Source organism: Theropithecus gelada, chromosome 6 (assembly GCF_003255815.1).
Source record: "Theropithecus gelada isolate Dixy chromosome 6, Tgel_1.0, whole genome shotgun sequence".
NCBI classification, from domain to species: Eukaryota; Metazoa; Chordata; class Mammalia; order Primates; family Cercopithecidae; genus Theropithecus; species Theropithecus gelada.
The window spans coordinates 38,296,430-38,368,518 of record NC_037673.1 but is presented as its reverse complement, the minus strand read 5'-3'; the positions used below and the strand labels follow the sequence as shown (position 1 = coordinate 38,368,518).

General features: G+C 41.6%; 1 long non-coding RNA gene across 1 annotated transcript; it reads left to right on the top strand.

Moving 5' to 3' along the window:
• Positions 1 to 49,350: 49,350 nt before the first annotated feature.
• On the top strand, positions 49,351 to 58,062 carry LOC112626937. Its single transcript, XR_003119990.1, has 5 exons — positions 49,351 to 49,440; positions 53,072 to 53,137; positions 53,790 to 53,952; positions 57,009 to 57,079; positions 57,652 to 58,062. It is a non-coding gene; the product is annotated as an uncharacterized LOC112626937 (long non-coding RNA).
• The last annotated feature ends 14,027 nt before the right edge of the window (positions 58,063 to 72,089 follow it).

Genomic DNA, 72,089 nt, shown 5'->3' with positions numbered 1-72,089 from the left:
CCAGAAGAACTAGAAATATTTGGCAAACAGTAGAGTCACCTGTCAGCCAAAGAAGGCTGCCCTCAGGTGAGTTGAACAAAAGTTGCAGTGAGCCCTGGCATGTCTGAGGAAGACCTGGGCAGGTACTGGAACCTGGGGGAAGGGGAGTATAAGGCTCAAGATGGAAAATCAGGAGCCAGATACCACTTTCAAGGAAAATGTAACAATTTTAGGTATCATAACTAGAAAAATTAACCAGCTTCCAGAAGCAGAAAGGAAGCTACTCGAACATGGATCAATTTATGTAGAACTTAATGCTGTTCTCCCAGGCCTAATAGCGAACAGTCTTTTTCTATGCATCTTGAACATGACACAGGTTCATATAGCTGCCGACTTACCAGTGGCAGAGATCCCATTTCTGATAGTACATGTATTTTACAGAAGTTTTGTAAATTTATCTTTGAATTGAGGCGATTGGAATTTGAAACCTGTACCATAACGTGAGGTGAATTGGTTGGTCTTGTTTTTGGTGGTCTTTTCTTGACTATACCTATGAATGGTGACTTAGAAGCCAGATATGAATCAACTCTGTTATCAGAGAAAGGGAACATCTTTAGTTACTGGATGAGAATTTCTAAGCCTGACTTTAGAAAGATGTTGTATATTAGTCAGGGTTCTCTAAAGGGACACAACTAATAGGATAGATGTATATATGAAGGGGAGTTGATTAAGGAGTACTGACTAACACAGTACTCAGTCACAAGGTAAATCCCACAAGAGGCCGTCTGCAAGCTGAGGAGCAAGAAACCAGTCAGAATCCCAAAACCTCAAAAGTGGGGAAGCCGACAGTGCAGTCTTCAGTCTGTGGCCAAAAGTCCAAGACTCCCTGGCAAACCACTGGTGGAGTCCAAGAGTCCAAAAGCTGAAGAACTTGGAGTCTGATGTTTGAGGGCCGGAAGCATCCAGCACGGGAGAAAGATGGAGGCCGGAAGACTCAGCAGCTCAAGTCCCTCTACGCTCTTCTGCCTGCTTTACTATAGCCTCGCTGGCAGCTGATTAGATGGTGCCCACCCAGATTGAGGATGAGGGTGGGTCTGCCTCTCCCAGTCCACTGACCCACATGTGAATTCCTCTGGCAGCATCCTCCCAGACGCACCCAGGAACAAATACCTTGCATCCTTCCATCCAATCAAGTTGACGCCCAGTATTATCTCTTACATGTTGGTTCACATTTTGCTCCAGACTGCGTTTGCAGCATATGTTTGGTATAGACTATATATGGTACTTATAAAGGCCCTTCAGTTACCAGAACCTGGCCTAGAAAGTCGCCGATTTTAAGCAATATGTACACAAATAAAATGGTAGTGAGAAAGATTTGGTGAATAGTATTAATGGCTACCACAGAGTAGGGTGCAAAGTTAAAAAACTTCAGGGTTTTTTAAACTTCAAAGTTTAAACATAAAACTTCAAAGTTTCTTACACACATGTTGCCACTAAAATATTGAATAAATAAGGGAATCATAGAAAATGACATGTACTTGCCTGAAATGTTTTATCTTAAAATACATAAATTATTTTCATCCCCTTATCTTTTGATGTCTGTCTAAGGGGATTTCTATGTGAATGGGTTCATCGATTGTCATTTCCCATTGTCTTTCTTGCTCATAATAGTTCTAAGTGCATTGCCCATGTGAGAAATTCAAGCCACTAGAAAAACAAATGGTCTGAAAAGTCCCTCAAAATGTTCTACAATTCTTTAAAAGTCATCTCATCAACAAGTTACTGGAAGCAATTTTTAATGACTTGCATTAATCATAAATTTCCAAGCCATTTAATTTAGTGTTTCTACATTCACTATTCATTTTTAAATATTTTAACAGACAAGAATCTATCCTTGCATATCAACCACGTTGTTAGTTCAGCTTTCATAGAAATACCAGCTCTACTTCTTTTTGTACTCATATTCTGTACATTTAAATAATATTTAATTAAGTCATGTTATGTAAGTACAAAAGACACAAACAGTTTTGGGGATAATATAACTCAAGTAGCAGGAAGAGAAATGCAAGGGCATATCAGTGGCATATGGGCCACTAGCCTGAACCATGCTTGCACATCAGGAATTAGTAAGTAGGGAGCACTTGATGATAATCTGGTAAAGTGATTAAATTAAAAGAAATTGGACGAAACTTTGGTGGAAAAGTTTAGGAGCACTGATTCTAGTCCAACATTCTTATATTGCAATTAACGGTCCTAAAGCTTAGAGGCTGTAAATTATTTAAATTCATTTATTCACTCATCCATTTATTTAGTGGTACATTCATAGGCAGTAGAGTATAGTGGATAAGAATGTGGTTCTGACACCTGATTGCCTGGGTTTTGATCCCAGTTCTGCTTGTGACCTTCAGCAAGTTTCTTAATGTTTCTTTTTCTCGCTTTCCTCAACTATAAAATGGTGAGAATAGGACCTATCTCATAGGGTTATTGTGAGGATTAAGTAAGATAATGGATGAAAGTGTTATGTAAATATTAATTTATTATGATAAATTTATTCATCTGATGAATATTTGTTGAATAAATACCATGTGCCATGTATTGTCACTTCCCTCATGGAGTTCATAGTTGAATGTTCAGAGACAGAAAATTGGCAGTAAGCTTTGAAATAATTTGTTACAATTTAGTTACATTCTGTCGGGAATTACAGGGTGGCATGAAGGAGGCTTTCATCTCTGTATCCTCATTTTAGTACAGAGTATGGCATATACTAAGTGCTCATTAAAACATGTCTGGAATTAACAAATAAGCATATAACTTGCCCCGAAATAATACTTATTTAATAGATAAGATGAATGAAAAGTAAAGTTATCTAATCTAGTGTTTCCAGTTCACTAAAATGCCTTCTTTAAATAGCTTTTTTAAGGTTTGAACTTAGAGTAGTAGATCCAGAATTCTAACTTTTATATGATAAGTATTAGTACATTTATGTTTATAAACTTAGGAAAAATATCGATAGAATATTATTATACTTTCGAACCATGACTTTTATGTGCTTCAAAATGAGTTTCTTCATTTGTAGTGTTTTTTTTTTTTAATTATATGAATCTTTTGACTAGCAAGGGATGTTTCTGAAAGATAAGTAAACACTGAAAGGTGAAATGTTCTACTGCCCCCAGAACCTAACCAAACAGACCCACCATTTAGCAGATCTCTGGGGCCTTCTCTAACGCTGATGGCAAACACATGAAGGAAAGCCGGGGCTCTCTGGAGCTCCTGGAGGAAATGGGGGAGGGATGTGCAAGTCTAGGTAGCTCAGTTCAAAGTGAAAGTTTACCCCAATAAACAGTGAAAAAAGATGTAATGATGCCAATAAAGCTTTTTCAAGATGCACTATATGTTCTCCTGACTTCTTGAATAGAATGTTCTGAAAATTCAGTGTCCAGTTGTAGCACAGTCAATTATAGCTAAAAAATCCTCCCTAACTGGAGTTGTAAAGAAAAGAGTGGCCCCCGTCAATCTCTGTTTGTTCCTATTTCTCCCATGCATAATAATTTCCGAGATGTGTAAAATATGACACGACTGACAATGAGCAAACATATTTCTGGTTCCAGACATATAGTTACCCCAAATCAAGGCCAAATCAAGATCCATTATCTGCTAAGTATACATGCTTCTATGGACATTACAGGGCAGAATATTTAACATTTGAGATCTTTGGTGCTTAGTTTTTTTATAGGCACCCCTTGATGCAGATATTTGGCAGCACTTTGCTATTTGGTTATTATCAAGAATTAACATAGATGATTAAGCCTTCAAAAGTCCATTTTGCTTGTGTTGTAGACTCCTCTGTTGTCCTTCGAAAGTCTGACCTATTAATACATCTCCTCACTCTTTACCTATTCCATTTTCCTTCCTGTCTCCCTCTCTGCTCCCTTATCTTTTCTCTATCTGCCTCTCATACTCTTTTTCTCTCCTTCTCCTTCTCCTTCTCCTTCTTGTTCTTGTTCTTCTTCTTCCTTTACCCTCTCCCTATCTCCTTCCACTACTCATTCTCCTTTCCCCTTTTTTCCACCTTCCCTCCCTTTTACCCACACTCACTCCTCTTTTCCCATCAGCAGAAACCTACATAGTAGCTTTGGATCTTTGTCTACAGTTGTCCTGGCCTTTTTTGCTTGTATTTTATTTTATTTTTCCGTAAGTTATTGGGGTACAGGTGGTATTTGATTTCATAAGTAAGTTCTTTAGTGGTGACTTGTGAGATCCTGGTGCACCCATCACTCAAGCAGTATACACTGCACTATATTTGTTGTCTCTTAAATGTATGAGTATGAGAGGGAGATAGAGAAAAGATAAGGGAGCAGAGAGTGAGAGATATGTGCTATATATGATAGACATGTGATATATATGAAACTGTGATATAGATCACAGTTTCTTTATCACTCATTGATTGATGGGGATTTGGGTTGGTTCCACGATTTTGCAGTTGTGAATTGTACTGCTATACATGTAGGTGCAAGCTTTTTGTTTTTTTTAAATAATGGCTTCTTTTCCTCTGGGTAGATATCCAGTAGTGGGATTGCTGGATCAAATGGTAGTTTAAGTCACAGGATTTCCTTAAGGTGTGTCTCTTAAGCCTGCCAACCATTTAGGACTTCAGATCTGGAGATAGAATGGTACAGATTTAAAGAAGAACTGATAAAAATAATCAAATACAAACTGCCAGTCAAAACTTGACAGCTTGCAAAAACGCTCTCCTAAAGAAAACAGAATTAATGCAGTGCAGCAGCGTGAGGAGCTCTTAAAATTTCAAACTGACAGCCTCAGCTGCCAGGCAGGAGGAGAGACAATAGAAGCAGCTTGATTTAAACTTAGCAAAGTAAAAACACAACATTGGATCTGGGAAGAGTTGATGATAGCTAAACTAAAAATTAGAAAGTGGGTTCGAAACTTCCTGTGGGATCCCAGGCTTGGCCTGTCTTCCCACTCTGTGGACTCTGTGCCAGCAAACACATCTCCTTTTCATTTGTCAGCATTCTGTTTCTTGTTAGAGACCGGGATTCCCGGCAGTGGAAGAGACCAGCACTGCTTGATATGCAGGACCTGTGTTTCTGCATGGATCTCTGCATGCTTGGATCCTCATGCTGATGCTGCAGGAGATGCTGCGGGTTGTCCCAGCTACCTGGGTGGCATCTGAGAACAAGCCCTTGTCTCTTCCAAGAGGCAGTTGCCTCGTGGTGCCTCCCCTCCCTGCACATTCCCAATATTCTTTGCCTTGGACTGTTTTCTTTGATCCTGAATTTGCCTGAGCCACCTCTTCCCTTCACATGGCCAAAAAGTTAAGCATTAGGGCTCTGTTCCTTTTGTAGGAGAGGAGTGTTGGGGGACTGACTGGGAGGAGACAGGAGGGAGTCACCTGGGATGATGGAAATGTTCCATATCTTGACTGGAGTGGTGGTTTTGTGAGGGGGTATGTGTAGGTAAACATTCATCTGGCTATATATTTAAGATCATGCACTTCACAGCAGGTAAGTTACTTTTTTAAAAAAATAAGAGGGTCTGAAACCAGTAGATCTGGGTTTGAATCCACTTAGGGTTGTGTGACCTCTACAAACATGAATAAATATAGTACCTGCCACACAGGTGTTTGTGTAGATGAAAGGAAACAAAAAGCACTCCGCCACGTGTGACATGCTGGGTATAGGGTTTCTACTCAACAATAGATTGCAAGTATCATTATTATATTTTGAGAATAGTAATCTCTGAGCATGGTAGTGATTGCAGCTTCTTTGATTTAAAATCCCTCTTAGCATATTGGAGCATCTGGAGACCATGCTTCGAGGCCTTAGCTCAGAGGTATGACTAAGTGGGTGTCTTAGGCACCAGGACAGGTCAACAGGTGAAAATTATTGAGCCAGGGGCCTCTGGGTGCTCTTTAAATTATACCAGCCAGGCAGCCCCAGTTGCCCAGCCCTTCCACACACGCTGGCACCACCTGGATTTCACACTCATTACAGCCACGTTTCTGGAGTCGTGGAGGCACATTTTTGATGAATTCATTTTTGGCAAAAATAACTCCATTCACAGGCAAAATATAAACTCTTGATCTGTCCACTCTAACATCAGTGCTATGACTAATGGCATTATCTCAATTCAGCAGTGAAAAATTCAAGGTTTTCTGATTCTTTGTCGACCACCATTAACATCTGTTTTACTATGTTGTTTTGATCACTCTCCAGGAAACAAATGGGTCCCTGGTATTCATTGCTGACCTCTACTTTGTATGTAACTACCTAGAAACCCATAGAACCACAGAATTTTGGAGCTCTGTGAGGTCTTGAAAATTAACTAAGTGAAAACCTCTTGCTTTACAGATGAAGCAGGACAAGTAATTTCCCCAAAGTTCATTCATTTTCAGAAAGTATTCAGCAACTGTGTGCCAGGATTTGTGGTAGACCCTGGATTACATAACCTGGCATGAAGAATTTCTTCCAGTTCTCTTCCAGAGGTCCCCCAAACCAGACTACTCTTGAATCAGTACTGCCTGATATGCATAAATATCTGTAATAAGCAACTTGAATAGAACAATAGCCTAAACAGTGTAGGATGGCTGGAGTGCTGAGTTAAGTCATCAAGGGAGAAGCAGGGGCTCAGCCAGCTGGCACTGAAACCATGTGGGCCTCTTGCCCAGGTGAGAACCTAAGGCCCACACACTGAGCTGGGTGGAGGGAACACAGCCTTCACCACTGCCTTGCCTGTTTTCCGCTTATGATCTCCTCCGCTGCATACAACTCTTTGGGGCATCACCTTTGTTTCCTGATTTCCTGATTTCAAGGCTTCTCTAGACAGTCATTCTGTTCTTAATTCAAGTACTTAAGTGTGCAGGAAACGGAAATGAAATACACAAGTAGATTGGCCCCGGTCTCCAAAGCCCCAAATCGGAGACACTGAGTCCATTTGCTGCAGGGCATTAAAGCACACTTTATCACTCTACAGGCAAGAGACCTAAACAAGTGCAGTGGACCAGGAAAAAGCGTCAAAGGCAATTAGAGAGATCTACCCTCCATCAGGGGACAGTAAATATTCTACTCATTGGGTTTTCCCATGAGACACAGTGAACTCTGCATTGCCACATATTCAGATATTTCAGATAGGCCACAAATGTTGATTTTCTTAAGATGATGTTTCCCAGTTTTTAAAAATCACTCTGTGTGTCAAGTATAAAAACACCTGTGGGCTCCTGGGTTGCTTCCCCCCATCAACTGCTTCCCTAAGGGATGGCTCAGAGATGGTGTCTTCGACCATTCTGGCTGCCACCACCAAGTACCATAGACAGGATGGCTTGTAAAATAACAGAAATTTATTTCCATCCATTCTGGAGGCTGGAAGTCTGAGTTCAGGGAGCCAGCCAGGTGGGGTCTGGTGAGGGCCCTCTTCTGGGGTGCAGGCTGCTGACTTCTCGTATGCTCCCATGGCAAGCTCCCTTAGGACTCCTATAAAGACTCTGATCCAATTCATAAGGGCCCCATTCTCATGACCTCATCTAATTCAAATTATGTCCCATAGTCCCAACTTCCTTAATGCCATCACATTTGGGGGTAGAGTTTCCGCATGTGAATTTGGTGGGGATACAACATTCAGTCCATGACAGATACTATTTCAAGTTCAAAGTCAGCAGAGGGACAGAGAATGAGAATGGGCTGAGAGATGTTTGGATGCTAGAGTCTGTACCTTACCTCTTGGTTTAGGACAGACAATGCCGATATTGATATTGTGAGAGCTTTGATCACAAAGAAGCTGAATTCCAGCCACACAACTCACCTCTCCCTTTGGGAAAGTAATTTACGCAATCTGAACCTCTTCTTCTCTATTGGTGATATGGGCTCATGCCATCTTCTCAGAGATTTGTCATTGAATCAATTAACTCAGGGTTGTTGAGTTACTCCATTTGGTCACTTACTCATTCAAATCTTTACTAAGAATCTACCATGTTGCATGCTTGAAATCGGTAATGAGCAGAATAAACACAGCCCTAGGTCTCAAAGAGAACACCATGGAGAGGGGAAGACAATTTAGAAAGCAGTAAGCATGCAGGGTGAAAGAGTGGTGTTGGGGGTGGAGAGTACCACGGAAGCCACTTGCAATTGGACCTTGGACCGTTGCTGGCCTTGTCTTCTTCCCCTCTCCCATGGCTTATGCCACACTGGACTCCGAGCTACCTCCTGAGCACACCATCCTCTTCATGCCAATCTCTTTTTTGTCTTTGTTGTTTACTCTGCTGAAATAACCTTTCACCAGATATTTGCAGGGCTGCTCCTTTACGATGTCCTCCAACAGTCCTAATCTAAAATAGCAGCCCCAAGTCCTTTGCTAGTCTGCCCCGTGACTCTGCTTTATATTTTTATAGCACTCGCCACCACCTGACATTCTAGTGCATATTTGTTTTGTTGTTGTTATTGTTCATTGTCTAACTGCTCCACTGAACTGTAAGCCCCATGAGAGCCTGTACTTTTGTCTACTTTGTTCACTGCCCCAAATCCAGTGCCAGATCAGAGCCTAGATCCTGGTTTTATTCATCAAACATTTGCAGAATGAATGAAGGAAGGAAACACACAGGGGAACCTAATTTAGGTTCAGGGAAAGTTTCCTAGCAAAGGAGATGTTTAAGCCAATGAATTGGCCAGATAAAGAAGTTATTTAGGCAAAGAAGGGAATACAAAAGTATTTTGGGCAGAAAACACAGCATGTGGGGAGTCCTGGAGATGAGTAAGAGCTTCTTCACAGCAGCGAAAGAAGTTGAGTGTGGCCGGTGACAAAGCATGGAAAGGGTGGAGTAAGGGAGAGGGCTGTGAGTGGGGAGCCAGAGGGCTGGAGTAGAGAGCCCTGGAAGACCTGAGAAGGAGTTTGAACTTTATTCCACCAGCAGAGGGATGCAAAATGGTACAACTATGTTGGAAAACATTTCTGCATTTCCTTATCAAGTTAAATCTGCCTTTACCATACAACTAGAAATACCACTCCTAGGTATTAAGTGAAATGTTAACTTACATTCCACAAAACATTCTATGAGAATGTTTTAAAAAGCTCTATTCTTAATCACCAAAAGGAATAGTTCTATATTTTTAATGCTGTGATTACCTGACTGTGTGTTTGTCAAAATTTACACAATTATGCATTCAAAAGAGTTATTTTCACTGTATGGATATTACTCTTTAAAGAAAAAAACATGGGATATGGATACTACTCTTTAATTTTTGAGAAAAAAGCATGGGAAATTATTAGAAGGTTTTCCATGGAGAAGTAGCTCTGTCAGGTTTGTGTTTCCAAAAGATCACCTTGTCTGGAGGACAACAAGAATGGAAACAGAAAAACCAAAGAGATGTCTATAACAGTGGAGGAGGCAAGAGATAACAGTGGCTCCCACTATGCTGGTAAAAGTGGAGATGCAGGGAGCGTGCCCAAGATGGCCAAATAGGAACAGCTCCAGCCTCCAGCTCCCAGCGTGAGTGACACAGAAGACGGGTGATTTCTGCATTTTCAACAGAGGTACTGGGTGCATCTCACTGGGGTGTGTTGGACAGTTGGTGCTGGTCCACGGGTGCAGCCCGATCAGCAACAGCTGAAGCAGGGCGAGGCATCGCCTCACCTGGGAAGTGCAAAGGGGAAGGGAATTCCTTTTCCTAGCCAAAGGAAAGTGAGACCCACAACACCTGGAAAATCAGGTAACTCCCACCCTAATACTGCACTTTACCAAGGGTCTTAGCAAACGGCACACCAGGAGATTATATCCCACATGTGGCCCAGAGGGTCCCACGCCCATGGAGCCTCCCTCATTGCTTGCACAGCAGTCTGAGATCTAACTGCAAGGCGGCAGTGAGGTTAGGGCAGGGGCGTCCGCCATTGCCGAGGCTTAAGTAGGTAAACAAAGCCTCTGGGAAGCTCGAATTGGGTGGAGCCCACCACAGCTCAAGGAGGCCTGCCTGCCTCTGTAGACTCCACCTCTGGGGACAGGGCATAGCTAAACAAAAAGCAGCAGAAACCTCGGCAGAGGTAAATGTCCCTGTCTGACAGCTTTAAAGAGAGCAGTGGATCTCCCAGCACAGAGATTGAGATCTAAGAATGGACAGACTCTCTGCTCAAGTGGGTCCCTGACCCTGAGTAGCCTATCTGGGAGACTTCCCCCACTAGGTGCAGACCAACACCTCACACCTCACATGGCTGGGTACATCCCTGAGAGGAAGCTTCCAGAGCAAGAATCAGACAACAACACTCACTGTTCAGCAATATTCTATCTTCTGCAGCCTCTGCTGCTGATACCCAGGCAAACAGGGTCTGGAGTGGACCTCAAGCAAACTACAACAGACCTGCAGCTGAGGGTCCTGACTGTTAGAAGGAAAACTAACAAACAGAAAGGACACCCACACCAAAACCCCATCAGTACGTCACCATCACCAAAGACCAAAGGCAGATAAAACCACAAAGATGGGGAAAAAGCAGTGCAGAAAAGCTGGAAATTCAAAAATCAGAGCGCATCTCCCCCTCAAAGGAATGCAGCTCATCGCCAGCAATGGAACAAAGCTGGACAGAGAATGACTTTGACGAGTTGAGAGAAGAAGGCTTCAGTCGATCAAACTTCTCAGAACTAAAGGAGGAACTATGTAACTAGCTCAAAGAAACTAAAAACCTTGAAAAAAGATTTGATGAATGGCTAACTAGAATAACCAATGGAGAGAAGTCCTTAAAAGAACTGAAAGAGATGAAAACCATAACACGAGAACTACGTGACAAATGCACAAGCTTCAGCAACTGACTCAATCAACTGGAAGAAAGAGTATCAGAGATTGAAGATCAAATGAATGAAATGAAGTGAGAAGAGAAGTGTAGAGAAAAAAGAGTAAAAAGAAATGAACAAAGCCTCCAAGAAATATGGGATTATGTGTAACGACCAAATCTACATCTGATTGGTGTGCCTGAAAGTGACAGGGAAAATGGAACCAAGTTGGAAAACACTCTTCAGGATATCATCCAGGAGAACTTCCCCAACCCAGTAAGGCAGGCCAACATTCAAATTCAGGAAATACAGAGAACACCACAAAGATATTCCTTGAGAAGAGCAACTCCAAGACATGTAATTGTCAGATTCACCAAGGTTGAAATGAAGAAAAAAATGTTAAGGGCAGCCAGAGAAAAAGGTTGGGTTACCCACAAAGGGAAGTCCATCAGACTAACAGCAGATCTCTCGGCAGAAACTCTACAAGCCAGAAGAGAGTGGGGGCCAATATTCAACATTCTTAAAGAAAGGAATTTTCAACCCAGAATTTCATATCCAGCCAAACTAAGTTTCATAAGTGAAGGAGAAATAAAATCCTTTACAGACAAGTAAATGTGGAGAGATTTTGTCACCACCAGGCCTGCCCTACAAGAGATCCTGAAGGAAGCACTAAACATGGAAAGGAACAACAGGTACCAGCCATCACAAAAACATGCCAAAATGTAAAGTCCATCGATGCTAGAAAGAAACTGCATCAACTAACGAGCAAAATAACCAACTAATATCATAATGACAGGATCAAGTTCACACATAACAATATTAACCTTAAATGTAAATGGACTAAATGGTCCAAATAAAAGACACAGACTGGCAAATTGGATAAAGAGTTAAGACCCATCAGTTTGCTGTATTCAGGAGACCCATCTCACATGCAGAGACATACATAGGCTCAAAATAAAGGGATGGAGGAAGATCTACCAAGCAAATGGAAAACAAAAAAAATCAACAGTTGCAATCCTGGTCTCTGATAAAACAGACTTTAAGCTATCAAAGATCAAAAGAGACAAAGAAGGTCATTACATAATGGTAAAGGGATCAATTCATCAGGAAGAGCTAACTATCCTAAATATATATGCACCCAATACAGGAGCACCCAGATTCATAAAGCAAGTCCTTAGAGACTTACAAAGAGACTTAGACTCCCATACAATAATAATGGGAGATTTCAACACCCCACTGTCAATATTAGACAGATCAATGAGACAGAAAGTTAGCAAGGATATCCAGGATTTGAACTCAATTTTGCACCAAGCAGACCTAATAGACATCTACAGAACTCTCCACCACAAATCAACAGAATATACATTCTTCTCAGCACCACATCACACTTATTCCAAAATTGACTACATAGTTGGAAGTAAAACACTCCTCAGCAAATGTAAAAGAACAGAAATTATAACAAGCTGTCTCTCAGACCACAGTGCAATCAAACTAGAACTCAGGACTAAGAAACTCAATCAAAACCGCTCCACTACATGGAAACTGAACAACCTGCTCCTGAATGACTACTGGGTACATAACAAAATGAAGGCAGAAATAAAGATGTTCTTTGAAACCAATGAGAACAAAGATACAACATATCAGAATCTCTGGGACATATTTAAAGCAGTGTGTAGAGGGAAATTTATAGCACTAAATGCCCACAAGAGAAAGCAGGAAAGATCTAAAATTGACACCCTAACATCACAATTAAAAGAACTAGAGAAGCAAGAGCAAACACATTCAAAAGCTAGCAGAAGGCAAGAAATAATTAAGATCAGAGCAGAACTGAAGGAGATAGAGACACAAAAACCTCTCCAAAAAATCAATGAATCCAGGAGCTGGTTTTTTTAAAAGATCAACAAAATTGATAGACCACTAGCAAGACTAATAAAGAAGAAAAGAGAGAAGAATCAAATAGATGCAATAAAAAATGATAAAGGAGATATCACCACTGACCACACAGAAATACAAACTACCATTAGAGAATACTATAAACACCTCTATGCAAATAAACTAGAAAACCTAGGAGAAATGGACAATTTCCTGGACACTTACACTCTCCCAAGACTAAACCAGGAAGAAGTTGAATCCCTAAATAGACCAATAGCAGGCTCTGAAATTGAGGCAATAATTAATAGCCTACCAACCAAAAAAAGTCCAGGACCAGATGGATTCACAGCTGAATTCTACCAGAGGTACAAGGAGGAGTTGGTACCATTCCTTCTGAGACTATTCCAATCAATAGAAAAAGAGGGAATCCTCCCTAACTCATGTTATGAGGCCAAAATCATCCTGACACCAAAGTCTGACAGAGATACAACAAAAAAAGATAATTCTAGACCAATATCCCTAATGAATATTGATGCAAAAATGCTCAATAAAATACTGGCAAACCAAATCCAGCAGCACATCAAAAAGCTTATCCACCATGATCAAGTGGGCTTCATCCCTGGGATGCAAGGCTGGTTCAACATTCGCAAATCAATAAACGTAATCCAGCATAGAAACAGAACCAGAGACAAAAACCACATAATTATCTCAATAGATGCAGAAAAGGCCTTTGACAAAATTCAACAGCCCTTCATGATAAAAATTCTCAATAAATTCGGTATTGATGGAACATATCTCAAAATAATAAGAGCTATTTATGACAAAGCCACAGCCAATATCATACTGAATGGGCAAAAACTGGAAGCATTCCCTTTGAAAACTGGCACAAGACAGGGATGCACTCTCTCACCACTCCTACTCGACATAGTATTGGAAGTTCTGGCTAGGGCAATCAGGCAAGAGAAAGAATAAACGGTATTCAGTTAGGAAAAGAAGAAGTCAAATTGTCCCTCTTTGCAGATGACATGATTGTATATTTAGAAAACCCCATTGTCTCAGCCCAAAATCTCCTTAAGCTGATAAACAACTTCAGCAAAGTCTCAGGATACAAAATCAATGTGCAAAAATCACAAGCATTCTTATACATCAGTAACAGACAAACAGAGAGCCAAATCATGAATGAACTCCCATTCACAATAGCTTCAAAGAGAATAAAATACCTAGGAATCCAATTTACAAGGGATGTAAAGGACCTCTTCAGGGAGAACTACAAACCACTGCTCAGTGAAATAAAAGAGGACACAAACAAATGGAAGAACATACCATGCTCATGGGTAGGAAGAATCAATATTGTGAAAATGGCCATACTGCCCAAGGTAATTTATAGATTCAATGCCATCCCCATCGAGCTACCAATGACTTTCTCCACAGAATTGGAAAAAACTGCTTTAAAGTTCATATGGAACCAAAAAAGACCCTGCATTGCCAAGACAATCGTAAGCCAAAAGAACAAAGCTGGAGGCATCATGCTACCTGACTTCAAACTATACTACAAGGTTACAGTAACCAAAGCAGCATGGTACTGGTACCAAAACAGAGATATAGACCAATGGAACAGAACAGAGTCCTCAGAAATAATACCACACATCTACAGCCACCTGATCTTTGACAAACCTGAGAAAAACAAGAAATGGGGAAAGGATTCCCTGTTTAATAAATGGTGCTCAGAAAATTGGCTAGCCATAAGTAGAAAGCTGAAACTGGATCCTTTCCTTACTCCTTATATGAAAATTAATTCAAGATGGATTAGAGACCTAAATGTTAGACCTAAAATCATAAAAACCCTAAAAGAAAACCTAGGTAATAGCATTCAGGACATAGGCATGGGCAAGGACTTCATGTCTAAAACACAAAAAGCAATGGCAACAAAAGCCAAAATTGACAAATGGGATCTAATCAAACTAAAGAGCTTCTGCACAGCAAAAGAAACTACCATCAGAGTAAACAGGCAACCTACAGAATGGGAGAAAATTTTTGCAATCTACTCATCTGACAAAGGGTTAATATCCAGAACCTACAAATAACTCAATCAAATTTACAAGAAAAAAGCAAACAACCCCATCCAAAAGTGGGCAAAGGATATGAACAGACATTTCTCAAAAGAAGACATTCATACAGCCAACAGACACATGAAAAAATGCTCATCATCACTCGCCATCAGAGAAATGCAAATCAAAACCACAATGAGATACCATCTCACACCAGTTAGAATGGCAATCATTAAAAAATCAGGAAACAACAAGTGCTGGAGAAGATGTGGAGAAATAGGAACACTTTTACACTGTTGGTGGGACTGTAAACTAGTTCAACCATTGTAGAAAACAGTGTGGCGATTCCTCAAGGATCTAGAACTAGAAATACCATTTGACCCAGCCATCCCATTACTGGGTATATACCCAAAGGATTATAAGTCATGCTGCTGTAAAGACACATGCACACGTATGTTTATTGCAGCACTATTCACAATAGCAATGACTTGGAATCAACCCAAATGTCCATCAGTGACAGACTGGATTAAGAAAATGTGGCACATATACACCATTGAATACTATGCAGCCGTAAAAAAGAATGAGTTCGTGTCCTTTGTAGGGACATGGATGAAGCTGAAAACCATCATTGTCAGCAAACTATCACAAGAACAGAAAACCAAACACTCATAGGTGGGAATTGAACAATGAGATCACTTGGACACAGGAAGGGGAACATCACACACCATCCTATTGTGGGGAGGGGGTAGGGGGGAGGGATAGCATTAGGAGATATACCTAATGTAAATGACGAGTTAATGGGTGCAGCACACCAATACGGCACACGTATACATATGTAACAAACCTGCACGTTGTGCACATGTACCCTAGAACTTAAAGTATAATAAAAAAATAAATAAATAACAAAACAAAAAGAGTTATTTTCCAAAAAAAAAAAAAAATAGTGGAGATGTAAGGAATAGAGGACTTGAAAATATTTAGGAAGCAGAATTGACAGGAATTCGCAATTAATTAGATGTGGGAAATGAGAAAGAGGGAGGAGTCAAGAATGATGCTGAGGAATTTGGCTTGGGGGCATCTGGGAAAGTACTGGTGCCACGGAGCACACAGGAGGAGGAGGAACAGGCTCTGGCAAGCACATGGTATGAGGATAAAGTGAGATAACAGCAGTCAGGTACACGTCAGAGGTGTACTTAATGTTGTCACTGCTGGATTGGGGTTGTTCAGCCTTATTTAGCTAAGTAGCGAAGTAGCACATGCCTGAGTGCTCACTTCTAAGGGCCTCTTTGCAGCCATAAAATCCACCTGTCTTATTAGTTGTCCTTGTAATTTCACCTTCTGTACACTCTCACCAGAACACTCTCATCTTCCAAACTCAGCGCTGCTCATGTGGGTGATCAAGCCATGGTGTCAGCTCAATTTGTGCAGGTCCAGCCACATCATTAGGACAGTTATTAAGTCAGATGGTGGACCATTCCTCAGGTCCATCCCTAATTTCATGGCATTTTTTTTCTGTATCTGTACAAATGCCCTAGTAAAGAGATCTGTCTGTCTACCCTCCCAGAGCCTTTAGCACCTGCACTTGGTGTGGCTTGGGGAGTTTTGACTCCACAGAGGAACGACAAACCTCCACACTCCCCTCTGCTTTGTCAGCTCCTTTTATTCTCTGGCCCAGATAAAGCTGGATTGTGCAAATGCAGCCAAACCACCTTCTACTATTTTCATGTGGCCCCAATTCCTTGTGGTCTGGCCTGGCAAGGAGGAACCCAGAGTGAACGAGTGTGGCTCCTGGAGACTGTAGATTTCTCTCAGAACATTGACAATTCCCAACCAATGTCATATTATAGATCCTGAAAATATTTTTGTGAAGTTAATTGGAAACTCTTGCTTATATTTAAGAATAGGGGGCCAGGCGTGATGGCTCACACCTGTAATCCCAGCACTTTAGGAGGCCAAGGTGGGCTGATCATGAGGTCAGGAGGTCGAGACCATCCTGGCTAACACGATGAAACCCTGACTCTACTAAAAATACAAAAATTAGCCCGGCGAGGTGGGGGGCGCCTGTAGTCCCAGCTGTTCTGGAGGCTGAGGCAGGAGAATGGCATGAACCTGGGGGCGGACCTTGCAGTGAGCCGAGAAAGCACCACTGCACTCCAGCCTGGGCAACAGAGCGAGACTCTCTCTCTCTCTCTCTCTCTCTCTCTCTCTATATATATATATATATATATATGAAGAATAAGGAAACTGAAAACCCAAAGACGTTCTGGATAAATCAGCCTAGATTCTAACTGAAGATAATGGCAGAGTGTTGGTTTCTTACCCTTGCCTTAGAGGCACGTGGCAACTTTACTGGCTTTGTAAATGTCAGATTCAATGAAATTGCTTTATAATGGTTACCTCTTGGTGGGTGGGATTGTGGGATGGTTTTGATGCTCTTTATGATTGTGTGTTCTGTTTTTTCCATAGTAAGCATGTGTTACTTTTATAATTGGGAAGAAAACGCAAGAAACTATTAACAAACAGCATGCATAGTATGAAACCATTTTTAAAGAAACAAGTACATGTGAGACTATGCATCCAAATGTTTGCAGCAGGCAGTCAGCAGGTCTGTCTGAAAATATGGGTGATTTTTCTTTTCTTCTTCATGCTTTCTGTGTTTTTCCAGTTTTCTGTGATAAATGCAAATTACTTCTGTAATCGGAAAAATATAAACTGTTCTTTAAAAAATCCCGCATAACTTTCTCTCCTTGATTAAGTCAGTAGGACTCGGAGGGTGAGGAAACCTGGCTTCGTCCTGACCCTGAAAGTAATTGGCTCTGTGAGCTGAGGCAAATCCATTCAGAATGATCCATTTCCATGGCTTTAAACAGGGGTAATGATATCAGTGCAATCTATCCCCTCATCAGTGTCAGCCCTGATGAGCTAATGCATGGGAAAGCATTTGGAAAGAAGATACAAAACTGCATTCCACAACTGGAACTGCTGTCCCATAAATATTCTGTTAAATATTATTAAAGCAACATGTTGCAATTTGAAAGCACTTTATTTTTATTTTAAGGAAACAGACTAAATCACAGCTATTAAACCAATCTCCTGTACTTTGGCATTTCTTGTGCCAACTGACATCATGTGAGAGGAGAAGGGAAAAAGGTTTGTCCTTATATGCCTGGGTATCTTGCCACCATACGAGGAGGTGGCACTGGGAAGGCCAAGGGTCCTTGGGGGCACAGGAAGCCAGGCACTGCCCACTGTAGCATGGTTTCTCCCTTTGTCTCTGTCGTGGTCTGGTTTGAACAGGAATTCTGGGAATGCTGCGCCACTGTGCCTCTGAGTCTTGCTGGTCACCATGCCCAAATCTTCCACAAAGGTAGAAAATCAGACCCTCTTGGCTGCACACGGACAGAAAATCTATGGCTGAGACGGTTCCATCAGGGAACTAAAGCTATTGTTCGCTTCCAGTTAAAAGCCATGCAATTATCAATGTTCAGTCATATAATTTTATGACTATGATGATTCACACAGATTCTCTGTAAGAAAAAAAAAATGACACAGAGAGAACAGCTTATAGATCTCTCTGATATATAGCTACATGCATCACAAAAGGCGAGAGATTTATTTCTTTGAATTTGAAGTTCCGCCGGGCATTTAAAAATATATTATTAGGGAGGTGCTGCCCCCTATTCCCTCCTCGGGGGTAGAAATGGGAATCATTTAGTGTGGGAACTCAACTCATTTCAAGGGTTCTGTGGCTGAACACTAGTGGAGGAGGGGAGGGCTTCTTTCAAATGCTTCTATTCTGATCACACTTTTGTTAAGTTTTTCTATTGTTAAATGACTCATATATTGGTGGAACTGAGGGTGCTTGAATCACTTTTCAGTATTGTACCTGGTTTATGTTTTTCCATATGTCTAAAAGAAATAAAAAGTAGTTTCCCCACTTCTTAAGCAATTTAGGAATGATCCTAGCGTTAGAGGAAACAAACAGAGGTTAAGTTTGTGAATCTTAAAAACTAAACATTGGGGCTGGGGGTGGTGGCTCACGCCTGTGATCCTAGCACTTTGGGAGGCTAAGATGGGCAGATCGCTTGAGGTCAGGAGTTCGAGACCTGCCTGGGCAACATGAAGAAACCCTGTCTCTACTAAAAATACAAAAATTAGCCAGGCGTGATTGTGCGCGCCTGTAATCCCAGCTACTTGGGTGGCCGAGGCACGATAATCGCTTGAACCCAGGAGGCAGAGGTTGCAGTGAGCCAAGATGGCACCACTGCACTCCAGCCTGGGTGACAGAATGAGACTCTGTCTCAAAAAAAGAAAAAAAAAATCAACAAACAAAAACAAAAACAAACCCTGAATGTTAGAAGATATCTTGGGGTAATTTGATGATTCTCAGTGAGTGTAAGCAGGACTGTGTTCAAGCCAACCTGGAGAGGTTGCTGTCTCTCTTTCTTTCTCTGTCACAGGATATCTATAGGATGGGTGCTGGTCTTCATTCAGCATCCAAAGCTGAGGGCAATAGATATTAGAACATGTTCAGGACTTGCTAAGAGGCTGGAACCACTTTTGTCACTCATAGAGCACCACACACCTTCACCTACATAGAAAGAAGGCAATAATGGGCTGGGTGCGGTGGCTCACACCTGTAATCCCAGCACTTTGGGAGGCCAAGGCGGGTGGATCACCTGAGGTCAGGAGTTCAAGACCAGCCTGGCCAACATGGTGAAACTCTGTCTCTACTAAAAATGCCAAAAAAATTTAGCCGGGTATAGTGGCGAGTGCCTATAATCCCAGCTACTCAGGAGGCTGAGGCAGGAGAATTGCTTGAACCCGGGAGGCGGAGGTTGCAGTGAGCCGGGATCGTGCCATTGCACTCCAGCGTGGGCAACAAGAGCAAAACTCCTCACAAAAAAAGAGAAGAAAAGGAAAGAAAAAAGGCAATAACGATGCTAGAAGGTTAGGGAGGGAGAATTGCTCTGAATACAGAATGTTTCCTCCCCTCCTCTTACTCAAAGTAAGTGTATGATGGGAGGGGAGGGGAAGTGAAGGCGCTGGTCAGCAGGAGAATATCTCTTAATCTTGCCCACCTATCCCAAAGCAAGTTGCTTGCAGACTGCAGAAACCCAAGGCTGTTATGGGATCAGAGAGAATGCTTAGGAAAATTCAGCAGATGTTCCCCAGGGTTGGGAGGGCACAGAGCCTGCAAAAATCCAAAGCGGGAGGCTGATGAAACTAGCCTCGATAGTGGGTAATAGAGAGAGCTAAAGGGAAAGCAAATAGCATTTTCACCGGAGGTGGGAGAGATGGGTGTCATTCATGGGGCAGGAAGGACTCCTCAAATGACAGCCAGACTCTGGCTGCCTTGAAAGGACACAGGCCCCACCAGTCCAGTCCCACTTGCAGAGACTAGCCAGCCCAGCAGAGAGACTGGTGGGTAAACTGTCATGTAGGAGCTGAAGAGGTTTCAGGGAGATGTCCCCTGCAAGGAGGTCTCCAACAAACCAACAAAACTGGGAGGATGAAAGTAAAAGCCAGGGTTTGCCATGTAGGTGGCACCAAGTCCGTATTGCAGCAGTGCTCCTCACGTAAGACTTTCTGCTTCTTCTCCTCTCTCTGTCCCCTTGCCCTGGTTCTGGAGGAGTTCAATGCAGCAGAGGAAGTTGGGGGAGGGTGTCACAGGTGAATAAAGAACCAATCAATACCCTCTGCTCTTCCCTAATGCAAGTATCTGAGCCTGGGTCAGGCCCGAAATGGCAGAGGAGAGGAGCTTTGAAGCACATGAGAAACTGAAGTTTGGGTTTAGAGGAACTAGACTTTGTGATACCTGAAAATAAGACCTGCTTGGGATGTGACAGTAACCAGAAGGGGATGGCTGCCTGAGATACTCTTCAGGTGTGGGGAAGAGAGATCTGATGGAGAAGTCAAACAGAAGTCCACGGATGAGAGAAAAATTAGTTTCAGGAGCTGCCAGGCCAGCCTCACAATATTTCATTTACCTGAGCAAAGATTGCAGGGAGAGAGGTCTTTGTATGCCACGATTTTGTGAAATTTTTGGAGGTGTGCAGTCTTGGGACTTGACCTATAGAAATACTCCTTTAATTTCTATAATACTCGCCTTCTCTCTTTTTTGCAAGCCTCTGGCTGTGATAACCTTGCCTCGGCTATTAATATTTCTGAATCTGAAGAACTTTTCTATCCCACTTACCAGACAGAATTTGATGGTAAGAACAGTCTAGATAGTCCAGAATGTAAAACTGAGACTTTTAAAGTTAGTTTTCTGTTGAAATACATATTTAGAATTTGTAAAATATAACCAGGAAGGCTTTCTCAGAAAAGCAGATTCAGTTTTTATAGAATTCATACTATTTGATAACTAACGGAACAGTGACTGAGACACCAAACTCAGTCTGGTTCTGTCCTTTTTAATTGTACAACCCTGAAAAAATTACACAACCTCTCCTCACCCTATTTCCTCTTTTTTAATAATAGTAATAGGTACCCACCTTATAGTCAGGAGGACTAAATGAATGAATACATGGACAGTGGTAAAGACAGTGTCTGGTGACTTGGTAAGGACTTAGGACTGTTAACTATCATTGTAGACACTGTAGGAACCTACGTCATATCTTCTTGGCCTACACCAGAATAGCCTGTGATCATTCCCATGCACATCTACAGCTTCCTGCCTCTTCCTTCTCTTCTTAAGGGTGTTCTCTGGCAGCAGGAGTGAGCTCAGTTCAAGTACAAGGCAGTCAGAGTGCTGGGCGTTACCACCACAGATGAGACTTCTAATCAATGAGGGATGGGAGGTGGAAGATAAATGCCCCAGATCCCCTACCTTTCATTGAGTGGATTCTGAGCCATATTCCACCCAGTCTCTCAGGGAATCCCCTCCATTCCAGTTGCCCAAGACAGTAACCCATTCATCATGCGTCCTGTATCCACTTACATCTCCTCGAGGCCTCACATCTCCACTCCCTTGTCATGTCTCCTGAGATTGCCTCTCAAATAAACAACTTAAACCCAACTTAGTGGGGAACCTTGAGGGAACCAAACCTAAGACAGCCCTTTTTTAGGTAAGTCTGCTAAGTTGTTAAAATTCTATTTTATACATTTTTCATATCACCTACAACATATAAGAATTGTGGAATTCACAACTAGAGCTCAAATACTTGTTGATTTTTATTTTCTATTTTTATTTATTTATTTTTTGAGACAGAGTCTCACTCTGTTGCCTAGGCTGGAGTGCAGGGGTGTATAATCTTGGCTCACTACAACCTGCACCTCCTGGGTCCCAGCGATTCTCCTGCCTCAGCCTCCCGAGTAGCTGGGATTACAGGTGCTCGCCAGCATGCTCAGCTAATTTTTGTATTTTTAGTAGAGGCAGGTTTTCACCATGTTGGTCAGGCTGGTCTTGAACTCCTGAACTCAAATGATCCATTCACCTTGGCCTCCTAAAGTGCTAGGATTACAGGTGTGAGACACCGCACCTGGCCACTTGTTGATTTTTAAATCTAGATCTCTGTTATTCAGTATCTCTCCCTGCATCTCCACAAGCTTGTAATTAGAACTCTATCCTCAGAACTTCAGATGGATGCATAATTATCCTTTTTTTAAGATTCCTACTCAAAGCACTCTAGGACCCTAAAAAGGGTTGTTTTTGCTCATCCTGTGCTCCTAGAGCAAAACCCAGTATCTGGCAATACTAATATTCAAAAACAAACAAACAAACAAACAAACAAACTCTACTGCCTTACCAACCATAGCCTTATTCTTTACATTACATTGAAATCTAACTTGTTACAAATTAAGCTCCAAATAATGAGAAAGCATCAGCAAACTTTATATATTATACATTAATGTCTATCAAATACGTCAGTCTAATAATTGTGTTGAGATGGTCTGGACCTGTGCTGTCCAATAAGGTATGAAACACCTGTGGCTACTGAGCACTTGTGATATGCCTCAAAAATAAAGTGTACCCAAGATTTTAAAGACTTAGTACCAAAAAAAGAATGTAAGCTACTTTATTGCTATTTTTTTTAATATATTACATGCTGAAATATTTTTGACATATTGGGTTAAATAAAATACCTTATTAAAATTTATTTCACTTATTTATTTTGACTCTTTTTAATGTGACTACTAGAAAATATAAAATTACCCATGTGGTTACATTATATTTCTATGGGACAGTGCTGGTCTAGAGAGTTCTCACACCCATACCTATCAAGGATCACTCTTTTCAACTGCCTTTCATGCATGGCAGTTTTCTTAGCCTCTGACTGAACATTGTATGGCCCATGGGCCTGTCCCAGAGGCTAGATACCTGAAGGTTCGATACTGCCTGCTGCTTGAGGCTGGGCTAGGGCAACATGCCATGAGGAAGAACAAATACAATGAGAGCCCGTGTCCTACCTGTTGGTCTTGTGCACATTTGTATTGGATCCCAGAGAGGGAGTGAAGTAGTTAAAGCCATAATATATCAGTAACAAATCATAGGAATCCAATACCTGTGTCTTTGTTCAAATGACTCTACTTTAATTTGGTTGATTGGCTGATTTCTGGCATGTGGTGTGCCTAAATAGTATAATTTCCTCTTGACTCAATTGAATAATTTGAGAATTTGGAATCCAGAGACATGCTTGAGTGTAGGCCATGCATTTTCTAGCCCTTGAGCAAGTTATTTTACCTTCCTAAGCCTTGGTTTCCAACTCTGTAAAACAGGGATAGTGATACTTGACTGTGTATTGCACAGAATTACTACAAGGAGCAAATCAGAGAGTGGGCACCTTAGATTTATGTGGACTAGACCCTAGGATGAGTTCTTAAAATGATAGTAGTTGAAGGAGCTACAGAAGATTTGACTTCTGAATAATTGAAATATCCCAGAGAGCATCCAGTGGCTGATGAACTGTTCTTCTTCTCTCTGTTGACTTCTCTTTGTGACTCAACACAAAGTCCATGGTACAGTATACACCAGAATACGTGTTATTGTTGAATGAGCTTAAATAAGTGTATATGCAACATATTGGTTAGTAAGAGAACTATCCCTATGGGTTGTTTGTTTTTATAGTTATGCACACATTTTCATTCTTGAGAACCCCAAGGAACAAAATGTTATTGGCATCCTCTGCAGAAACAAAGAACAGCTGCATTTGTCTGGGACATTTCCCAAGCTGCTCCTTCCCCTATGTGTGAAAGATGCTGTTGATCTATTGACCTAACAATGAGGAGAGAGACTGAGTTCCTACCACTCTCCTTCACAAACACTCGTGCAGAACCGGGTATGCCACATGGATACTCTAGGGTGTCTTATGACCCCATAGCAATGCTGTTCAGTAAAGCATTACCTGCACTAGCTTTCCCCAAAACACACAGTGGAGACCATGGAGCCCCAGTGGAGGAAAGACCTGGAACATCCCTCCTTCTACCAGCAGTGGTCTCCTTCTGACAATTGATGCCATACAGAGTGTGAAGCTGGTAGAGTCTTGAGTGGTGATTCTCAGCCCTGGCTGCCCATTAGAATCTTTGGGACGGATTTTGAAAACACCCAGTGTCCAGGCCTTGATCCTGATATTCTGATTTAAGTGAATTGGAACAGGGTGTTGGTACTTGGAGCTTTATAAAGCTCTCTAGGGTTGAGAATCACTGGTCTAAAATCAGGACTAGAAGCCCTGTCTCTCAATTTCTCATTCAGATAATTGGTGAAAATATGGGCTTCAGACTCAGATATCTTTGTATGTAGAATTCTGACTTATTTGTTCATTAATTCAGTGCTTGAATGAACTATTGAAATTCTCAATTTCCTTGTTTCTAAAATGGAATAACACTTATCTCAGAGCGTTTTTAGAAAAATTAAGTGTCAAGACTTATGTCTATTTATTGTAAGCAACTTGAGGATAGGGACCCTCTGGTAATATATATAACATTTAATTGAATAACTGTGATGTGTCAGATGCTATACTAGACACAGCAAAGGCAGCCATTATACTATCTCACTTAAGCCTCACAAGACAACTATATGTGAAATAAAGAACAATTCTGTGAGATGAAGAAAATAAGATACAGAGAAGTCCACTGTGGCTGCCCAGGATCTCACAGGCTACAGCAAAGCTAGGATTTGGACTTCCATTTTTCTGATTTGAGAGTTCATTATTTTAATTGATGCACTACAATGTCTCCCTAGCCTGTGCTAAATGCTGCATCATTAGCCCCTAGCACGATGCCTGCCGTGTGAAAGGTACTTAATAACATGCAACAAATGGATACAAATGAAAAGATGTAAATTAATGAATGAAACACCTAGGTCATGGTAGACAGGTAACGTTAGTTCTCTTCTCTATTGATTAAATCTCTTCATTAGTCTATCACATAAAAAGGGTTTATTTTCATCAGAGGCAGCATCCAATAAGGGAAATTATAACATACCTTACATTATTGCTGTTGCAAAATGTGAAACTAGACTTGCAGCAAATCAATCCCATTCTTTCATATACTATTAGGTGGGATATGATTTTAACTTGGAGTATGTTGATAGCTCCAGATAAGAAAAGCAAATACTTGGCCAGATGTGGTGGCTCATGTCTGTAATCCGGGCACTTTGGGAGGCCGAGGTGGGTGAATCACTTGAGGTCAGGAGTTCGAGACCAGTCTGGCTGATATGGTGAAACCCTGTCTCTACTAAAAACACAAAAATCAGCTGAGCATGGTGGCTCATGCTTGTAATTCCAGCTACTCAGGAGGCTGAGGCAGGAGAATCACTTGAACCTAGGAGACAGAGGTTGCAGTGAGCCAAGATCACGCCACTGCACTCCAGTCTGGGCGACAGAGCTAGACTCTGTCTCAAAAAAAAAAAAAGAAAAGAAAAGAAAATATTGGTTCATGCCCAGTTTTAAACTCTTGTTAATCTTCCAAATTACTATTTGGATACTGACTGTCAGAATGTTTTATGCATTTCCTACATGGATTCTGAACACAGCTGTGTTAAAACTCTGTGGGCTTATTTTAACACATTAGAGCAGCTTGGAATAGTTGGAAATACACAATAAGTGGAGTCAGCCAGCCTGAGTTCAGGTTTTGGCCATCTACTTACCAGCTGTGAAGCTTTAAGCCCAAGCATCTCAAATGAAGTATTCCTGGCCTAGAGGTTTGGGACATTACGGTGGAAGGTCTCACAGATTCAGGGTAAACATGATTCATTCATTCATGCATTCACTAAGCAAATACTTATTGAATGTCAGGCATTGTCTCACAAGTGAAATGAATAAGACAGGGAAAATTTCTGTTCTCATGGAGCTTTAGATTCTTCAAAAGGAGACATATAAATAAAATAATTTCAAGTACAGATTAATGTTATTTTTTCAAATGATAATATGAAACTATTTTAAAAGCCTGATAACATTGATTAATGAATGCTGATAGTTGACAACCAGAGTACACTTTTTCCTTTCTAATAGTACCTTGTTTTCAATTAGGTATCTACCATTCCTACAGTCTACCTATGGAATGGGTCTGGTTGGCTCATACCAGAGATATTCAGCTTCTCATTGGTTTAGGGTGGCCATGTAACCTAAATAGTTTAATCAGGGTAAATCTCAAGACTCTGGTATTCTGGTGTGTAGTGTTGGTATTAAAGTTTTTGTTGTTGTTGTTGTTCTGCCTTTCTGCTCAGAACCAGAGGATGGGGATGTAAAACAAAAACTTTTGGAGCCATTTTGCCACCAGGATGGAAATAGTTTAAGGATGAAGCTGACATTACAAAGGTGCAGGTAAGTGAATTCCATTCAAAAGTGGACTTTCTCTTAAGCTTGCCTTATCTCTGAATTTCAAGTCATAAAAGCAAATAGATTTCTTTATCATTTAAGCCAATTTGAACCAGATCTTCTGTTTCTTGCAACCAAAGAATTCTCTAACTGATACAGAATTTGGTTCCAGGAGTGGGATGCAATTAAATATAAACTCTAAAACATAGACTTGTCTGAACAGATAACTAGGTGAAAAGCCTGTTGAGACTCAGGCCATATGTCTGCAAGGTACATCGGGGAAATGGTAGGAAACATTCAGGATTTTGGATTACGGTAATGTCTTATAATAAAGAGACAATCTTAAGATGAAGTGGCCTATCTAAAAGCAGAGAAGGAAAAAATATGGCCTTACTTAGGAAGACCCTCTCTGAGTATGAACTGCAATCCAAAATGACTAGAATCTAGTGGTGTTGCAAAGACTAAATACTCCACTCCAAGTTAAGGTTCATACATGTAAAAACAGGAGGTAAGATGGGCGCAACAGATAACACTAACCCTTCAGGCTACTCCCAAATACTTCCTACTAAAAAGTCTCCATCTGACAAAGCAAACAAGTACAGTTGTGATAGAACCTGTATTAGTCTTTTCTGCATTGCTATAAAGGAATACCTGAGGCTGGGTAATTTATAAAGAAAACACATTTCTTCTGGCTCACATTTTCTGCAGGCTGTACAGGAAGCATGGTGCCAGCACCGCTGGTGAGGGTGTCAGGAAGCTCACAGTCATGGCAGAAGGTGAAGGGGAACCAGTGTTTCACACGGTGAGACAGGAAGCAAGCAGGAGGTGGGGGAAAGTGCCACATTCTTTTAAACAACCAGATATCCCATGAACTCAGAGTGAGAACTCACTCATTCCCATGAGGAAGGCACCAAGTCATTCATGAGGAATCCACCCCCATGACCCAAACACCGGCTCCTAGGCTCCACCTCCAATATTAAGGATCGCATTTCGACATGAAATTTGGAGGGGACAAAACATCCAAACCATATCAGAACCTGAGGGCAGGGAGCAAGTCATTATACTCCAAGTTATTGTCAGAAACTTCCAGAAGAAGAGCCAAGATAAAAGTAGCAATTACACTAAAGCCTGACGGGATGATGATATAACAGAGGCCTGTTTTTAGACAGTGGAAATTCCTGACTCAAATAGAGTGAGCAGAGACAGGCTCTCTGTCTATGGTTTCTAGCCCATGGAAGTGATATGTGAAATATACTGATGATAACTAAGTTTTGTAAAGAGCTGTTGTATTAGTCTGTTTTCACGCTGCTATGAAGACATAACCAAGACTGGGTGATTTATAAAGGAAAGAGTTTTTTTTTGAAACGGAGTCTGGCTCTGTCGCCCAGGCTAGAGTGCAGTGGCACGATCTCGGCTCCCTGCAAGCTCTGCCTCCCGGGTTCACGCCATTCTCCTGCCTCAGCCTTCCGAGTAGCTGGGATTACAGGCACCCACACCACGCCCGGCTAATTTTTTTGTATTTTTAGTCGAGATGGGGTTTCACTGTGTTAGCCAGGATGGTCTCGATCTCCTGACCTCATGATCCAGCTGCCTCGGCCTCCCAAAGTGCTGGGATTACAGGCATGAGCCACCGCACCCGGCCAAAGGAAAGAGTTTTAATGGACTCACAGTTCATCATGGCTGGAGAGGCCTCAGGAAACTTAAAATCTTGGCAGAAGGGGAGGTAAACATGTCCTTCTTCACATGGCAGCAGAGAGAAGAAAAATGAGTGCCCAGCAAAGGGGGAAGCCCCTTATAAAACCATCAGAACTCGTGAGAACAAACTCACTATCACCACAACAGGATGGGGGAACTGCCCCCATTATTCAATTATCTCCACCTGGTCCCTCCCATAACACATGGGGATTATGGGAACTACAATTCAAGATCAGATTTGGGTGGGGACACAGTCAAACTATATCAGCTGTATTGCTAAAGAAATCCCAATCCTGGACAACCACAGTCCATGTCTGCCTAAGCCCTAAGGCAATCTCAGGCTCTGTAAAGTTACACACACAGAAAAGGAAAAAGGGATGCTAAAGTTATGCAGCCCCTGGGAAGGAAAACCTCTCTAGATATGGCTGTGGAGGTCAATGAACAGAGAAGAGTCTCCCAGAAGTGAAAACCGGAGGCTGCCAGACTGATTGACTAAGATACTCCCCCACTGTCAGAGCATCATCAGACCATAATGCTGAAAGAAAGAAAGAATGTCCTCAGTATCAGCATCTCTAAGTCAGAAGCTCAAGATTCACCCTGACTGATTGGATTGTTTAAGTCACGTTCTTATCCCAAGTCACATACCCATCCTAGGGGATTATGTCTTGTATGTACTAGTGTCCAGTGTGTGTGTGTGCGTGTGTGTGTGTGTGTGTGCATATGTGTGTGTGTTCTCAATTCTCTTTGTAATTAACATTTTTTATTGAAGTCATTCTTGTTCTTCTCTTGATTGTGTATTGAATGTGTTGGTGATTGATAAATTTGCTTTAGCCATAGTTTTGTCTAACCACAAAGAACTACATTCAAAATGAAATAAGATTTCATACCACCCAGAAGTCCTGGACTTGGAGACAGATGCTGTAATTGGATAATACTTTGGTTGTGTATTTTTAAGAGACAGAGTGAGAATGTTTTATTTAAATATGGACATTTTTGAAAATGAATGTATGGGAAGATGAGTGTATGTAGGTGTTCAATAGTCAAAGAGTTGGACTTTCTAAAACCACTTCTATGTATACAAGGATTTAGCAAATAATATATTATTAAAACATTAGGGTCATGTTTCCAACAGTCAGAGAAAGGAGTTACAAATAAAGATGGGAAGCTAGAATGAACTCTGTAGTGTTGAATTAGAATTGGAGGTATCAGCATGAACTCATGGTTTTTAACTTATAGATACATATAGAAATAGACACTGATATATGCATGTGTGTTCACACATGTATTTCCTATTTCTGTCTGCAAAGAGAGCCTAGAAGCAATGACACCCAATATCAATTAACATACCAATTGCCCAGATTTTGGTTTCTTAATACCATTTACCAATAAAAGTTACCAGGTTTCTTGGAGAAAGTGGCTGATTCTAGGTCTGAGACAGGGTAAGTATAAGATGGCCATGAATTGTCTTGTAATGCCAGAAATAAGAAAACACACACACAAAAAAAGGTTGGGAATATGTCAAAAGAACACAGGAGCCTACTTGAAGAAACTCCCAACAGTCAAATCTGGGACTATTTGAGCAAATAAAATAATGCTAGTAATGGATTATAATCCAAGGAATAAAATAAGAATGCATGAGACTATATTGATACTAACAAACAAATAAATGGGAGAGAAGAAGTACAGTAGAATTCCAACTAATAAATATAAATTTTAAAATTAGTGAACAAAACTATGATGACTAACAAGATATTTACATATGTCAAAATATGTCACCTCCCTCATCTTCTATCTGCTGGATTTATCCCTATTTGAGCCTCCCTGTATTGGTTAGCTTTCACTTCGTAAGTTTCATACTAATTACAAAGAAAAAATAGTGACATTATAGTAGGGAAACATGGCAGGCACCATGTTAATTTAGTGATCAAAATTTTCATGACCTATAGTGTTCCAAATTGGCATCATATGTCTGATTACGATGCACTAAGATGGATACAGCATCACTCTGTAATATTTATTCCAAAAATGTATAACCCAAATTTAAATTGTGAGCAAACATCAGATAAACCCAACTTCAGTGTCATTTCATGAAATAACTGACCAAAATTCTTTGAAAATATTAAGGTTACCAATAATACACACACAAAAACCTCTTCCAGATTAAAGGAAACATAACAACCAAATGCAAAGTGTGATCCTGGATTATGTCCTGAAGCAGTAAAAAGAGATCATTAGGATAATTGATGATATTTGAATAAGGTCTATAGATTAGATAATAGTATTATATCAGAGAAAATCTCCTGATCTTAATCATTGTACGTAGTCTTGTTAGACATCAACATTTGGAGAATCTTGGTGAAGAATATGGAGAAAGCCTTTGTACAATTTTTGAAGCATGTTTGTCAATAAAATCATTTCAAAATGAAAAGTTTTTTAAATTTAAAAATTAAATTTAAAGACGTCAAAAAAACTGCTCAACTTTTAAAATATTTCCATGCTTATCCCTTCTTCAAATCCTTTCCTGACCCCTCATTTATTGTAATTCTATACTTATGTTTACTTCTATATTATAATGGTTTCTATTATGACTCAGAGTTCCATAAACTGGCAGCCTGTGGGCTAAATTGGCCTTCAGTTCTTTTCTTTTGGCTGGCACAAAGCCTCCTCCCTAAATCCTATTTGTCATAGCTCCCCACTACTCCTTGTTGTCTCAGTTATCAGGCTGGGTTACTCATTTAAGATATTTCTTTTTTGTTAGTTTAAACCTTTCTACCAAAATCTTGAAATCTTGTGTGATAACTTATGCAAAATGTATTTCCATAAATAACTTCAGGCTCTGTTCAAATGATCATATTCGCTGATTCATGGGATCTGAGTTAATGTGCACTTGAATTTTATTACATTATGAAAATAAGTGCTATTTCATTTTTGACTCAGAAATAGCCATTAGTCATCAAGTCCTAACACTGATCTTTGAGGTTAATAGCAGTTTAGATCAATCACAAAGTATATGAAAATGAGGAGATTCAGAGAGATTCTGTGTTTACTCATTTCTCAGAAACCTGTTGGGCCTTGCTCTAGGGATTGCATCATCTCTTCCAGAGTCTTCTCCTACTCCATAATCCAATCACGTGGGAAGCTTTTTAGATGTTCTTTCAAAGCTTTTTTCCAATGCTTAAAAAATACCTAGACCCTACTCTCAGAGATTCAGATTGAATTGCTGTGCAGTGGGGTATAGGCATTATTAGTTGCTTCATAAAAGGAGGACCTATGGCTTCCTCTTGCCCAAAGTTTTATTTCTGAATTGCTGAATTCATTTCTCCCACCATTTGGTCTCTTCTTAATCCCACAGACTTCCAAACCCAACTTCAGTGCCATTTCATGAAATAACTGACCAAAATTCTTTGAAAATATTAAGGTTACCAATAACACACACACAAAAACCTCTTCCAGATTAAAGGAAACGTAACAACCAAATGCCAAGTGTGATCCTGGATTAAGTCCTGAAGCAGAAAAAAAGATCATTAGGATAATTGATCTAACTGTTCATGCTTCAGTGTCCATCTTCAATTTTCTCATTGAACTTGACTTCCGGCATTTTCTCTTTTGTGGCTCTCCATTGGCCATAGTAGGGTCACCCTCTGTGACCTGCTTTAGGTTTTCTTAGGAAACTGCCCACAAACCTGGGTCCAGAGATTTTGCTACCTCAATGTCACCTCCCCCATCTTCCATCTGCTGCTGGATTTATCTATATTTGAGCCTTCCCGTATTGGTTAGCTTTCTCCACATTAAAAAAAAACACCTTAAAACATAATGGTCGAACACAATCAAATGATCCTATGGAATAACTAGTATTTCTTCTAGTCTGAGCCAGTTGGGCTGGAGTGGAACTCAGTGACATCTTTGAGACCCTCAGCTGGACTGGCTGGGAAGTTTGGGGCTCTTCTCCATATAGTCTCTCATCCTCTGGTTGGTCAACCTGGGCTCATTCATGTGGTGATGGCCGGGCTCCATGGAAGCAGCAAGAGAGGACAAGCCCTAGGGAGCGAGTGTTTCTCCAGGCCTCTGCATGCATTGCATGTGCTGATGTCCCATTGGCAGCCACAGTCATTCACATGGCCAAGCCCAGAGTCAATGTGGGAAGGGGCTACTTGTAGACTGAGGGCATGAATCACTGGTGGCCATTACTACAAAAGTAGACAATCGCCTTCCCTGTAATTCCAATTATTCATGGTCCATTCACCCACAAAAATATACTGATTCCCGCCAGGACCCCCATGAATTGCATTCAATTATAGCATCAATTATGGCAAAGTCTAGGATCCTGTGATTTCTGTCAAGTCCAAATGAGGGTTAGGCTTCTCACATGCATTTCCTTGACTGTGACTTCCCTGGATCCAGAGACCTGTAAATTAAAGAGATATGTAAATTAAAGAGATATGCTCTGCACACATTCAACAAACAATAGTGAGACAGGGATAGGACAATGGCAGTAAATACGTCCCGTAAAAAGGGGAATTAAAAGAAAACACATAGCAGTCACCAATTCCAATTCATAATCCTGCTGGGCACATGTTGCCAGGTCCCCCTATTCTGACAGCAGGATCCACTCTGCTCTAGGGGAGTAGCTCCCAGTCCATTGTTCTCCATTACTCTTGACTCCTCCACCTGGGCTCTGGGCCTTTCCTCCTGAGACAACCTTCCTTTTCCATAGAAATAGCCCATGTTGGCAGCTGAATAGCCTTCTGATCCTACTCCTTACTCAAAAAAATTGTGGGACCCAAAGTCATTTTTCAACTTGTGAAATCTCATAGCCTTTTACTCCAATCTGGCTAGGTTCCGCACCGCTCCCCACCCAGTAAAATTCTCTTTAAAATATAGGTCTTCTATTATTTTCACTTAAGTCCACCACGTGCTCCAAAGCCACATCCAAAATTCTTTTTGTGAGTGGCCTCTCACTGCTTTGGGCCTGTCTGGCTGCTGTGGAACACCTGATGATTCTTAAAAGCCTTTTTGTCTACCTGAGATGTTCCATTGGGAATCACTTTGTAAAACACAAAACCCAAAATTCAAGAATAAGCAAGGTTCAAAAAAAGAAGAAGGGAACGTTTCTGCAAAGGTAGCAATATAGGGAGAGGCCAGGAATTTGCAGTGAACACATCTGGGACACTCAGTTCTTGCTGGATGCTATGTGGATGGGTGAAATGAGATGAAAGGAACAAGGTTGAGTCAACAGCCAGAATTTGGCAGCTACCATCCCAAGGTATATTTAGCATCCGGGAATGTTTTTTTTAATTTAACATTATTTTACAAGTATTTGCAAATTATTGCATGGTATTTATCATATACTATTTGAAACGGCTGGATGGTTCTCCATCAATTTAATATATCATCATTTACTATTCCCTACAGTACTACATTTAGGCAGTTTTGGTTTTCTGCTGTTTAAATAACTGCTATGATCATCTTTATACATTTTTATTTTTAAGTCATTGATTACAATGCATTTTCCAATCTTTCAAGAATTAGATCACTGGGTAACATATTTAAGGCAAGTGACTTAAGTGGCCAGTGTTTTCTAGAAGACTTACACCAACTCTCAACCCTTTAATCTACCTGCTAAAGTCCACTTTAACCTGCCTGTTTCCCTGAAGCCTTAAAACCATAGAGTTTTATCACTTTTCTTTCTTTTTGTTTTTCAAGAATTTAGCAGACACAATGGCATCTCCTGATTCCTACTCGCATTTTTAAAATATATAAATAGTACAATCATTTTTTCTTTTGTTAATTTAACAAAACTAATTTTCCTCGTGTAAAGTTAGCTCTAGTCCTAGAGTGTAAAAGATAAAAGGCCCAGCTGCAAAAGACAGAAATGAAAAAAAAAAATCAAACAATAAAAAAATTAACGGTGGCTTTTTTCTTTTTTCTTTCTCACATAAAAGAATTCTGGGGATAGCCCAGGGCTGCCAGGAACTCTGTATTGTCAGCAACTTGTGCTTTATTAATCTCATCACTCTGTTATCCTAGGTGACAGCTTCTACCTTATGATCTGCATTCCAGTCAGCGGGAAGGAGATGGGGTGGGAATGTGATAAGCCACTTCCCTTGAAGGACATTTTCCAGAAGGTGAATGCCACTTCTGTTTTTATCCCATTGGCCAGCACTTAGATTTATTTCCAAGAAGAAAAAGGAGAACAGATATCATGTTGACCAGCAGTCTCTGTCACAGACAGCTAATCTTCACCTTCCACTACAGCTGAGAAATTACCAGCATGGGAGGAAAAGGTGGTGCAGTTCAGCAGAAGAAGTAAATGTGAGAAGAGAGCCAAGACTTAGACAGGCAAAGAGAGACAGGTGTGCAGAGGTGGGAAAATACCACCTGTGTGAAGTCAGCTTCTCCCTGATTCTAGACTCTTGACTGCTTCACCCTCAGCCCTCTCCGATAGACCTTCCATGTCCTCCTCAAATTTTAAACATCTTTTAATGCCCAGCTCAGATCTCAAATCTTCCCTGACCAGGACCAGACCAAACAGTCATTTGAACTTAGACACCAAGCTGAGTCTTCTTGAATATCACTTCTGTAAGTTTAATTGACCCCAAGAGATTACAAATACATTGCAAACAGACATAGTACCTTGCATTTTTCAGTGGCCACCATCCCCTACCAATGTAGCTTTCTATGTTCTCTTATCTCAATGTAGTCATCCCTAGCTCTTCCCAAATATTCTGTTTGTTAGGAATCCAGGATTTTAAAGTTCAGTGAATGTAATTTTCCTAAGAAGGTAGCAGATGTTTATTTACACCATCAGCTTTTGTGGACTTGTAGTTGGTAAACAGACAATATGGCACTAGGATAAGAACACTTGGAACTTAGTAATATGACATGATTTTCATTTGGTTGTTTTGTCTTCATTTCCACAGATCTGCTTTTTAGATAACCCACAGTTGTCAAATTGTGTATTTCTGAAAATCACTGTGTGTGGCTTGAAATTATCTATTAGAACACATTATGTATATGGAAAATTGTGAAATGATGCTTGATAATCAAGATGCAATAACCTGCTTCAGGAAAAAGGGGTATTTACTCATTTTTTCACAAATATGTAATACATACTAAGTATCCGCTACCTACAAGGCACAATGCCAGTTCACATCGTGTCAGATAATATGGAGGACTCAAAGATGAATCGGGCCAGACCAGGACTCTGCTCTCAAGAAGGTTTTAGTCTTCTAGGTGAGAAACACATACATATATGCTAGCACATAACCCTTTAATTGTTCCTTTCACTGTTAGAAGGTGGAAGAACCCCAGTGGCAGAGGGAAAACCTTGCCATAGGTTGATCAAGCACAAACAAGTAAACTAAGAATGACTCAAAGCAGACCTTGACTTTAGCCGCTGAGTCACCTCTCAGTCTATAGACTGTGGGAATTTAGGCACAGTACTTATTTCTCTTCTGTAAAATGAGGATAATAACACTGATATCACCCTCAATACCTGTCTTGTTAGTCCGCAGAAGTCATTAAAGATTCTGCTAGGCACAACATGCTGTAATATAGCTAATGGCCTTATTAAGCAGGCTATAAACTACAACTTGATACAATTATAAATGAATACATTCTTTTATAGCTACAGAATTATTCAACAGATCACGCATTCCAGATCAAATGGGTCAGCTTGCTTCAGTTCCAGAAAGTTCTTGGCATTTCTTGAATTGTCAGGCTGAGGCTTGAAGAAGAGGGAACCCCTGAATTCCGGAGTCAAGGTAACCACAGGAAACCCAGGTGCTTGGGCGTTCTTCTTCCCTGGTTGCCACTAGGGGAGGCCCCCAGACCTGAAAATACCTCTATTGGCAGCCAGGGAAGGGAGTAGGGAAGAAGCCATGTGGGTAGACAGGATGAGAAATTGGGAAAAGAAGGTGAGAGAATGCCAAGGAAACCGTGTTTGGCCTAGAGATAGTGTCTAAGGTCAATCCTTTTCCTTCTCCCTTTATCGTGGGAAGTATAGCTGAAGACTGAGGAATCACTACCTTCTTCCTTCCCTTTTCTACATCTAGTTCTTTCTGCTCCACTTTGGGAATTCTGATGCTGCAGGAACAATGGGAAGGGAGCGTAGTGGGGGTGGAGGTGAATACCAGCAGGATACCTTGGTTCTAGCATCTGAGCTGCTCATCTGGACAATCTAGCACCCTTCAATTCTGCACTTCTGTCATGACCACACTTGAGACACTCTGTTCCTCTTCCTCCATCTCTCCTTGCAGAAACTGGGCTTTAAATGTGCTTCTGAGCTATGGACCCAGATTAACTACCCAGCAAACAAAAAGTTATATTTGGGGCACTTTTCTAGTTGGTGCCTTAGGTATTTGGAGCTTATTGTGTATAGCAACCTTGAGATACTGAAGAAGACTGGGGTAGGTGGGAAAAAAGGCAGAAAGGACGCAGTGGGCAAGAGCATAGGAGTGTCCCCCCTGCCCCCACCTACTGCAGCAACAAGAGGCAAGGCCTTTAGAAACTGTCTACCTCTCAGTTGCAAATGATATATTTGGATGAACTCAGGTCATTGTGTGACAAATGAGAAACCAAGGCCTGAAGTCCCAAAAATGAGAGTTGTGCCTAGAAGATTGAGGGTAGGGAGAGAGGAAGACTGCTATAGTGGGGTTGTTGAAATGGGGGACCCTAGATCTTTGGCTTGAAGGAAATGGACATTGGGATAAGTGCAGTCAAAGAACTGATGATTGAGAGAGGGTGCCCCAGAGCAGCCCACTGGTAGGGGTTACTAAGTCTCAAGGGGCACATGGGCACGGGTAATTTAGAGAATTACATTCCAAATCCTAGTTTCCATATATACTCTTTCTCAAAGCTGATCACGTTTGGACACCCCTTGGCTGTCATGCTAGTTCTCATACTTGATTCCTTTTGTGCAATGGCCTCAGTGGCACTTTTTAAAAGGAAAGTCTACCTGTCACGCATGCCAAATCTCACTAGGGTGTACTGTCCCCTTGAGGAAAGCCCTGGATGGTGCCAGAGAGGGTCAACCTGAAATATCGATGCCTGTGTCTCACATACATACTTTGCATTGATTTTAAGTAGGAGGAGGTGAAAGATTAACATTATAGTTTCAAATTGAAGCAAGCTAGATGGACATATTTTCTTAAACATTTACTCAAACTCATGGGTGAACCATTTCTTTCAACTTTTGCCAAAAGATTGTGTACTGTAACTTCATGTTTATTTTTAAATTTGGATACAAGTCTCCTGTTTGCTTCGACTTCTCTGTAGATTTAGTGGCACAATGGCTCCTCTTTTTTTGCTAATAATTTCCACAAAATATCATCTTATTCTAGCAGTAAGCAGCATTCATTCATGATACACCAACTTATCTTTTTATTTAAAGTCTAATTTCCTTTGTATGTTTAATGGTTATTTGAAAATGTTATATTATAATGGCTTTATTTTATGCAAGTATGCACTAATATAAATTGTAATGATAAACCAATGTAGAATATTTATTAACAAGCATAGTCTTCTGGCGACAGACAATTTCAACTAATTTTGTATTAATAATAAATATTCAATCTAGAAAAAATTAAATATGTTAAATTTTAACTTATTAACTTATTTTGCTGCCAAGAATTATGATGTGGTGCTCAATAAAAGATTATCAAGTTTAAAAGCAGCTTATACTAAGATAAAATTCTGTGGGTAACATACGATAGAAATATGAGTTCAAGGAGAAAAAAATAAATGATGGAAAATTTCTGACTGTTACAAAAGAGCTTATTCATGTGCTTTTTGAATATAAGAAGGTGGATATTCAATACATTTAATTGAATGATTTAACAGTTTTAAAAGTCAACGTGCCAGAAATTATATCCTCTTTAATTATTTAAACCTGCAATAAAAATTTTATATGTTAATTAAAAAATGTGTGATGGGGATACATAATTTTTCCAAAAATATTAGGAGGTCCCAGAACAAAGCATCGTGTCCAGCCCTGCCCTAGCAAAAAGGAGATGAATGTGGAAAGGGAACAAGGTGGGGGAGGAAAAAATCCCACTCTGGAATTTTGCCCAGAGGCAGGGAACATACCTGTGTCCCCTGGCCTCTCTGGGGGGCCTCTGCCTTGTGGTGAGGGGATCTTGTCTGGCTTTCTAAGAGAGTATGAAGCAGATGAACCTCCTGTGCAGACACTTCATTCTGCATAGTATTTGTTCAAATTGGCATCCCAATGGACTACAGTGGTATGTCCTTGACTCTGTATGGTACCGTGCAGTTCATCCTGGAGTGGTCAATACCCTACAGGAAAATGCTGGTGGAGTGGGATATGGCAGGGGAGCAGCTAATCAGATGCCCCGGAATGCTAAAATCTTGGCAAAACTGCCAGACAGATGAAAACATGTAGTGTTATAAAACTGCATGATGGAATGGATAAGACACATGGATGACCTTCTCGTCCTTCGCTGTCTAGAGCCCTAGGAGACTCTGAGCACCGAATTCAGGTTTCTCCATGCCTCAGCCTCCCAGACACAGATGGGCCTCTAACTATCCCTGTTGGTGGTGCCTGCCCAGCCCTCTCCTTGACCTCATCAACCCTCTGCCAGTGCTGCCTGCTCCATTCATTGCCATCTCATCTCCCGTGGCTCCCCAGAGTCTGGCCGCTCGCTTAGGATTTTTGCCAACAAATGCTGACTTGGCAGAAGATGCACTGGGTTTTCTGGGTTAAAAAAAAGGCCAGTCCCATCCCATGTCAGTTTTCCAGCTGCTCCAGAAGTTATTTCCATGGTATGCCCAGTTCTCATAAAGTCAGGCTGTGTCCCTGGATGTTGACTTGGGGTCAGGATTGGGAGGAATGAGGCAATTGGGAGAGAGAGTCAGACCCACTGACACACCCCGTTGGCAACAACAAACAGGACACATGGAAATGAAGGGAGTTCTCAGGCAGCCACAGCCCTGTGGTCCCCATGGCTCTGAAGGCCAAAGGAAATATGTGAGAGTGTGAGGTGGCTTCTGCATCTTGGAGTTAAAACAATAACCTCTTCAGTCTTCCTTTTCTTCATGAAACCTAAAGTCACCTTCGTGATGGGCAGGTATCACTGCAGCACAGCCCTTTAGACCAGGGGTCCTGAAGGTGGAGTCTGAAGTCAGCAAGGTGAAAGCTATTTCCACCATGACACTCAGATGTTTTTTCATGACCACTCTCCCTCAAGTGGATCATGGGATTTTCAGAGGCTCCGTGATATATGGTGACATCCTCACTCTGATGACAAACAGGAGCTGTGCTTGTGTGTTCTTCCGTTTTAAAGATTTCTCAGTTCTAATTTCTACTACAGTAAATATCAATAGACATGACTCAGTAGATATCACAAAATCTCTTTGGTTGTTTTCAGTAATTTTTAAATGTATAAAAGAGTCCTAAGAACAAAAAGTTTAAGAACTGCTGCCACAGCTCTTATGTTCCGGAATAAGCTTCCAAAAAGAGGATAGGAATTGCTTAAAATAGCACTGAACTTGAGGCAGAGTCAGGAAGAAAACTCTGTACCACACCACACTGCCCAGGTTTGCTTCAACTTTAATGAATGGGATGCCGTTAATGTTCATGCCTACCGTGCTCCACTCTGAAGAATGTTAGATTTCCCTGAACGAAGACAGGAGCAGGACCCTCTGGGACAGCAGCAGATCCGATGGAAGCCAGCAGGAGAATCACTCAGGGCTTCAAGGTGACCACATGGGAACAGTCAAGGAAAAATTTGCTTCATCTCCTGGATTCCAATTATAATCTAATCTGTCATGGCTAAGATTCCCTTCTTTCTGCTAAGGGACTGCTCCTACAGTCTTTGCGGACATTGAGGGACATAACAGTTGGGGTACACATAAAAGAAGTCTTAGAAGTATCTAGTGCATTTGTCCATTCATTCAATGATGTATGTACAGTACCTGCTGTGTGCCTCAGACAGGTGTGAGCCCCAGAAATACAGCAGCCATAAGATAGATGCGGGTCCTTCTCTCTATCGGGATGGCCCATCCCCTCCATTTCAGATGCCAGAGGCTGGAGCGATAATGTGACCTGCCCAAAGCCACACAGCAGTTGAAAAAGAAGCATCTCCTGTGTATATGTCCTCTGGGGATACAACAGAAATAGGTGGCACATTTATGGCCCCAAATGATCTTATGGTCTTCTCAAAGAAATGAGATTTATATTCAAAATGATATAAAGATTTGGATGGCAAATCATAGGTATTCCACAGTGGAATAATAAAACAATTGTTTAACTGCTTTAACTACTTTAAGGGCAGTTTTTTTTGGGGGGGGGGAATCATTAAGGGGGATAGGGTTTTTTGATTATTTTCATTTATTTAATATTCAATTTATTGGCCATGTATGGAGGAATTAAATAAGAAATTATGATGGATATGTATAATCAAGTGGAAAATTGGTGTAGAATTGATTGACTAGAGACATAGAGTGAAGCTTAGGCTTTTAAGTGTAATCCCAGCACTTTGAGAGGCTGAAGCAAGAGGATTGCATGAGCCCAGGGGTTCCAGACCAGCCTGGGCAACACGAAGAAACTTTATCTCTACAAAAAATGCAAATATTAGCTGGGGAAAGTGGCACTCACAACTACTTAGGAGGCTGAGATGGGAGGATCACTTGAACCCAGGAGGTAAAGGCTGTAGTGAGCCATGAATACACCACTGCACCCCAGCCTGGGCCATAGAATGAGACCATGTTTTTTTTTTTAGAAAAAGATTCAATTTATCAAATTACACATTTGAAACTCAAGCTCCTAATTGTGAGGTTTTAAGTTCTGCCTATAAGTAGAACAAGATCTGCAAGCCCAGCAAATTTTAAAATTACATTTGAAGTCCTTAAATTAATATTTTGTGTCGCTTATAAATTCAGTTAACCACCTTTAAACATTTTAAGCTGCATGTACAAATTTAATATATTTTATTTCCTTTTTAAGTAATTCAATTGCCTGACTTAACAAAATTATCCGATTATCCTGATTACTTAAATAACCTCTTAAAAGTTAACAAGTCACAACCTTGTAAGTATGGTTAAGCTTAAGTTTCTAGTTTTTTGCTTTTTTTTTTTTACTTTTCAATATTAGGTAAAACTTAGCAATATTTTCACTTAAAATTAAAAGTCTAAATTAGTTACTCAATTGACATTTTAATTGAAATGTCAAGACTGACCTATTTATAACTCACATGCCTAAAATACCAAATGTGCACCGATTCCTAACACAAAAGTATTAATATTGTTGAGTTGATACTCTCAAACATTTCTATATCCAATTCTACCTCCTTCTGAAATAAGACTTAGCTGGGGAATAATCTGGGTCATTCTGTCCAATTCTGGGCATCACTTTCCCATGGAAATTTTTGCTTTACTTTCTCAACTTATTGGAAGTTGCACAGCAATCAAAGATACCGGCCTAGATCTTTGTTAGATTCTTACTTGTTGCCTCAATCTTGAGAACACTCAAAAGTGGTGCCCCTCAGCCATGGTCTTTACAGTCAGGTGACAATAACTCATTCTTTTGCTGCTCAAGCAAAATTTCAACTTCTGCTCAAAATGGCCATTTAATTAGATGTTGCTTTTCTTTGGATCTTAAGATACGTGAAAGTATCTTATGTCAAACATAAAACACCCTTGAATTGAGGAAAGCCTGTATTCTTCTATTCCCCCTATTTGTAGAACTTCATAACTCTTAATAATGTTAACATGTGGTGTCTGTTGTGCTAAGGGTAATGACTCTTTTCCATATGTGAGAAATGAACAGTCCTACTTGTACTTTATATTTACATTTTGACCCCTTCCACTCCACTCCCTATAATCACATTTTAATTTGAAGCCCCGGTCTTCAAGGAATTTAGTTGTGCATTCTTTTCTCTAACTCTACCTTAAGCTCTTTAAAGAGTTACATTCACCAAATAGATCACTTGAAATCCTTCTCAGCACCTAGCACAAGATGCCCAGTGTATTTGTCAACTTAGCAATGTTTGATGAATTAAATAAGGTATTACGATAAAAATGTACAATCAAGTGGAAAATTGGTGTCAAGTTGATTGAATAGAGGCATAGAGTGAAGCTTAGGCTTTGAAGAAATTTAGCAGCCAAGTGGATGTAAAGATACGTAAGGTCTAAGGAAGAATTCTGTGGGTTGCTGGAAATAAGTGAGTCAGAGAAAAAAAATAATAACAAAGGCACTGAGTGTGTAATTACTATTTGCCAAGCTCAATTTCAAATGTTTTATATGTATTAACTAACTCATTTAATCCTCCTAACATTTCTGTAGGGTAGACACCATTATTATTGCCCTTTTACAGAATGAAGAAACTGAGGCACAGAAAGGTTAAGTCCTTTACCGCTATACTGTTTGTATAATTTACTTTAAAATATTTCAGTGTGCACCGGGCATGGTGGTGCACGCCTGTAATCCCAGCACTTTGGGAGGCCGAGGTGGGCGGATCACCTAAGGTCAGGAGTTCAAGACTAGCCAAGCCAACATGGTGAATCCTGTCTCTACCAAAAACACAAAAATTAGCCAGGCGTGATGGTGGGCACCTGTAATCCCAGCTACTTGCGAGATTGAGGCAGGAGAATCACTTGAACCTGGGAGCTGGAGGTTGCAGTGAGCCAGATCATGCCACTACATTACAGCCTGGGTGACAGAGCAAGACTCCATCTCAAAAAAAAAAAAAATAAAATAAATAATTTCAACGTAAACTGCAGTGTGACATTTGTATATATAACTTTAGCCCTTGGGTTAGGTAGTTAGCATTTGAAGTCTACTAATCAGGAATCTATACTCCAGAGGTGGCCATGCTCCCAGGCCCCTTCTCCCCGGTCTTGCCTGGCTGGTTGATATAGTTTGGCTCTGTGTCCCCATCTAAATCTTATTTCCTATTGTAATCCCCACGTGTCAGAGGAGGAGCCTGGTGGGAAGTCATTAGGTCATGGGGGTGGCCTTCCCCTTGCTGTTCTCATAAAACAGTTCTCATGAGATCTGAAGGTTTAAAAGCAAGGCACTTCCCTTTTCACTCTCTCTCTCTTGCCACCATGTAAGACTTACGTGCCTTGCTTCCCCTTTGCCTTCCACCATGACCGTAAGTTTCCTGAGGCCTCCCCAGCCATTTGGAACCGTGAGTCAATTAAACCTCTTTTATTTATAAGTTACCCAGTCTCAGGTAGTTCTTTACAGCAGTGCGAAAATAGACTAATACACTGGTCCTGCTGTCAAAGTATCGTTCTATCTATGTGCAAGGTGCTTGTCAGAGTGCTTGAGGACAGAGCAAGCATAAACCAAGTTTGCAATAACAGATTTGTGGTAGTTTGGTGCCTGCTTGCCAGTGAATATTTGTACTTTTAGCAGAATTTGACCTCAGACTTGCTGTCATGGTAACATAGGCTTGTTAGAGGTTGTGAAGGACTGCTCTACCTCTGATCACCAGAGGTTACTAATATCTACTACATTGCCGAAGGCAGTCTGCAACTGCCCCAGGTCACACATCTGGCAGGTGGCAGCACCAGCACTCACTCTCAGGCCACCAGCGCCCTAATTAGCATGCCACACTGCCTCTCTGGAAGGGGATTGAACAGAAGCGATCAGGGCATGAGTGAAGGAGCAGGGTTTTCAGGCAAAGGGAGGTGTTCCAGGGCATAGCTAGAGGCAGCAATGTTTTAAGAGAAAAGATTTCTTTCAGTCAAAAAGGGAGACAGAGAAAGGTATGAAGACAGAGGGTATCACTGTAGGTAAGTTTAGAGGCAGAGGGAGGAAATCAGAGCTTCTGCCTGGTGGATCATATTTCCTTGGAGAAGTAGAATTCAAGGGCTTGGATTGAAAGTAAAGGTGGTGGGGTTGGTGCAGTCTTAAGTTCAGGGGTAATGGGGAGAAAGTCCCTTCTGTGTTTCCTATGTATGTTCTTACGTGAAGAAGGGTTGCCCAGGCCCAGGAGCGTGGAGCTTGTAGGAAGGGAGGCCTATGGAGGCTAAGCATGGCCCCAGGGTCATGACGGGGAATGTGTTCCAGCCTCTAGTACCCTGTCAAGATATCAAGACCATCCAGTGGAAGACCTGAGATACAGCCTGTCCTAATGAACAGCGAGAAGAGAAACAAGGCACAGCCCAAAGGCCCCAGTATGCAGAGACACCTGCTCAGCAGGACTCAACTTTACCTCAAAGAGGAAGATGATAAGGCCCTTTCCTGTCCCTGTCCAAAGTGTGCTGGAGAGTTTAGGATGCTCACTGTGAATTCGAAGATTTGCTGAGGTCAAAGAGTAGGACAGTCAGTTCTGGAGGAGACAAAATGACTCTGCATTTCGTTCCTCTGCAAGAGCTGATTAATAATTCAAGGCAATGCTAAGTAAGTGAGTTCTGCCGGGCAGGCTGGCTCTGAGCAGGGACCTCCCGGCGCGTTGCCATGGGACTGTGTTCTCAAAGAAAAGACCCCCTGTTCGTCTTATATACTCCTTAGTGTCCCTGGCGCTGATCCCACACAGCTCCCAGGGAACTCCTTTTCAGCCAAGGGGATGAATGCCTGCTACAGAAAGGCCCTGGAGGAACTTCCAAACTCAGGCGGAAACAAGAATGGTTGGAGAGGCCATGTGACTCTCTCTTGGGTATTTGCATTGTACTAAGAGGACAAATAGAGGGGTCTTGCTAAAGAAAAGAAAAGAGGTAAAGAAAGTGGGCTGCCTGGCTGGGGAATCCCAGGGACCTAACTCATCCTCACTACTGCCTGCTGTCAGTGAAGCCTTCAGAGTATAATATAATATAATATTCATGGTATTCATATAGGTTTCAGTATAACATATTTAGTTTGATAAAAATGTGTTACAGCAACTCAGTCATAAACTCATTTAGGAAATACTGGCAACCAAATCCAGGTCTTGCATGAGACAAAGGAGTGGAGGTTGATCTCAATAAATCCCTCATTCATCTTCAGCAGCATTCTCCAAAACACAGAGTAAGGCAACAGCAGCAGGGAGTGCAAATCCTACTCAGTGAGCTGAGCCAAACCCCCCCTGCTGACTTAGAGTTAGTCACTCCTTGGAGTCAGTGTGGACTGAGAACTCTCTGGCCACCCAGGGAAAATTACACATATTATTTTATTACAACAGATGTCCCCACTTCTTTGTAAAGGAGTACTCCCTTTTATTTTCCCAAAACCATGTACCTGCGGGTAGCAGGCATGATACCAGGGAAGTCACCGTGTTTGTGTGTGCGCGGGTGAGGGTGTTGTGGATGTGTGAATTGGTGCAACAGACTGAGTGTGTCCCCCCAAAATTGATATGTTGAAATCCTAACCCCCAGTGTGATGCTATTAGGAGGTGGGCTTTGGCAGCTAATGAAGTCATGAGGGCAGAGTCCTCAGGGGATTAGTGCCCTTATGAAAGAGGCCCCAAAGACGTCTCTCATCCTCCTTCTGCCTCGTGAGGAGGCAGTGAGAAGACGGCGGTCTGCAGTCCAGAAGTGAGTCCTCACCAGATCCTGACCATGCTGGCACCCTAATCATAGGCTTCCAGCCTCCAGAACTATGAAAAATAAATCTCTGTTGTTCATAAACTACTCAGTCTATGGTATTTTGTGATAGCAGCCTGAACGGACTAGGACAATTGGGGTGGTAGGGGGAGGGGGGCCTTAGAAGGAGTTACCACCTATTAAGATGGCGCATTGAGGATCCACTCAATGTAGCAAGCAGAGACCAAGCACTCACAGAATGGCTAGGATTTAGGAAAGAGATGAATGGAGACAATAGCAATAATGATAATAGAACACTTTCTGTGACTAAACTATTTTGAGTCTACATATTTTGAGAAATGAATCATCAGGGGGAGAAGAGCAACAGCATATATCTAATTAACAATAAACTCAGGCTAATGTAATACACAGTATATTTAAGAAAAGAGCTATGAAATTGCAAAGGAGGGAGCTGGAGAACAATATTTTCCAGTTGGAGGAGAGAGACAGGAAAGGTTTCCTGGAGAAATCTATTTGTATCGCAGCGCCTGCCCCCCAGCACACCCAACCTTCAACCAGAGGGACGGTAACAAGGCAGAGGCCCTCACCCCTGCCGGCCACATGGGAGGCCATGGCACACATTTGGGGGGGCGTCCCCCAACCTCCATTTTACCCCCTTTCTATCTGGAACGGTTGGAAAGCTGAAAGCCTTCCGAGGCTACCTCTCTCTACAGGAGAGCTTGGTTTGGCCAGAGAGCTGCCCTTGCCAGAGATCTGGGAGGCAGACAAGAGGCAGAGACCATTCTCCATAGCTGTAGCGGCTGATGAGTGAGCGCCAACAGATGCATGTGTTTCGACAGCTGACCTCCAGCTTCTGCTTCAAGGGGTGAGGTGGTTGAGGCAGCAGCCCTAGTAATTGCAAAAGCAGCAGCAGCCTGTTCTTTGGATGCTACCCATGGTTTGCACTTGAAACCTACATTCGATCAGCAGCCTCCTGACTTCTGCCCCCCTAGCACCTCCTGCTTGGAATACCTAGAATGGTTTCTGTTTTCCACACTTTACTCTGAGAAATAAAGATGCTTTAGATGACTAATTAATGACTCCTACAGATAAGTAGTAATATAGAGAAAATGACAGCTAATTTGGACCTGGCCATGATCACTGCATCCATTTGTTAGCCTCCTACAAATTGGCCTCTGTTCCACCACCCTAAGAGAAAGACCCTATCTGAGATATCCAGCTACCCCATCCTTGCAGAGAGACCCCTTAGTGACCTCTCTGCTAATTTGTTGCCCCTCCCTTCCTTAATATGGTTTCTTCCTGTATCTGACCTTTCTGTGACTACCTTCTCTTTTTCTCTGAATTATCTTTTTTCCTACCTCTATCAAACTGCCTAAGTTCTTGGCCTTCTACACTTCTAACTTTGCATTCTGTCTCTTGGGAAAATACATTCATGCTTTCTTTTGTTATTTCTGATTATCTACTATGTGCTAGGAGCTATGGCCCAGGTGAAGATAAGCTGCAAGATTCTTCTAAGAGAGGCAAGTCAGTTACAGAAAAGGCACTTTCCAGTGCAATGAGCATTCTAGGGAAGGTAGGCATAAAGGGCTTTGAAAATGGACAGTAGAAAATGGAAGGTAGAAAATGAAGGAGGCTTCATGAAGAAGACAGCTTGGGAGTTGAATCAGTGAGGACTTTGATAGGTGAAAACAGGCCTCAGGGAAAGGAAAACATTTTAACAGGAGGAAATAACATGAGAAGAATTGAATGGAAGTAAAAAGGTATAGGGCACATGGGGAAATCCTACTCACATCCATAAAACAATCCAGTATGCTGTGTGCATCACTTCATGATGGATATATGCCCTGAGAAATTTGTCCTTAGGCTATTTTGACATTGTGTGAACATCATAGAGTGCACTTACACAAGCCTAGATGGTATAGCTTACTACACACCCAGGCTATATAGGGTAGCCTCTTGCTCCCAGGCTGCAAACCTGTGCAGCAGGTTACTGTACTGAATACCATAGGCAACTGTAATGCAATATAAATATTTGCATATATATAAACAGGTCTAAACATAGAAAAGGTACAGTCCAAATACAGTATTGTAATCTCGCGGGACCACCACTGTATAAGTGATCTGTCATTGACCAAAATGTCATTTTTAGTGCATGACTCTGGTTAGATTGTGAGCTCCATGGGTGAGGAACCTGTTCACTAGCTGTCTCTCTTCCCAGAATTCAGCACTGCGCCTGGTACATAGTAGGCCCTCACTAAGTATTTGTGAATGAAAGACTAGAGAGATGAGTGAATGAGTCTAGTTCAGAGCGCAATCACTCCCTCCTGCCCACACTGCTGCAGTTATGTCAAGACAGGGAGACAGAGCCCTGAGCGAAGAACTCTACTCCTCAGCATTTTCCATGAAGCCCAGCCAGGGAGCTTCCTCCTTACTTTCCCTTCTACTCCTCCGTAGTCAACCAATCCATTGGGTCAAAGGTACCACTAACCGTGAGCTAACGTTGATGGTTCTACCTTTAAAATTTGTCCAGAATATAACCCAGTTCATATTCTGGGTTCTGCTATAATCAAGTACATTGCTCACATTCCACCTTGATCCCTGACAAACACAGCAGCCAGACTGGTCCTTTCAGAAACATCAGTCCCAGCACATTACACCTGTGCCCTTCCCAGCCCCACATGTTCTCCAGGGCCTTACATGGTCTCCTCTGTGATATGGTTTGGCTCCGTGTTCACACCCAAATCTCATGTTGAATTGTAGTCCTCAGTGTTGGGGGAGGGACCTGGAGGGAGGTTACTGGATCATGGAGGTAGATTTCCCCCTTGCGGCTCTCATGATAGTGAGTGAGCTCTCACGAGATCTGGTTGTTTGAAAGTGTGCAGCACTTCCTTATTTACTGTCTCTCTCTCTCTCTCTGTCTTTCCTTCTTTGCCATGTGAAGAAGGTGCTTGCTTCCCCTTCACCTTCTGCCATGACTGTGAGTTTCCTGAGGCCTCCCCAGCCATGCCTCCTGCACAGCCTGTGGAACCGTGAGTCAATTAAACTCTTTTCTTCATAAATTACCCAGTCTCAGGTAGTTCTTGATAGCAGTGTGAGAAGGACTAATATGCCCTGCTAACTTCATGAGGAGCGTGTACACTCACTGCTTCCACTTCAGCTATTTCCATGCTAGCTAATTTCCTTCTCATGCATGGTGAGACATGCATTTCAATTATCTTCCTAGTTTCTTCCAACTCTTGCCTATTTACCTCATTTGAAAAGTGTTATTCCCTCTCCTTTCTTGGTCCCTTTTGTAAGCCAAGAAATAAGCTGTATTAAGTTTAATAAATCTAAGAACAGTTCTAGAGATTTAACTACCCTGGGGTTTGCAATGAAATTAAATTAAACAAAGAACCTAGTTGGCATCCTCTGAAATTTGTCAGAATCTTACACCTGTGGAGTATATCAGCATCCCCACAGAGGTTTTGATTGCCTCCTTCTGCTCTCCTAATTAAACCTGCTACTCTTTTGAAGGCCAGCCTCTTTCAAATTATACAATCTTTCCAAAATAACATTTTACTTAGGATTATTGTTTTTATGATTGTTTAAATAGTAATATAGAAAAATAGGGTTTTCTTATATCTTTCCTTCGCAATAAACAATTTTCAACAATATAATAGCTTAAATAGGTGATTGTGATGTCACCCTCAGGATATAATCACTGCTTGTCACATCGTTTCTGTAGAAAAACCAACTCACATATGATGAAATGTGATGGGGGTGAAATAACAGCAGTGTGATTTTCGACCACCAACTTGCCTTGGAAGGGAATTTGGGGATGTGCACCGCTGGAAGCCATGTGAGTTTTGAGAGTATGTAAATTCAGATGACTTGAGGGAATGTGGTGTGGTAAACAATTATTCAGTGCCTATTTGTGTGTGCATAATTAGTTGCTAGGACTGAGCCATGATTAGTCACCAAATTACAAAAGCATGACTTTTCCTTCAGTGGATGTAGCACTTGCCCAGGATACACAGTTTGGAGACAGTAGCATGGGTTAGATTTTTACCCTATTTGCTCACTTGGCAGGGGTCTGTGTGCAGTATACAATTTGCACAACTATATGTGGGACCCTGCTAAGTTATCCAGAAAAATTGCATCCATATGATGCCCTACAAAATGCCAAAATCTACAAAGCAGTCAACCTGTATAGTCTACACGAAAGGGAGGACATACTTATTCTAGTGACCCAGATTCAAATCATAGCCAAAGAAGCAGTGAGGATAAAAGGTCAAAGAGAAAAGTCACACAGTCCTGGAGTTGGGGGAGAAAGAATGGGGCATGGATGAGGCAAAGGGAGACGAAGAGGAAACAGATTGGAGAGAGAGAAGAGAAAGGAAGGAAAGAAAGAAGTAAGGAAGGAAGAAAGGAAAGAAGGAGCAAAAGAAGATTTATGCATAAAAAATGTAAGTTACTTTTGAAACATTCATGACCCCCTCCCCTTTTTGAGGCATTGTTGTGGGGAGACAGAGATGAGTCCTGATCCTTAAGCTCGATCTACTCACATGCAAAAGAAGGAGCAAAGCAATTACACACGCACACATGCACACACACACAGACACACACACATGCAATGAGGCAGCCATCTTTATAAATTTCAAACTGGAGCAAAGCACAAGAAGTCCATATTAGTCAATATTAATAGCTATGCCAATGAAAAGTTCTTGCTTCTCAAACCAGCACACCATTCTCAGAAGCCAAAGGAGGAGAAAGCTTCAGAGAGCTAAAGTTAAATCAGTTCAGAAGAGGAAACACTCCCAGGGAATTCACTGTTTCATTTCACAACACACCTCCTTGTGTTGGTGCCCTGGGCACCTGATAAGCTGTAAACAAGAGACAGATGGGACATTGATTTTGAGTCTGTGTGTCCTACAGAGAATCTACCCAGGCTAGGTAAGATGAAAATAAAGGGATGGGCTAGGGCCAGGATTTTAGAGCTTGAAAATATTTTGCTGCCTGGGAGAGCGTCTGTAAGCAGATGATAATAATGACAGTTGGCTGTAGGCTTTGGCAGATGCATTTCCCAAGCATTTTCAGACTTAATGAGTCCAGAGAGCATCCCGTGGGGCAGGACAGTCACGTTATTAGCAGATTACGGTAAGGAAATGGGGGAAATCTACGGGTTCAAGTGAGCGATGGGGACACCAGAAGTAAGCATCTCAGCCTGAATCTTCACAAACACTTTTGCTTCCAACCTTTCTCCCAGGAGGGGCAGGGGAAAGGGGTTTCAGGGAAGAGGAGAGTGATTCTCCACATGTGCATTTAGTCCCTTGTCCTCATATTTGCACACACGCCCATGATACTGCCTGAACCAGCAGAAATGACCCCATGGCAGTGGGGCCTGTATATATTGTACCGCTTGCACAATTACACGTGGCACCCTGCAAAGTTATCCAGAAAAAAATGCACTCATATGAGCTCTAGTCATCCGGCTGCCTAGCAATTTCTCAGTACCCTTCCTTGGTTTGAAGATGTCCAGATTTATGAATCCCACTTCTCCAGGAAGAAGCCAGAAACTCACTTTCCTAAGTTGTCTATAGCTGGACACAAGCAGGGCCCTGGCCTCTTCAGATAGACCGTGCCAGACTTTGATTGTAGGAGAGCGTTGCGTAAGAAAGAGTGCAGAGTGGAGGAATTCTGATGAGGGTGACAGAGAGACACTTAGTTTGCAGAGTCCAAGGTTGTGGTGGTTCCAGTGGTAGTTCCCCTGCTGTGCTATAACAGCAGAGACTCTCCTGGAGCAATAATTAAGGTATCCAGCTCAGTAGCCTCCAAGCCTGATTGTCCAACTGTCCTAGGTACTCTGTGTAAAAACCAATACAGTTCAGTCACTACAATTGATGTAGCTACAGAGAATTCTGTTGTTTGCAACCAAACACTCTTACTAATTGTCCTTGTACTTACAGGCGATGCAAAAAGAAAAAAAAAAATCAGTAATTAAAATGAAATTTTAATGTAATAATTTTAGAAAGCATTTAGGTATTCAAAAATAATTTTGCAAAAAGTATAAATATATTTATACGTTATTTTAAAATCAAAGAAACAGAATCCCAGAGAAGCCTAGTCACATATCAAGCTGCTTAGCACAGTAAGATTAAAGTGAGAATTAGGGGCCAGGCATAGTGGCTCACGCCTGTAATCCCAACACTTTGGGAGGCCGAGGCAGGCGGCTCACCTAAGGTCAGGAGTTCAAGACCAGCCCGGCCAACATGGGAAACCCTGTCTCTACTAAAAATACAAAAATCAGCTGTGCATGGTGGGTGCGTGTCTGTAATCTCAGCTACTCAGGAGGCCGAAACATGAGAATCACTTGAACCCAGGAAGCAGAGGTTGCAGTGAGCCAAGATTGCACCACTGCACTCCAGCCTAGGGAACAGAGTGAGACTCTGTCTTAAAAAAAAAGAAAAGAAAAAGAAAAAGAAAAGAAAAAGAAAAAAAGAGTTGAATGCAACATTTTATAAATCAAAATTAATGAAAAATCCATGATGCACAAAATATCAAAATTTTAAATAAATGCAAGATCAGTATTACTGATTTTTCCCTTTGTCTCAGACTCTGATATATAGTTACTTATGCTGTCTTTAGGGAACTTGCACATGTTATCTTTAAACAAATTAATAGCACAGACTAGACTACTTCATTGCCTCTTCAAATAATCAAAGTTTAAATCTTCTTCCTGCTATGTGAATCTTCTTCAGCAGAATATATAGTAGCATCTCTCTCTGGTAGCATTCCTCAGCCCACAAATTTGGATTAGATCAGAATCTCTGTGTCCAGACCTGTCCGGATCTTGCAGAAATATTAATGTTGGCAGAATCTCTAAAATATCAGAGTAAATTGAACCAAATTAAACACAAGGAGACATAAGATCAAATTTTAATGACTATTTGGGCTGCTGGCCACCCAGCCCTTCTCCATAGGTGAACGCCTTGATAAATCACAAGGATGGTGGTAATTAGTGTTCATTTCACACTATATGCCAGAGGCCATGTTAGACGCTTGAAACAGTGGATGCTTCTTGTCGCAATTTCCGTGAGGCAGGAAGTCCTATGACAAAAGTAAGGATGAAGTTCCTAGTTAAGAAGTGGCAGAGCCACATCATAAGCCCAGGGTAACAAATGCCAGGGCTGAAGTCTCCCTACCACATCATGTTTTATTTTAAGAAAGTGGACTTTTTCTCAAGAAGTCTGAGGACCACAAAGCATCAGGCCCGGGCTTCCCCAGCAGTCAAATGGATATTGTTAGAACGATGGCTTGGGGAAAGCCACAGCTTCTCTTTTATGAGTGAAGGGAGTGGAAGGAGAGACAGCTGCAGCCTGCAAGCCTGGAATCTCTGTCCAACAACCAAGAACCTTCAATTCTCCCTGCACCACTGAGGAGTTTAGTCCCAAAGAAGCACCTAACATAATTTTATACTCATATAATCCTAGGTTTTCTGATATGAGAAGAACTTCTTCAGAAGATGTCTTAATGCATATGGGGAAACTGAGGTCCAGGTAAGTAAAGTAATTTTCATAGAAAACTGAGACTAGAACCCAAGTTACTCAATCCCCAGTTAAGACTGAGTTCATAACACCATATGGCCATGCAGATTAAGTCCTGAACTCTGTCTATGCAAAAAACTGTGCTTCGTCACTGAGACTGAAAGACCCTCCTCAAAAGGTTTAGTCTGTACACCAAAGGGGGGAAAAAATTTTGGCATTTTATAGGCTAAATCTAGCTTGCAGATGTGGTTGAGTTTTTTTTTTTTTTTTTTCCTGGTTTGTCAAGTGTTTTTGAAAAATTTGAACTAGTCGATATAATTTAAAAATCAGGAGTTTTCACATGCAAATCCAGATTTCTGGCTCCCCTTGAAAAAAAGTCCAAGATCAGGACACACTGGAACCACTTTCTCACATGGCAGCTATTGGTTAGAGCAGGTAGTATGCTGAGCCAGATCATACCGGCTTATAAGAGCCAATGATAAAATATTCAGAAATGTTGTGGGCCACGTGTTAAATGGTAGCTTGAAATTAGCCGCAGGATCATTTACAGCAGCCATGTTACCATGGAAACATGGACAATGGAAACATTGGTCCATTGTCCATCTGCTCCTGCTCCGCATTGGTCAAGGACGACGCCACCAGCAAAATTCTCTTGTTTTTCTAGATTACACATACATGAGTTGTCCTGGAAAATCTCAAGTCAAAGAAGCTGCACTGCAGGAAATCAATATGGTGCAGGCCCCAGGCAAGGCATCACTGACTATACTTGCAAGAAACAAATGCCTGCAAAAATCAGGACAAGATGATTTTGAAGCTATGCAAAACAGGTGTCTATATATTGGCTTTTTTGAGTAGTGTAACTATGAACATTCTTGTACATCTCTCTTGTGTACGCATATATATTTCTGTCAGATACACGCCGTAGGACTGGAATTGCTGGAACATAAGGTATTCACATGTTCAACCTTAGGAGAAATGGCCAAACAGTTTTCTAAAGTGCTCTTATTTATTTACATTCCCACCAGCCATAAAGGAGAGTTGCGGTTGCTTCAACATTTAGTGCTGCCATATTCTTTTTCAAACCATCACTTAAAAAATCACTTCCTGTTGGCTCAAGATGATAGTCAGTTTGTACCTCTTTGACTATGTGGTTTACTTAGCACCACGTTTTATATCAGGCCATTTGTGTTCTGTGTCATGGCCACAGATGTGCTCACATATTCCAGGCTGATGGGGTAAGATCAACAACTTCACACTTGACCCAAGTGGCAATCCAAAGTAAACAAGGAGGAAGGAGTAAGTCAATAAAATTCCCAAAAGAAGTCACCATAATTGATTACATTTCATTTATCAGAAAACCATTCCAAGTCTTTGACTAATTTGAGACTCCCTGTTGTGAGACAAAATCTCTTCCTCTGTGAGTTATTATAATTCTCGCCAGGAATAGCCAGGGAGCTGCTTTCCTCTGCTCCAAGTCTCAGCGTCCAGGCTGTTTGTAACACGTAATCTATGATTGAGAAACAGGACAAAAGGGAGACCATCTTACAAGATCTGATCCCAAACCTCCTTTCTCTTTAGTTTCAGCCCCAAATCAACCCTACTTGACTGCTCCTTCACGCCACAAAACAACGGAGTGCTCTCATTCTGAAGTGCTCCCTTGGCTCCCACTGGTCAGGATAAAATTGGCTTCCCGGGAGTCATTCTGGCCTGACCTCCAGCTAGGATCACCTCCTAGGAGATGCACCAAGTCTGGGAAAACCACCCTCAAGTATCTCTGGCTTGTAAATGTCCATTCCAAAGACTGAGCAGTAAGGATGAATGAATTGCAAATAGAACTAGTTTCTGTTTAGGAAGCCCAAAGAAGCTCCCTGTGTTCTTCCTCTGCGACCTGCAGTGGACAGCCCACTCTTTGGCCATGATGAACAGTGGCTCTCCAATCCTCCCTCTACCCTTGGTACCGTTCCAGCCCACCTGGGACAGGTGGGTACACTGCTCGTCCGTCCTGCCATGCCAGACCATTCATGCCATGCCCACAGGGTGGTATCCTGGGGGAGAGTCCTCCTCTCGAGAAAGGTGCTCTTTCTTCACCATGGGCAAAGGGAGGTCCAGCTGACCCCAACATTTTGTGCTGGCAAGCATCCAGGAGATGCTTAGTAGCTGTGAATTATCTCAACACCCTCTCATGTCCTGAGGAAGAAGTCACAAGTCATAGCATTATTCCTTTGACATGTATTCCTTTTCCCATAGGGCAAAGCTGGCTTGCTCATGAGCGTGTCCACACTTCACACACTCCAAACATGCCAATGCACCACACTTGTAGGAAGCAGGCAGCAATGAGGGTAACAGAAAGACTTCAGAGCTTCATCCGAAAACTCCTTTACTGAAATAACGGCAAATATTTATTGCTGGGCTCACTATGTATACTTACTAAGCACTTTCTATATATCTCACTTAATTCTCACAATGCTTTGAGGCAGCTACTTGTATGAGCCCATTTCACAGCTGGAGAAACTGTGTCCATGAATTCACAATTAGGAAGTGGTTAAGGTGAGATTCAAACCCAGGAAGTCAACCTCCCAAGGCCATGCTCCCAGTAGCTATATTGTAGCAGGATTTCTTCTCCCATCACCCGGCTGTGGATCCCCAGTCCCCGGCTACCTGTTTTCGTCTATCTTCTTTGTGGTCCCAGCTCCCAGACTATCCTGAAAGTGTCTCCAAGGCTTTTGGTTGGGAGCCAGCCCAACCTCTTGTCTTCTCCCCAAACCCCCAGGAGACTTTCTAAGATCAGAATCCTTGGAGCGTTTTGAGCTGCCCAGTAAGCAGAGTCCACATCGGTAGCCCTCAGCTACTAGCAGAGGAGAGTCCACACAACATACCTGAAGTCCTCAGCTTCAAACCCCAGCACCATCACCCAACAGGAGTGAACATTTAGCAGGTTATCTAAACTCTCCAAGGCACAGCTACTTGGGAGGCTGAGGTGGGAGGATCACCTGAGCCCAGGGAAGTTGAGGCTGCAGTGAGTCATGATTGTGCCACTGCTCTCCAGCCTGGGCAACAGAGTGAGACCCTATCTCAAAAAAAAAAAAAAAAAAAAAAAAAAGCACAGAGCATTTTATCAAAAAGCATCAGTAAGACATTTGTGAAGATTCGGCTTCTTATCTCAGAAGTGTGTTTCTGTTCATGTCAAATATGCATTTTCGTATCTCTTATAAGCATATATGATTGAGGTTAAATCTCAAACTCATACTACTGCAGTGGCTCTTGATCAGGGAGAGTATCAGAATTACATTTCTGAGATTTCTCAAGATGGCTTTAAAATCACAGAACCAAGGATGTGTGTATTTTGATTCAGACACCGTTCCCACTTCCACAACCTGCTTCTACCTTCTCAGTCAACAACCACTATCCTAGTAGCTTTTTAGATGGTGGGCACCCATCCAAATGAACAGCTCTGGAAATGAAAGCTTGAAAAATCAAAATAGGCTGGGCCCAGTGGTTCATGCCTGTAATCCCAGCACTTTGAGAGGCCAGTGTGGGAGGATTGTTTGAACCCAGGAGTTCCTGATCCGCCTGGGCAACGTAGTGAGACCCTGTCTCTAAAAAAAAAAAAAAAAAAATTTTAAATTAGCCCCTCGTGGTGGAGCGCACTTGTAGTCCCAGCTACTTGGGAGGAGGAGGCAGAAGGATTGCTAGAGCCTGGGAGGTTGAGGCTGCAGTGAATACACACACACACACACACACACACACACACACACACACATATGTATGTAGTCTAATTTCTGTCCAAAGACATTCTATTTGCTCCTTGATTCTCTGTCCTTTTAAAACAGTCTCTCTTTCCAGTTAACACCTAAGGCTCTGACTTACTTTCTTTCCCCAATAGTTGTCATAGCCTTCTCCAGCATGTGTTCCTTCTATATTTCAGACATGGCATAGGAGACACGCAATAACTAAGTATGTACAGCAAATCAAAGGATGGAGCCTCAAACTGAAGCCAAGTCTACTATATCTTATCAATTTACCCAATACCATTGTCTCTCTCTGTAGAGGTTACCCTTTTATGCACATAAATGTGAATTAGAACATCTCTGCCCTGCTCCTTTCAGCAGTACAGCTCTGCAATGACGCATGCTGCCATCCATTTCACTGGAACATTTGCCATAAAGTTGCTTTAAAAGACATTCTCTTACAATACTGTCAATGGCCCTTGCATTAAAAATGAGAAAAATATGGAAACATGCATTAAAATATTCAGAAATAAATGGTTTTTTTATTACATAAAAGCTCTCATGTGTCTCAAAGGTACTGAGAATAGAATAATTTATCATAAATTAGATTATTATTGCTGGGAAAAGATCTATTTTAATGCCAGTTTTCTTGGGGATTAAACCAAACCCGAACAGTCCACTGGGGGGTGTTCATAAATGTATAAGTCAAATACTGAAAAGCTTTAAGTGGAAAATACATGCTGATGAAGCAATCTTGGAAAAGACAGAACACATTCTGTTTGTTCTCGTGTCTGGCAGGGGGCAACTATTGCATCCAGAAAAAAAAAAAAATGAAGATGATGAGTTCTCTGCAACTAAGATGAAGACCCACTGAGCTTTGGGGTTTAAAATGCAACGTCAGAACTTCAGACTTCCGGCACCTAGGTCTCCCGCTGCTGGGTGGTGCCAGCATCAGACATACACTCTGCAAAACAGATACTGTCTTAGGAAAATGTGACCCTGTTGTCCTTTCAGGCCCATATTTCACAAGAAGACAAGTGGAGAGTTAAAAGGAAAACTGCAGATCTGAGTGAAGAGACAGCAAGTTGTCTTTTCTGATATAGCCAGCAAATAAGATGTTCTGGTTGACATGTGCTAAAGATGTCGTGCGGACTTTCAGACTCAGAATGTGATCCCATGTATTTCTCACTGAAACTATATTGAATGTTATTTGACCATTGTTGAATCAGTCATCTTGAGAAATGTTATCTTCATACAGTACCAAGCAGAGAGTCAGTGACTAGAATGCCACTGAAACCAGCTTTTTATAGGACAAGGTTTTCATGGTTTTAGGGGGTGGGGAAACTTGCACAGTAATCCACAGTATTTAATGATTTAGGCAGGGTAGGGGAAAAGCGATGAGCATTCATTTTGCTAGCAGTGTAACTTCCGTGGAGGAATGATATACTGCTAATTGTACTTCACATTCCCTATACTTATACAGGCTTTACTACATGATCCAGCATTGTGATCAAAGATGGAAGGAATCTCTTAATAGCTCTCCTTCCTTTTTCTATTCTTATTTCCTTACCAATTCCCTTTATCCCTGGTCCTTTTGCATCTTTATTTTTAGTCAGTACCCTGTTACTCTGCTGGAAAGATCTGTGTATGAAGCTGGATAATAAAAATGTCATGATTGCCATTTATTTGGAGGGGTAGAGTGGAGGACTTGCGCAGCATAGCAGCCCAGGCTGGAAGAGAGGATCTGGCAGGGAGGAAGTTTGGCTGAAGGACAGGCCCCCTCAGGACTGATTTCTTGGCAGTCTATCCAAGTCCTTGGGTGTCTGCACTGGAATTATAATAATAGCCAATCTTTATTAAGCATTTTGTCAGTGCCAGGATCTGTGCATTATCTTATTTAATCCTTACACAACCCTGCAAAGTAGGCACGATTACCATCTCAATTTAAAAGATGAGGGCTGGCTGGGCGCGGTGGCTCACGCTTGTAATCCCAGCACTTTGGGAGACAGAGGCAGGCAGATCACGAGGTCAGGAGATCCAGACCAACCTGACTAACATGGTGAAACCCCATCTCTACTAAAAATATCAAAAAAAAAAAAAAAAAAAATTAACTGGGTGTGGTGGCACGCGCCTGTAATCCCAGCTACTCGGGAGGCTGAGGCAGGAGAATGGCGTGCCCATTCTCCCGGGAGGCGGAGGTTGCAGTGAGCCGAGATCGTGCCACTGCACTCCAGCCCAGGCAACAGAGCGAGATTCCATCTCAAAAAAAAAAGATGAGGGCTAAGACTCAGTAGCTTTAGGTGAATTTCCAAGTTCACACATCAACTAAGTGGTCGATCCAGCTGTTTCATTTCAAAGCTTGAGCTTAGACCATCCCCCTCCAATTAATTAGCTATGCCTTCCTTCTTACGCTTATCTCTTTCCTCTCTCTCCTTTTAAGATTATAAAGACTTTGGCCCGGCACGGTGGCTTATGCCTATAATCCCAGCTCTTTGGGAGGCCAAAGTGGGTAGATTACTTGAGGTCAGGAGTTTGAGACCAGATTGACCAACATAATGAAACCCTATCTTTACTAAAAATACAAAAATTAGCCAGGTGTGGTGGTGGGCGCCTGTAATCCCACCTACTCAGGAGGCTGAGGCATGAGAATCGCTTGAACACAGGAGGCAGAGGTTGCAGTGAGCTGAGATCGTGCCATTGCACTCCAGCCTGGGTGACAGAGCGAGACTGTCAGACACACAGACACACACACACACACACACACACACACACATATACACACACAAAGATTATAAAGACTTTAGAAAATGTGCTTCTGTGTCCTTTAAAAACTCTTAAAGAACAAAATGGTAGTTCCTGGACCAAAATTCAAAGGACCCAAATCCTTATTTCTGTGTAGCCACCAACTCCCTGTATTATCGTGACACTGGACCACTGGCTCTCAGTTTGCCCATCTGTAAAATTAGGAAGTTTGACTAGATGGTATCTGAGGATGATTTGGCCTCTGACATTGGGTGAATCCTCAGCTTCTAGGAGAGGGTGTGGGGCGTGACTCACCTGGGCTATTCCCACTTGGGATGTGAGTGGCAAGAAGGCAGCACCTATCATTGTAGGGACTGGATTTCCAAGTCTCCAATCAGAACACGCATTACCTGAATCATTGAGTGACAACGAGTTGTAATGGTAACATCAACCCTACTCCCGAAATTCAATGATATGGAAGGTATGGTGGGTAAATCCAGACCCACTCTCTTGTGGAGGGTGAGGCACTTCATGAACTTCTATATTTGTATCACCCTATTTCTCCTTTGACATCCAGTCCCTGAACTTCTCCACCAGCAAGCAAAATAAAGCCAAGAGTGGTGTATGCATCCTATTATAAAATCATACCCAGGATTCTGGACTCCTTAGCTGATTTCGTCTTATTCACATGTGTTTGCATATTGCCTTTGTTAAGTGGTTCCAAATCCAGTTTGTAAAGTACGAGATGGCATCGATGTTCTGGAAAGGGCAAATGCATTCTCATTCAGAGCAAAGGTGACCACCATAGGAAGCAAGTTTTTAAGCCCTTCCCACTTTAGGAGAGAGAAAACATAATTAAGCAAATTTGCCATGGTGAGAGGCCTGGCTCTCCTTCCATTTAATGGGAATAGAGCACTGTGGAGAGGAAAAGTGCCAAATGGTATGTGATTTTTAAAATCTCCTACGCATTTAATAATTAATGCTTATTTTTCTTCTATTTTCCCCCACCCCCTCAACTCCTTTCCGCACTCATTACAGCTCTTTGATATCCCCTCAGGAATTAGGATATCTCCAGCTGTTTACATAACCAGAGATTAAGTCCAATTGAAGGAGAAATTTAGGCCACAAAAAAATCATGATAAGAAAGCCAGAAATGGAGTTTGCCTTGGGTCACATTCTGAGATTCAGTCATAGCAACCTCAAAGGGCATCGAGCAAAAGTTTTTTGGTGGACTCATGAATTAGAGGTGAGAGTGGCTATTATTTGCAAAGCTGGATTAAGTGAAAGCAAATGGTAACTGATATGAGCCTCCTCTCTGGAAGGAATCTGCTGTGCATGAGAGATAAGATAAAGCTCTAATAAAAATACTGACTTAGTTTCTGTTCTTTTGTGCTTACCTGCTCTGCTCCGTGTTATCTCATTTTTGTGGGCTTGACCCTGCTGCAGTTTGCAAGTTTCTAGGTGAATAACTGTTGCACCTTTGTACATGGTGGGTTTTGTGCATGGAATGCATGTTGCCCAATCCACTGCCTCTCCTCCCCTATTGCCCCCACCCTTTCCCTGCTCTGACTTGAGCTGGCCTGATGCTGAGGCAAAATAAGCCATTACTTTAATAAGCCATTATTCACAATAGATTGGAAAGACAAGGAGCCCCACAGTGAGCTGACATCGGCCTTGTATTCCTAATCATGAAATAGCAGATAGGGGATGTGCATGGGAGGGAGGGATTGCAGCAAGAAAACTTTGGGGCACTTCTTGGGTGAAAGGGGAGGTGGGAAGGCTGGGCAGGCCCAGGCAAGGACAGCTGCTCCAGTGGACAGTCTGAGTCAGTGCCTCTTGACCTCTATCTGGGTGTAAGAGAATCACTTGTGTTACTTATGAAAATGCAGATTCCTTGGTCTCAGCTCCAGAAATTCTGATTTGGTCCATAGGGAGTAGGTTTCAGATCATTCTAATGCAGACAGCCTAGGATCAGAAACACTGCTTACAGGCAATTAAGGGTATTAACCCTTCTGTACCAAGAAGGGTTAAGGAGGAGGAAAAAGAGCAGAGAGTAAAAAAGTGGAAAGGTCCCTGAAGGCAGCAAAAAAGTAAGGTCTTTGGAATCAAACTTAGGTTCCAATCTCAGGAGCGTTCCCACTTAATCTTTATGAACATTCTTCCCCATGTATAAAACAAGGGGAAATAACAATGATAATAATAGTTCATATGCAAGGGTTCTTATAGCTCAGGGTTACATGTTTTAGTGGGTTAGCTCATTTATACCTCCTCACACTATGAAGAGGACATGGCATTATTCTCATTTTATACCTGAGGAAACCGAGGCACAGATGGAGTGTTAAACTGGCCTAAAAGGCCACACCGCTAACAGGTGCTGAAGCTGCGATTTGAACCCAGGGAGTGTAAGTTGGGGAAATTTGGGGAGAAAATGTACAGGAAATATCTGGCCGCTGCCTGACACACAGGGCTCAGGTTTGTGTCCTTCCTTCCCAGCATTGCTGAGAGGTGATCAACTGACCACACACGTTGATCAACTGCCTGCTCCAGTAGAACTCTACCATAATTGCTGGAGGATTGGGGTGGTGGGGGGAGGCAAAGAGCACTGGATCTGAAGACACAACCTGGAGCCTCAGTTTCCTCATCTCTAATATGAGGACAGTAATGTCCTTACCTCACAGCATGTGATGTTCAAATGAGATCATGCCTGTGAAAAGTATTTTATAAACAGTGTTTAGTACAAATATCTACTGGATTATGAAGATGAATATGGGCCCAGTCACTGCACAGAACAGCCCAAAATATCCTCTTCAGGTGTCATTCCCCTGTCTTTTAGTGACTCCTGAATGTCTCTTGAGTAAAATAAGAATATGTGCTAATGTGTTTTCAGATAGTGGCTTAGTCTTTCATTCCTAAAGGGGCCTGGTTCTCTTGTGGGTGGAGAAGGAGGGAAATTAGGTGAAAATGTTGAGGCTGCACCTTAGGAAAAGAAGGAAGACTTTGTCTTTATATATATGTGTGTGTGTGTGTGCGTGTGTGTGTGTGTGTGTGTATACTTTAAGTTCTGGGATACATATGCAAAATATGCAGGTTTGTTACATAGGTATACATGTGCCATGGTGGTTTGCTGCACCCATCAACCCGTCATCTACAATAGGTATTTCTCCTAATGCTATAACCCCTGACAGGCCCCAGTGTGTGATGTTCCCCTCCCTGTGCCCATATGTTCTCATTGTTCAACCCCCACTTATGAGTGAGAACATACGGTGTTTGGTTTTCTGTTCCTGTGACAGTTTGCTGAGAATGATGGTTTCCAGCTTCATCCATGTCCCTGCAAAGGACATTAACTCATCCTTTTTTATGGCTGCATGGTATTCCATGGTTTATATGTGCCACATTTTCTTTATCCAGTCTGTCATTGATGGATATTTGGATTGGCTCCAAGTCTTTGCTACTGTGAATAGTGCTACAATAAACATACGTGTGCATGTGTCTTTATAGTAGAATGATTTATAATTCTCTGGCTATATACCCAGTAATGGGATTGCTGGGTCAAATGGTATTTCTGGTTCTAGATCCTTAAGGAATCACCACATTGTCTTTCACAATGGTTGAACTAATTTACACTCCCACCAACAGTGTAAAAGCATTCCTGTTTCTCCACATCCTCACCAGCATCTGTTGTTTCCCGACTTTTTAATGATTGCCATTCTAACTGGCGTGAGATGGTACCTCATTGTGGATTTGATTTGCATTTCTCTAGTGACCAGTGATGATGAGCTTTTTTTCATATGGTTATCGACCACATAAATTCTTCTTTTGAGAAGTGTCTGTTCATATCCTTTGCCCACTTTTTGAAGACCTTGTTTGTTTTGTTCTTGTAAATTTGTTTAAGTTCCTTGTAGATTCTGGATATTAGCCCTTTGTCAGATGGCTAGATTGCAAAAATTTTCGCCCATTCTGTAGATTGCCTGTTCACTCTGATGACAGTTTCTTTTGCTGTGCAGAAGTTCTTTAGTTCAATTAGATCCCATTTGTCAGTTTTGGCTTTTGACACAATTGTTTTTGGTGTTTTAGTCATGAAGTCTTTGCCCATGCTTATGTCCTGAATGGTATTGCCTAGGTTTTCTTCTAGGGTTTTTATGGTTTTAGGTCTTACTTTTAAGTCTTTAATCTATCTTGAGATAGTTTTTGCATAAGGTATAAGGAAGGGGTCCAGTTTCAGTTTTCTGCATATGGCTAGCCAGTTTTCCCAACACAATTTATTAATTAGGGAATCCTTTCCCCATTGCTTGTTTTTGTCAGGTTTGTCAAAAATCAGATGGTTGTAGATGTGTGGTATTATTTCTGATTCTTCTGTTTTGGTACTAGTAGCGTGCTGTTTTGGTTACTGTAGCCTTGTAGTATAGTTTGAAGTCAGGTAGCATGATGCCTCCAGCTTTGTTCTTTTTGCTTAGGATTGTCTTGGCTATATGGGGTCTTTTTTGGTTCCATATGGAATTTAAACTAGTTTTTCCTAATTCTGTGTAAAAAGTCAATGGTAGCTCACTGGGAATAGCACTGAATCTATAAATTACTTTGGGCACTATGGCCATTTTCATGATATTGACTCTTCCTATCCATGAGCATGGAATGTTTTTCCATTTGTTTGTGTCCTCTCTTATTTCCTTGAGCAGTGGTTTGCAGTTCTCCTTTAACAGGTCCTTCACATTCCTTGTAAGTTGTATTCCTAGGTATTTTATTCTCTTTGTAGCAATTGTGAATGGGAGTTCACTCATGACTTGGCTGTTTGTCTATTATTGGTGTATAGGAATGCTTGTGATTTTTCGCATATTGATTTTGTATTCTGAGACTTTGCTGAAGTTGCTTATCAGCTTAAGGAGTTTTGCGGCTGCCACAATGGGGTTTTCTAAATATACAATCATGTCATCTTCATATATAAACAATTTGACTTCCTCTCTTCCTCTTTGAATACCCTTTACTTCTTTCTCTTGACTTATTGCCCTGGCCAGAACTTCCAATACTATGTTGAAAAGGAGTGGTGAGAGAGGGCATCCTTGTCTTGTGCCGGTTTTCAAAGGAAATGCTTCCAGCATTTGCCCATTCAGTATGATATTGGCTGTCGGTTTGTCATAAATAGCTTTTATTATTTTGAGATATGTTCCATCGATACCTAGTTTATTTAGTGTTTTTAGCATCAAGTGGTGTTTAATTTTGTCAAAGGCCTTTTCTGCATCTATTGAGATAATCATGTGGTTTTTGTCATTGGTTCTGTTTATGTGATGGATTACGTTTATTGATTTGTGTATGTTGAACCAGCTTTGCATCCCAGGGATGAAGCTGACTTGATCATGGCAGAGAAGCTTTTCAATGTGCTGCTAGATTCAGTTTGCCAGTATTTTATTGAAGATTTTTGCATTGATGTTCATCAGGGATATCAGCCTGAAATTTTCTTTTTTTGTTGTGTCTCTGCCAGGTTTTGCTATCAGGATGATGGTGGCCTCACAAAATGAATTAGGGAAGAGTCCCTTTTTTTCTGTTGTTTGGAATAGTTTCAGAAGGAATGATACCAGCTCTTTTTTGTACCTCTGGTAGAATTTGGCTGTGACTCCGTATGGTTCTGGGCTTTTTTTTAGTTGTTAGGCTATTAATTACTGCCTCAATTTCAGAACTTGTTATTGATCTATTCAGGGATTTGACTTCTTCCTTGTTTAGTCTTGAGAGAATGTATGTGTCCAGGAATTTATCCATTTCTTCTAGATTTTCTACTTTATTTGCATAGAGGTGTTTGTAGCTTTCTCTGATGGTAGTTTGTATTTCTGTGGGATCCGTGGCGACATCCCCTTTATCACTTTTTATAGAGCCTATTTGATTCTTCTCTCTTTTCTTCTTTATTAGTCTGGCTAGCAGTCTATCTATTTTGTTAATCTTTTCAAAAAACCAGCTCCTGGAGTCACTGATTTTTTTGAAGGGTTTTTCATGTCTCTGCCTCCTTCAGTTCTGCTCTGACCTTAGTTATTTCTTGTCTTCTGTTAGCTTTTGAATTTGTTTGCTCTTGCTTCTCTAGTTCTTTTAATTGTGATGTTAGGGTGTTAATTTTAGATCTTTTCTGCTTTCTCATGTGGGCATTTAGTGCTATAAATTTCTCTCTAAACACTGCTTTAGCTGTGTCCCAGAGATTCTGGTACGTTGTGTCTTTATTCTTCAAAGAACTTATTTATTTCTGCCTTAATTTAGTTATTTACCCAGTAGTCATTCAGGAGCAGGTTGTTCAGTTTTCATGTAGTTGTGTGGTTTTGAGTAAGGAATTTTTTTTTTTTTAATTTTTTTTTTTTTACAGAGTCTCACTCTGTCACCAGGCTGGACTGCAGTGGCATGATTTTGGCTCACTGCAAACTCCACCTCCTGGGTTCAAGTGATTCTCCTGCCTCAGCCTCCCGAGTAGCTGGGACTACAGGCATGCGCCACCATGCCCAGCTAATTTTTGTATTTTCAGTAGAGATGGAGTTTCACCATGTTGGCCAGCATGGTCTTGATCTCCTGACTTCCTGATCCACTCACCTCAGCTCTCCCAAAGTGCTGGGATTACAGGCATGAGCCACTGAACCCAGCCGAGTGAGTTTCTTAACCCTGAGTTCTAATTTGATTGCACTGTGCTCCTCCAAGCTAAAGAAGCATGATTTCCATTCTTTTGCATTTGCTGAGGAATGTTTTACTTCCAATAATGTGGTGAAATTTAGAATAAGTGCTATGTGGTGCTGAGAAGAATGTATATTCTGTTGATTTAGGTTGGAGAGTTCTGTAAACGTCTGTTAGGTCCACTTGGTCCCATGCTGAGTTTAAGTCCTGAATATCCTTGTTAATTTTCTGTCTCGTTGACCTGTCTAATATTGATAGTGGGGTGTTAAAGTCTCCCACTAGTATGGTGTGGGAGTCTAAGTCTCTTTGTAGGTCTCTAAGAATTTGCTTTATGAATCTGGGTGCTCCTGTATTGGATGCATGTGTATTTAAGATAATTAGCACTTCTTGTTACATTGATCCCTTTACCATTATGTAATGCCCTTCCTTGTCTTTTTTGATCTGTGTTGGTTTAAAGTCTGTTTTATCAGAGACTAGAATTGCAACCCCTGCTTTTGTTTTGCTTTCCATTTGCTTGGTAAATATTCCTCCATCCCTTTATTTTGAGCCTATGTGTGTCTTTGCATGTGAGATGGGTCTCCTGAATACAGCATACTAATGGGTCTTAACTCTTTATTCAATTTGCCAGTGTGTGTCTTTTAATTGGGGCATTTAGCCCGTTTACATTTAAGGTTAATATTGTTATGTGTGAATTTGATCCTGTTATTATGATGCTAGCTGGCTATTTTGCCCATTAGTTGATGCAGTTTCTTCATAGTGACAATGATCTTTACCATTTGGTATGTTTTTGCAGTGGCTGGAACTGGTTTTTCCTTAAGTGCTTCCTTCAGGAGCTCTTGTAAGGCAGGCCTGGTGGTGACAAAATCTCTCCACATTTACTTGTCTGTAAAGGATTTTATTTCTCCTTCACTTATGAAACTTAGTTTGGCTGGATATGAAATTCTGGGTTGAAAATTCTTTTCTTTAAGAATGTTGAATATTGGCCCCCACTCTCTTCTGGCTTGTAGGGTTTCTGCTGAAAGATCCGCTGTTAGTCTGATGGGCTTCCCTTTGTGAGTAACCCAACCTTGCTCTCTGGCTGCCCTTAACATTTTTTCCTTCATTTCAACCTTGGTGAATCTGATGATTATGTGTCTTGAGGTTGCTCTTCTTAAGGAGTATCTTTGTAGTGTTCTCTGTATTTCCTGAATTTGAATGTTGGCCTGTCTTGCTATGTTGGGGAATTTCTCCTGGATAATATCCTGATGTGTGTTTTCCAACTTGGTTCCATTCTCCCCATCACTTTCAGGTACACCAATCAAATGTAGGTTTGGTCTTTTCACATAGTCCCATACTTCTTGGAGGCTTTGTTTGTTCCTTTGCATTCTTTTTTCTCTAATCTTGTCTTCACACTTGATTTCATTAAGTTGATCTTCAATCTCTGATATCCTTTCTTTTGCTTGATTGATTTGGCTATTGCTACTTGTGTATGCTTCATGAAGTTCTTGTGCTGTGGTTTTCAGCTCCATCGGGTCATTTATGTTCTTCTCTAAACTGGTTATTCTAGTTAGCATTTCCTGTAACCTTTTATCAAGGTTCTTAGCTTCCTTGCATTGGGTTAGAACATGCTTCTTTAGCTTGGAGGAGTTTCTTATTATCTACCTTCTGAAGCCTACTTTTGTCAATTCGTCAAACTCATTCTCTGTCCAGTTTTGTTCCCTTGCTGGTGAGGAGTTGTGATCCTTTGGAGGAGAAGAGACATTCTGGTTTTTGGAATTTTCAGCCTTTTTGAGCTGGTTTTTCCTCATCTTTGTGGATTTATCTATATTTAGTCTTTGATGTTGGAGACCTTCAGATGGGGTTTCTGTGTCTGGGCATCCTTTTTGTTGATGTTGATGCTATTGCTTTCTGTTTGTTTTCCTTCTAACAGTCAGTCCCCTCTGCTGCAGGTCTACTGGGGTTTGTGGGACATCCACTCCAGACCCTGTTTGCCTGGGTATCACCAGTAGAGGCTGCAGAACAGCAAAGATTGCTGTCTGCTTCTTCCTCTGGAAGCTTCATCCCAGAGGGGCACCCGCCAGATGCCAACTGGAGCTCTCCTGTGTGAGGTGTCTGTCGACCCCTGCTGGGAGGTGTCTCCCAGACAGGTGGCACGGAGTTCAGGGACCTACTTGAGGAGGCAGTCTGTCCCTTAGCAGAGCTCGAGCACTGTGCTGGGAGATCCACTGCTCTCTTCAGAGCCAGCAGGCAGGAACGTTTAAGTCTGCTGAAGCGGCACCCACAGTCGCTCCTTCCTTTAGGTGCTCTGTTCTAGGGAGATGGGAGTTTTATCTATAAGCCCCCGACTGGGGCTGCTGCCTTTCTTTCAGAGATGCCTTGCCCAGAGAGAAGGAATCTAGAGAGGCAGTCTGACTATAGCAGCTTTGCAGCCCTACGGTGGGTTCCGCACCCAGTTTGAACTTCCCGGCAGCTTTGTTTACACTGTGAGGAGAAAACTGCCTACTCAAGCCTCTGTAATGGCGGATGCCCCTACCCTCACCAAGCTTGAGCGTCCCAGGTCAACTTCAGACTGCTATGCTGGCAGCAAGAATTTCAAGCCAGTGGATCTTAGTTTGTTGGGCTCCATGGGGTTGGGATCCACTGAGCAAGACCACTTGGCTCCCTGGCTTCAGCCCCCTTCCCAGAGGAGTAAACAGTTCTGTTTTGCTGGTGTTACAGGCGTCACTGGGGGGGGGGGAGAAACAAAACTCCTGCAGCTAGCTCAGTGGGAAGACTTTATCTTAAGGAGGCTATGAGAATTGCCAGCACGTAAGACATCCTATAACATTTCAGAATATTCCATGTATGGCAAAAGGTGGAGGAATTCACTTGACACAGGTCAAGACTTGAAATCTCAAAGGAGAGATCACAACCTGATACCCAACCCTTGTTTTGGTAAACCCAGTCCAGTTGGAAAAGCTGATACATCTTGGTGGCATTTATACATTTTGCAACATTTTTGACTCAGACATAGTCGATGTTTTATACCTGCCACTGGAGGTTTGGCTGAGCTCTGTTTGTACTGTGGTAATGCTTAAATCAGAGCCTCCTTTTGGGGAGAGTTGACCCAGACTAGCAGCTAGGAATGTGACAAAAGCCACAGTTTCTAGACTGGACAACAAAAGCAAACCAGAAAAACAATTATTCCAAGTTGCTGTCTTCTTTTTCTAGGAGCCTCCTCATCATGGTTGTTAGAAAAACCTCAGAGCCACCAAAGTAAAATAATAATAATAATAAAGATTTTTTTTCTGCCCATAAAGAGAGTTTGCAAAAAAAAAAAAAAAAATGTGGCAAATCAGTACCATCACCCAAGTAGACAGCAGACCTGGGAAGAGTTCAGTTTTCTTTTAAAAAAGAAAATTTATTTCCCAGTTTACTTCAGCAATGGGTAAAACTCAGATGAGACCCTCTTAGCTGGTCTTCCCTCAAGGCAGCCCAGAGTTCAGGAAGGGAAGAGTCGAATTCACTTTTCAGGAATTCAATTCAATTTATTTTTTATTCTATTCTATTTCCTTCAATACAGTTCGATAAACACCCAGGGAAGTGCTATTAGTTGGAGACACATATAGGTGCTGGGAGACAGAATGGGAAGAGGCAGGGTTATGCTTTCCTCTTCTGAATCCAGATTGGAGATGGGCATCACTTGACCAAGGAGTTCTCTTTTGGACAAGGTGAGACCAAAGAAGATGAAAAATTCATCAAAAAAAGCAGGATCAAAAAAAGATTCAGACTGGTATCTAGGCAGAAGAAACTAAAGCAAGGAGGTACGAAGATTTAACTCTAACCAGACCAACTGAATGTAATCCCCATGCATGTTGTTTTATCAATGAGATAATAGAATTTGAGAGTTAATGATTCTTATGGTTTGAATATGATTTGTCCCCATCAAAACTCATATTGAGGCCTGAACCCTGATGTGGCAGTGTTAAGATGTCATGCCTTTCAAAGACGATTAGGTCATTAAGCTGAATTAATGTCTTTCTCTCCAGACTGGATTAGTTCTCCTAGAAATGTGTTAGTTCTTGAACGAGTGGATGAGTTCCCTCCAGAGTAGGTTGTTACAAAGTGAGGTTGGTTCCTGTGTTTTGCCCTTTTTTCCTATACACCCAGTTCCCTTTCTGTTTCTCTGCCATGTTTTTGATACAGCACAAAGCTCTCACCAGAAGCCACCGAATATGGCTGCTCAACCTTGAACTTCCCAGCCTCCAGAGCTATGAGCTAAATAAATCCCTTTTCTTTATAAATTATCCAGTCTCAGGTAGTCTGTTATAGCAACAGAAAACAGACTAGGACAATATGTACTTTCACATACATCCCTCGACTTCATACTTAAAACAGCCCACATTATCACCTCAATTTTGCAGAAGACACTAAAGCTGAGTCATGGCATGCCAAACATCTTGACGTTTCTACACGGCCAAGATAGGACATTGACCCCCATGCCTTCTGTCTCCCAATCTAACATTCTTTCCTCTCTATTATATTCTTTATCAACTTGCGTTCATAGAATATCTGACTGTGCTAAAGGTACATTAAATTATGTTGTCCTATGTCTACTTCATGTGTAGTTTGCTTAAATCTCGTACCTGGAGTAAAGTAGCCTTTGGGAACTGTGGTTTTCAATATTACTTTGTTAATTAAAAATATAAGACAAAGGATTATCTTCCTTAACTTTAAAAGTTAGAACTGGACTAGGTAATGTCTAGCACTGTTTTAATTCCAGAATTCTGAAATCTGTTATTACATTAGATCAAATTTCATTTTTTTAGTCTTCCAAAAACACAATAATTACAAGTAATGGTGTTCATGCCAAATTCATTAGAGTTTGAAAACAGAGCTATATTTCAGCTCTTTGGAGTCCAAAAACGAACTTTGATATTTTTGCAAGTGTGAAAATTCTTTCAGCTGTGCCAAATTAACTCAAAACATCTGAATGGTCTGCCTCCAAGTAACATAAAATTTTCTCTTTTATGCTTCGAATTTTATTCTAAAGAAACTCTATTCTCCTAGATGTTGTTTTAAGAGGCTGAAAAGTTACAGGGAACCTCGGTGGAGTGATATTTGCTGGGTAGGCTGAAAGCCAAACTATTGTTCTTGCTATTTCTCAGTAGAGAAGAGAAAAGTATTTGCTAACTATCCCTGGAATCTCTGTCAATTAGCTTGGAATTTAAGGGATTTTCCTGATGTGCTTTGTGGAGGTCATTTAATGTCTGGATTCCAGGTGAATGTTTGGGACTCTGCAGTGGAAGATAGATTGGCCCAGACGACTAGCTTAGTGGAGGATCCTACTTTATTGTAATCAATGATCTGATAAGTCTTTGTAAGGCAGCCATCTTCCCCAAGCTCAGCTCTGTCAACCACCATGGATGACACAGAAACGTTTTAAGACCTGTCTACATAAATAGCTTGAGAGTAACTTTTTCAAAATGCAGTCCTCCAATCCAGGTTCCTAGGCCTGACTCCAAGGAAGGAACATTTCTGTGAGTGATGGTGGGAATCTATATATTTTAATGACTGTCCTGGTGATCCTTATGTGTGATGTAAACTGATAACCCCAGTCATGCGGTTTTCTAAAAACCCAAAATTTGTATACCCACAGAAAACAGTTATCACACCATAATTCTATACCTTATGGAGTCACAAATAGCAAAGCAGCAGCCAGATGGCCAGCTTCTGTGGAGTTGCTGGAGAGGTGGCTAGAAGACCTCTTAGGATCCCAACACCTGCTAGAACCTATGAGACAAGATGCATCAAAGAGGCAAAGAATAATGTGGACAGAAAAGTGAGAGACAGGTGCTGGTTGGATAGTGGCAGAGAAATTAATGGATGCAACAGAACCC